General features: G+C 43.2%; 3 protein-coding genes across 6 annotated transcripts; 1 reads left to right on the top strand and 2 right to left on the bottom strand.

Annotated features, from left to right (window-relative positions):
- Positions 1-9020: 9020 nt before the first annotated feature.
- LOC109576780 (SLA class II histocompatibility antigen, DQ haplotype D alpha chain) lies at positions 9021-15387 on the top strand. Its single transcript, XM_019985406.2, has 5 exons — positions 9021-9187; positions 11059-11307; positions 12777-13058; positions 13706-13883; positions 14582-15387. Exons 1-4 carry the CDS (start codon positions 9112-9114, stop codon positions 13858-13860), a joined length of 762 nt encoding a protein of 253 aa, XP_019840965.2. The 5' UTR covers positions 9021-9111; the 3' UTR covers positions 13861-13883; positions 14582-15387.
- An 18536-nt stretch (positions 15388-33923) lies between these two features.
- LOC139178926 (rano class II histocompatibility antigen, A beta chain-like) lies at positions 33924-43235 on the bottom strand. 2 transcript variants are annotated; one of them, XM_070777795.1, is made up of 6 exons: positions 42252-43234; positions 38164-38433; positions 35742-36023; positions 35086-35196; positions 34806-34833; positions 33924-34250 (listed from the first exon to the last, which is right to left on the bottom strand). In XM_070777795.1, exons 1-5 carry the CDS (start codon positions 42352-42354, stop codon positions 34820-34822), a joined length of 780 nt encoding a protein of 259 aa, XP_070633896.1. In that variant the 5' UTR covers positions 42355-43234; the 3' UTR covers positions 33924-34250; positions 34806-34819. The 2 variants fall into 2 exon arrangements, 1 of the variants encoding a protein (XP_070633896.1); XR_011563333.1 differs by having other exon boundaries at positions 34806-35196; positions 42252-43235.
- Positions 43236-50885: 7650 nt separating this feature from the next.
- LOC139178927 (HLA class II histocompatibility antigen, DO beta chain) lies at positions 50886-59706 on the bottom strand. Of its 3 annotated transcripts, none has more exons than XM_070777798.1 (6): positions 59533-59706; positions 53422-53688; positions 52695-52976; positions 51940-52050; positions 51659-51690; positions 50886-51501 (listed from the first exon to the last, which is right to left on the bottom strand). In XM_070777798.1, the coding sequence occupies exons 1-6, from the start codon at positions 59621-59623 to the stop codon at positions 51472-51474; spliced, it is 813 nt and encodes a 270-aa protein (XP_070633899.1). In that variant the 5' UTR covers positions 59624-59706; the 3' UTR covers positions 50886-51471. The 3 variants fall into 3 exon arrangements, 2 of the variants coding, with proteins under 2 accessions (XP_070633899.1, XP_070633898.1); XM_070777797.1 differs by having other exon boundaries at positions 53422-53691; positions 59533-59704; XR_011563335.1 differs by lacking the exon at positions 50886-51501 and having other exon boundaries at positions 51940-52122; positions 53422-53691.
- Positions 59707-62284: the final 2578 nt, after the last annotated feature.

Consider the following 62284-nt stretch of genomic DNA (forward strand, 5'->3'; position numbering starts at 1 on the left):
ACACTCTCCTCTTTCACTTTCATCAAGAGGCTTTTGAGTTCCTCTTCACTTTCTGTCATAAGGGTGGTGTCATCTGCATATCTGAGGTTATTGATATTTCTCCCAGCAATCTTGATTCCAGCTTGTGCTTCTTCCAGCCCAGCGTTTCTCATGATGTACTCCGCATATAAGTTAAATAAGCAGGGTGACAATATACAGCCTTGACGTACTCCTTCTCCTGTTTGGAACCAGTCTGTTGTTCCATGTCCAGTTCTAACTGTTGCTTCATGACCTGCATACAGGTTTCTCAAGAGGCAGGTCAGGTGGTCTGGTATTGGAAACAGTGTCAGACTTTATTTTTTGGGCTCCAAAATCACTGCAGATGGTGACTGCAGCCAGGAAATTAAAAGACGCTTACTCCTTGGAAGGAAAGTTATGACCAACCTAGATAGCATATTGAAAAGCAGAGACATTACTTTGCCAACAAAGGTCCGTCTAGTCAAGGCTATGGTTTTTCCTGTGGTCATGTATGGATGCGAGAGTTGGACTGTGAAGAAAGCTGAGCGCCAAAAGAATTGATGCTTTTGAACTGTGGTGTTGGAGAAGACTCTTGAGAGTCCCTTGGACTGCAAGGAGATCCAACCAGTCCATTCTGAAGGAGATCAGCCCTGGGTGTTCTTTGGAAGGAATGATGCTAAAGCTGAAACTCCAGTATTTTGGCCACCTGATGTGAAGAGCTGACTCATTGGAAAAGACTCTGATGCTGGGAGGGATTGGGGGCAGGAGGAGAAGGGGACGACAGAGGATGAGATGGCTGGATGGCATCACTGACTCAATGGACGTGAGTTTGAGTGAACTCCAGGAGATGGTGATGCTGGGAGACAGGGAGGCCTGGCGTGCTGCGATCCATGGGGTTACAAAGAGTCGGACACAACTGAACAACTGAACTGAACTGAACTGAACTGATAGTAATCCAAACAGTATGCTATTGGCATAAAAATAGACATATGGAACAATGAAACAGAAATTAAACCTACACATATAGTCAATGAATTTATTTTTTTTTTAAGTCAAGACTATACAATGGGGAAAGGACAGACTCTAATAAATTATTGGGATATTGGGGAAATTGGAAAGTTGCATGCAAAGCAATAAAAGTTGATCACTAACTTAGACCATACAAAAAATTAACTCAAAATGGGTTAAATACTTGACTAAAGATCTGAAGTCATAAAACTCCTAGTTGTTGTTGTTCAGTCCCTAAGTCTTATCCAGCTCTTTGTGACACCATGGACTGCAGCACACCAGGATCCTCTGTCCTTCACTATCTCCTGGAATTTGCTCAAATTCATGTCTATTGACTTGGTGATGCTATCTAACCATCTCATTCTCTGCTGCCCTCTTCTTTTGCCTTCAGTCTTTCCCAGAATCAGGGTATTTTTTTTTTCTCCAATGAGTCAGCTCTTCTCATCAAGTGGCCAAAGTATTGGAGCTTCAGCTTCAATGTCAGCCCTTCCAATGAATATTCAGGGTTGATTATCTTTATGAATGACTGGATTGATCTCCTTGCAATCCAAGGGAATCTCAAGAGTCTTCTCCAGTACCACAGTTTGAAAACATCAATTCTTAGGCTCTCAGCCTTCTTTGTGGTCCAACTCTCACATCCATACATGACGACTGGAAAAACATAGCTTTGACTATATGGACCTTTGTTGGCAAAATGATGTCTCTGCTTTTTAAAACACTGTCTATGTTTGTCATAACTTTCCTTTTGAGTAGCAAGTATGTTTTAATTTCATGACTGCAGTCATTTTGGAGAGACTTTGAAGCCACAGTGATTTTGGAGTCCAAGAAAAAAAAATCTGTCTCTTTTTCTCCTTCTATTGGCCACGAAGTGATGGGACCAGATGCCATGATCTTAGTTGTTTTGAAAGTTGAGTTTCAAGTCAGCTTTCCCCTCTCCTCTTTCACCCTCATCAAGAGGCTCTTTAGGTCTTCTTCACTTTCTGCCATTAAAGTGGTATAATCTGCATATCTGAGGCTGTTGATATTTCTCCCAGCAATCTTGATTCCAGCTTGTGATTCATCCAGTACAGCATTTCACATGATGCACTCTGCACAGAAGTTAAATGAGTGGATTGACAATATACAACCTTGTTTTCCTTTCCCAGTTTTGAACCAGTGGCGTTGTTCCATGTCTGGTTCTAACTGTTATTTCTTGACCCGCATTCAGGTTTCTCAGGAGACATGTAAGGTGGTCTGGTATTCCCACCTCTTTAAGAATTTTCCACAGTTCATTGTGATCCACACAGTCAAAGGCATTAGCATAGTCAGTGAACCAGAAGTAGATGTTCTTCTGGAATCCCCTTGCTTTTTCCATGATCCAATGAACACTGGCAATTTGATCTCTGGTTCCTCTGCCTTTCCTAAATCCTGCTTGTACATCTGGAAGTTCTTGATTCATGTACTGCTGAAGGCTAGCTTGAAGGATTTTGAGCATAACCTTGTGAAATGAGTGCAATTGTATGATAGTTCGAACATTCTATCATTGCTCTTATTTGGGTTTGGAGTGAAAACTGACCTTTTCCAGTCCTGTGGCCACTGCTGAGTCTTCCAAATTTGCTGACATATCGAATGCAGCACTTCAACAGCATCACCATTTAGGATTTTAAAGAGCTCGGCTGGAACTCCATCACCTCCACTAGCTTTGTTCATAGTAGTGCTTCCGAAGGCCCACTTGACTTCATACTGCAAAATGTCTGGTTCGAGGTGAGTGACCACTCCATCATGGTTATCCAGGTCATTAAATCTTTTTTCGTATAGCTCTTCCATGTGTACTTGCTGGTTCTTCTTCATCTTTTCTGCTTCTTTTAGGTCCTTACCATTTCTGTCCTCATACTCATCCTTGCATGAACTATTCCCTTGATAATTCCAATTTTCTTGAAGAGATCCCTCGTCTTTCCCATTCTATTGTTTTCCTCTATTTCTTTGCTTTGTTCACTTAAGAAGACCTTCTTAACAATTTGATGTATGGCAGAAACTAACACAATGGTGTAAAGCAATTATCCTTCAATTAAATATAAATTTAAAAAAAGTTTAAAGGCCTTGTCTCTCCTTGCTATTCTCTGGAACTCTGAACTCAGTTGGATTATCTTTCCCTTTCTCCCTTGCCTTTCACTTCTCTTCTTTCCTCAGCTATTTGTAAAGCCTCCTCGATCACCTCTTTGCCTTCTTGCATTTCTTTTTCTTTGGGATGGTTTTGGTCACTGCCTCCTGTACCATGCTATGAACTTCCATCCATAGTTCTTCAGGCACTCTGTCTGCTAGATCTAATCCCTTGAATCTAATTATCACCTCTACTGTAAAATCACAAGGAATTTGATTTAGGTCATACACAAATGGCCTAGTGGATTTCTGCCGGGAGCCAGCATGTGAGTCCCCACCCATGACAAGGTCATGTGAGAGAGGTCTGGTGGGCAAGGCGAGCCAGAACTCGAGGGGTGCCTCTCTGGGCCTGCCTGAGTGTCTACCCCAAAACCTGAGCCTCTGTTTTACTGCTTCATGACTTTCACCAACTCCTCTGACAGTCACGAGGGGCTATCCCCAACCACTCTTATCTGTAAGGAAAGCAACTTAAAGCTCTAGTTAACAAGTCTCCAGGGTATAATAAGGTGTGTTCCAATTGTGATCCCCTCAGAAAGCCTTCTAACCTGCCTAATAGGTTTCCAGACTCCTATAGCTACGCCTGTGATTGTTTGCAGACTCCCAACCATGTGAGGCACAAGGAGACTTAGTTATTCTAACAGTGCAGAGCCTCTCGGGGAGTTAGAAATTGTTAAAAATATAACTAATAGAAGATTTCTTTGTTGAGTTAATGCCTGCTGCCAAGTTTCCATATTCCTTGCCCACTGTGTCCCTGGGAGTATATTGATTGATATTGTTGGTATATAAGAAATATAAGCAGAAGCTTTAATGTTAATAATAACCCTAGACCCTTGAGCTAATAAATTCTTCCCTTAATTACCCCCACGACACTCTTGCCCTATAGGAATGCAACTCTGTTTAGTGCTTTAGGGGAGTGGTACTAAACTCTAAGAAAAGTCACCTTTGGAGAAAATAAGTTTTTCTGGTTGACTAATTCTTATCAGAAGAAAAATGTTAGCAGGTCTCCTGACCAGATGATGTAAATCACCCAAAGCCTTTGTATTTGCGATAATGATTCAGGTCTGCTGACCTTACATGACTTTGCATCCCCCATTATCTTCTATGGACAACTTGAGGTATAAAAGTCCCTGCTAAAAATAAAGCTACGGACCCTGCTCACTAAGCTCCGTCTCCCCGTGTCGTTCTTTCTCGTCTCCTTTTCTTTCCTTTTGTCTCTACTCTTTCTTCAGGCCAAAGTAATTGGAGCGTGGGGGTATATTGATTTCCCATGTAAACCAATTTTAATTAGGCCTCTGATTCTCTCCACTGACGCTATCCCTTTAAATCACCGAAGCCGTCATCCTGAGGGAATCCCTGGATCCAACCGGGGCTGGACTCCGGTAGTTTTCACTACTTTCTTCAATTTAAGCCTGAATTTTGCAATAAGGAGCTCATGATCTGAGCCGCAGTCAGCTCCTGGTCTTGTTTTTGCTGACTGTATAGAGCTTCTCCATCTTCAGCTGCAAAAAACATAATCAATCTGATTTCAGTATAAAATTCCTGGACAATAACTAAAGGGAACATAATTTATACCTGTCTTGGCGATGATTTTTAAGATTTGAACCAAAAACAAAGGCAAAAAATCTAAAAATAAACAAGTGGAACTATTTCAAACTAAAAATTCTCTGCACAGCTAAGGAAATCATCAATAAAAGGAAACACAATCTCCTAAATAGAGGAAAGTATTTGCAAATGATATGTCTGATGAGAGGTTAATATCCAAAATATATAAAGAGCCTTTATAGCTTAATTTTTAAAATTTCATTAAAAATGGGTCAGAGGATCTGAATAAATATTTTTACAGAGAAGACGTACAGATACCCAACAGGTACATGAAAAGGTACTCAACATCACTAATTATCAAAGGAATTTAAATCAAGCCACAATATGATATCATATCACCTCAGGCAATGGCACCCCACTCCAGTACTCTTGCCTGGAAAATCCCATGGACGGAGGAGCCTGGTAGGCTGCAGTCCATGGGGTCGTGAAGCGTCGGACATGACTGAGCGACTTCACTTTCACTTTTCATTTTCATGCATTGGAGAAGGAAATGGCAACCCACTCCAGTGTTCTTGCCTGGAGAATCCCAGGGACGGGGGAGCCTGGTGGGCTGCCGTCTCTGGGGTTGCACAGAGTCGGACATGACTGAAGTGACTTAGCAGCAGCAGCAGCAGCACACCTATTAGAATGGCTTTTATCAAAAAGACAACGAATAACAATGGTTGGCAAGAATGTGGAGAAAAGTGAACACTTGTGCACTGTTGGTGGGAGTGTAAATTTGTGCAACCACTATGAAAAACCCTATGGAATTTGCTGAAAAAATTAAAAAGAGAACTACCTATGACCCCCCCAATTCCACTTCTTGGTATTTGTCTAAAGAAAATGAAAAAACTAAATTAAAAAGATATATGCACCCCCATGTTCATTGCAGTACTATTTATAACAGCCAAGATATGGAAGCAACCTAAGTGCCTGTCAATGGATGCATGGATAAAGAAAATGTAATATAGAAACATCCACTTCTGCTTTATTGACTACACCAAAGCCTTTGACTGTGTGGATCACAACAAACGGTGGAAAATTCTCAAAGAGATGGGATTACCAGACCACCTTACCTGCCTCCTGATAAATCTGTATGCAGGTCAACAAGCAACAGTTAGAAATGGACATAGAACAACAGACTGGTTCCAAATAGGAAAAGGAGTACATCAAGGCTGTATATTGTCATCCTGCTTATTTAACTTATATGCAGAGTACATCATGCAAAATGCTGGGCTGGATGAATCATGAGCTGGAATCAAGATTGCCGGGAGAAATATCAATAACCTCATATATGCAGATGACACCACCCTTATGGCAGAAAGCGAAGAAGAACTAAAGAGTCTCTTGATGAAAGTGAAAGAAGAGAATGAAAAGTTGGCTTAAAGCTCAATGTTCAGAAAACGAAAATCATGGCATCCAATCCCATCACTTCATGGCAAATAGATGGGGAAACAATGGAAACAGTGGCAGACTTTATTTTGGGGGCACTCCAAAATCATTGCAGGTGGTTACTGCAGCCATGAAATTAAAAGACACTTGCTCCTTGGAAGAAGAGCTATGAGCAACCTAAACAGCATATTAAAAAGCAGAGACGTTACTTTGCCAAAAAAAGGTCCATATCATCAAAGCTAAGATTTTTCTGGTAGTCATGTATGGATGTGAGTTGGACCATAAAGAAAGCTGAGTGCTGAAGAGTTGATGCTCTTGAACTATGGTGTTGGAGAAGACTCTTGAGTGTCCCTTGGAGTGCAAGGAGATACAACCAGTTCATCCTAAAGAAAATCAGTCCTGACTATTCATTGGAAGGACTGATGCTGAAGTTGAAACTCCAATACTTTGGCCACCTGATGTGAAGAGCTGACTTCTTGGAAAAGACCCTGATGCTGGGAAAGATTGAAGGTGGGAGGAGTAGGGGACAACAGAGGATGAAATGGTTGGATGGCATCACTGACTTGATGGACATGAGTTTGAGTAAGTTCCGGAAGTTGGTGATGGACAGGGAAGCCTGGGGTGCTGCAGTCCTTGGGGTCACAATGAGCTGGACATGACTGAGTGACTGATATGAACTGAATAAAGAAAGATAAGACAGCAGAGATAGATACACATACAAGAAAATATTACTCAGTCACCAAAAAGAAAAACAAAAGAAATCTTGCCATTTGAGACAAGAATGGTCCTTGAAAATATTATGCTAAGTAAAACAGGTCAAATAAAGAAAAACAAATGTTGTGTGATTTCGTTTATGTGTGGAATCTGGAAAAACAAACCAGAGAAGGCAATGGCACCCCACTCCAGTACTCTTGCCTGGCAAATCCCATGGACGGAGGAGCCTGGTGGGCTGCAGTCCATGGGGTTGCTAGGAGTCGGACACAACTGAGTGACTTCACTTTCACTTTTCACTTTCCTGCATTGGAGAAGGAAATGGCAACCCACTCCAGTGTTCTTGCCTGGAGAATCCCAGGGATGGGGGAGCCTGGTGGGCTGCCGTCTCTGGGGTCGCACAGAGTCGGACACGACTGAAGCAACTTAGCAGCAGCAGCAGCAGAAAAACAAACAAAAATGAGTTCATAGATACAAAGAACACATTTCTTGTTGCCAAAGACAACAAGGTGTGGTGGGCAAAATAGGAGCAGAGGATCAAAAGACAGAAACCTTCAGCTATAAAGTTAAAAAGCCATGGAGATGTAATGTATAGCATGGTGACTATAGTTAATAATACTGTATTGTATATCAGAAAGTTGTGGAGAGAGTAGGTCTTAACAGTTCTGATCACAAGGAAAACAGTGTTTTGATCATGTATGGTGAGGGAATTTAACTGCTCGTTTTGGTGATCGTTTTACAATATATACAGATATTGAATCCTTACTTTGTACACTTGAAATTAATAAATTTTAAAAACTAGAGAGTATCCTTTGAGAAAAAAAATTTCATTTTAGTCAGTGTCCAAATGAAAAACTACCATCCGAGGCACAAAAACATCTAGGAAGTGGTTAAATGTGTGATGGATGGATGAGACAGACGGGCAAGCAGAAAGTCATAGTAACAGATCTTCCTACAACCTTCCCTGACAACCGCGCATGCACACACACACACACACACACGCACACGCACACACCCCTATTGTCTATTACCTTGTAGCAGGACTTTGCCTGGGTTTCCTGTGCTGTTTCTGTGGTCTCTTACTGTTTGGTGGTGTTCTGATCTTATGTATAAAAAATTCAGCCTCTTAAGTGAATGAAAAAAAATAAAAAATGAAAATAAACATAGGTGAAATCTAGTATTACTGAAAAAAACAGTATTTTGTCTGCTGCTAGCATCTCAAGAGATTTCTGCAAAATAGAAAGTAGGTTAGAATGATATGATGAAAATCCGGTTTTCTAACACAGAAAGTGGGAGGCTTCCTGGTAAACGGGTAGATTCTGAGTAGACCCAGAAATATCTCCTAGTCCATAAAGGCACATGTTAAAGGAGACAGTGGAGCGTGAGACCACAGGTAGTTTCGAATACACACACCAGCAATTCTAGAGTTGACTCTGCACAGGTGTGGAGCCCCGCGTTAGACCTCAGAGCCTACAACTAACGGGGACAATTCTCTTTGACATGTACCTTGTTCACAAATTTCAGTTTAAAACAGATCATAAAATGCACACCAAGCAGAAAAATATTAGGGTAGGAAAAAAAAGGTGGGGCGTTTATTGACTCCTACTAGTAAAGATCTTTTTGAGGAGAAGTTTAATCCAAAGTGTAGGAGGTAAGCTCCATGAAACTGGAATATTCTGTCAGAGTGTTTCTCCTTTCATTTATACAATGGAAGTTCCTTCTGCTCCCTTTTGAATCTGTGCCCTTGTGTGCAAGTTGCTCGGTCGTGTTCAACTTTTTGCGACCCCGTGGGCTGTATGCCCATGGAATTCTCCAGGCCAGAAGACTGGAGTTGGTAGCCTTTCCCTTCTCCAGGGGATCTTCCCAACCCAGGGATCGAACCCAGGTCTCCCGCATTGCAGGCGGATTCTTTACCAGGGAAGCCACAAGCTTCTTTCTTTAGGATCTCTCAAAACCGTTCAAATTTTCTTGCTACAAGCTTTACTCTTTGATGATTCCTCCTATGTATGATATCCTTCTGCTCCCTTTCGAATCTATGCCCTTAGATAATTCAAAACAAGGGAGTTTTCCAGGCTTCTTACAGGTCTCTTCCTAAAAATGCTTCAGCTGGCAACTGAGGTGTCAGCTCAGGGAATTTCTCTGATGGGCTGAGACACGATAGAGCAGGGTGAGGCGTGGACTGCTCCAACATGATTTCTTCCAGCAGTTCTCTTTAGACCACCTTCCGGGAGAGGCACCACTTGGAACAGCCACTCCTGAGGATACCCTTGGAGGAGGAGGAGGATGAAGAAAGCTCTGATTCTGAGGGCTCTCACTCTGGCCACCATGATGAGCCCCTATGGAGGTGAAGACATCGTGGGTGAGTGTACAGTTGAGGGGTGTGGGTTTACAATTGTGAAGAATTTTTTAAATTTTTATTTTATATTGGAGTATGGTGGCTCAGATGGTAAAGAATCTGCCTGCAATGCAGGAGACCCAGGTTTGATCCCTGGATTGGGAAGATCCCCTGGAGAAGGGAATGGCTACCCACTTCAGTATTCTTGCCTGAAGAATTCCATGGGCAGAGGAGCCTGGTGGGCTGCAGTCCCTGAGGTCACAAAAAAGTCCGACATGACTTAGCAACTAAACAACTATATATATATATATATATATATATATATATATATATATACACACACACACACACATCTTCTTTATCCATTCATCTGTCAGTGGACATTTAGGTTGTTTCCATGTCTTGGCTCTTATAAATAGCGTTGCTATGAAATAAAGGTGCATTTATCTTTTTGCATTATAGTTCTTTCTGGATATATGCCCAGGAGTGGGATTGCTGGACCATATGGCAACTCTATTTTCAGATATGCATTCTAAATAACAAAGAGTTGTGTGTATGTGTATGTGTGTGAAAGTCGCTCAGTTGTGTCCAACTCTTTGAGACCCCATGGACTAAAAAGCAATATAATGCCAAAGTATAGCATGATTTATTATAAGTATAACTTCAAATTTGATTGTTTGCTTCAGAAATTTGGGTAATGTTGGTGGAAAACCTAGGAACTTAAAATAGGTTAGTCTCAGCTTGTCAACCCAAACTACCAGTCCTGTCACCTCCAGCCAACAAAGCTCTAAAAAGAGGATAAAAACAGATTAATTTTAGTTAATCAGCCCCCTCAGCTCCTCCATTCTGTATTCACAACACCTTCTTGAAGGTGGCTTATTCCACTAAATTTCAGTCTCCTGTCCAAAACTTTGTCCTACTGTGTCATGGGCATTGACAATGGTTATTGAAACCCAAAGGGTGTGGGGGGTCAAGGAAAAGAGAAGAGGAATGGAATGGAATCTTCAGAACATTTCCTAATCGTGATTCATGAAGTCAACAAATATTTAGCGAGGTATCAAGCACTCCTCTGGGCATAAAGCAAGATTTCTGGGAATGCCCTGGTGGTCCAGGGATCAGGACTCCACGCTTCTACTGACGGGGGCACGGGTTCAATCCGTGGTCAGGGAACTAAGATCTCTCATGCTATGTGGCACAGACAAAGAACAACAACAAGTAAAGATTCCTATCCACGGGAAACTCATGTTCTTATAATCAGACAGATAACTTTAAAAAAAAACACATTTCATAAGTAAATAAATTCCATAGTGTGGTAAGAATGAGATAGGTGCTATGAGAAGTAAGAGATTAGGTGATTAGAAATAAAATTATGTAATCATTATCTAGGGCTTCCCCAGTGGCTCAGGGGTAAAGAATCCAGCTGCAATGCAGGAGACACAGATTTGATCCCTGGCTCAGGAAGGTCCCCTGGAGGAAAGCATGGCAACCCATTCCAGTAGTCTTGCCAGGAGAATCCCGTGGACAGAGGAGCCTGGTGGGCTACAGTTCAGAGGGTCGCAAACAGCAAGACATGACTGAAGAGAGTGAGCACGCACACAAGCATTCATCATTAACTTATTTACTGCAATCTTACTATGTGCCATGAACCCTTCAAGTTACTAGGGATACAGAGTGAATAAGACAGCGTCTCAGCACCTCATGGCGTGTACATCACCATCCCTAACCCTAGGATAGAAAAGACAGAAATAGGAAGTGGTATCGGCCCAGGCCAAATATGAACCTACACTCCTACACGGACCATTTCTCATGTGTTTTTGTTTAATCCAATTCTTTCCCCGCCCCTGTATCCTGCGTCCCTGTTCTTATCTTTCTGCTTTGGCGTGGCCACACACCAGCTGACCACGTGGGCACTTACGGCACAAATGTCTACCAGACGTACGGCGCCTCTGGCCAGTTCACGTTTGAATTTGATGGAGACGAGCTCTTCTACGTGGACCTGGGGAAAAAGGAGACTGTCTGGCGGCTGCCCGAGTTTAGCAATATCACCAAATTTGAAGTTCAGAGCGCCCTGAGAAACATTGTTATGTCAAAAAGAAATTTGGACATCTTGATAAAAAATTCCAGCTTTACACCTGCCACCAGTGGTAAGTGTGGCCTCTCTTCACGGCATCTACCTCGTGTTCCTGGTCTCTTTTTCCTCCCCCGGGTAGCTAGTCTTCCCCCTCCCCGACACTCTAAATTGCTCCCCCTTTCTATTTCATTTCCTGGCAAATACCCAGTCCTCGGCTACAGATTTAATCTTGAAATATCCCTCCCCTGAGTTCCAAGAACCCACTCCTTGCAGTAGTTCTAAAAGAGGATATTCTCAAGCTCTTGGCCTAAGTAGCCAAGTAGTACCTCAGCCCTTGTCTCCTTTGAAGAAATAATTCAGCAAAGAGACCAAGCTTGTGAAATCGAGACAGTGTTTATTAAAAACAAGGTACTTGTGGAAGAACTCATAAAAGAACTCAGAGTTTGGAATTTGTTTTTTTTAACATTTTTTAATGGGCCTCAAAATCCTGTGACGGATTTTTTATCGAGCTGTTTCCATTAGAAAGTACTGATTTTAAAAACTAATAACTGAAAACTGCCACACACAAAGCAAATGGTCCGTAAAAGATTCTCCTTTCCTTCTGAAGTTTTTACAATGTATTGTTATTATTAACCAGTCTTTTACTATTAAACGTAAATGGCGAATCACTCCAAATAGACTGAGTTGCACACAGTAGCGAGGATTTAGCTTGCTTATATGGGGGCAGTTTTCTGGGCTGTCTCGGGCCAGTCATCTCGCTTGTGCCCATTTTTCACCTGACTCAGGGTTCTTCCTGATGGGCATGCATCTGTCAGCCAAGGTGGATTCCGGCGCCAAGGTTTCTGGGGGGTTGGCAGGACATCTTCTGGGCTGGCATCTCCTTCCTCCTTTGTCCTCCCTAGACTGAAGGCCTCTTCTGCACATGCATCAGGCTGGGAAATCCCCTTGACCACGAGAACGAGGAAGCTGTGGTCACTTTGTCTTTCACCTAATCAGGGCCCCATGCTCCTGCTGGTATCGTGTCTTGAAGCATCAGCAGGAGACCAGTTGCAGCTGCTCAGCCCGTGGCCCATCTGTCTCCTAGCTCTCACACACCGACCCACTCTGCCCTGTGGATTCCCAGCAAGAAGAACGTGTTCTAAGCTTCATAGTGACCCTAAAGAAGAAGACAGTTCAGAAGAGAATTCGCAGCACAGTTCAGAGGACAGTTCGACATCTGTAGATAAAGATGTCAGCACCAGTTCTGAAGTCACTGTAGAAAGCACTAATCTTCCTCATTCAGAAGGTGGAAGAGCCAAGGTCTAAGTTTTGGACGGTCCTACCAGTAAAATAATAATAATGATGATCAATATATAATATAAGAAACAGGTGAAAATAAAGGGAGGTTATGGCTGACTGTAAAGTGAGTCTGAAGGACATAGGAAATAATACGCTAACAGCTGGGGAGATTGTGCACGGGGTGGGGAAGCCTCCCCTAAACTGATTAAGGAGCAGAAGGCACAGTTGTCAGAAATTCCAATCCATCTTTGGTCTTCATTGTAGAAATCCCTGAAGTGGCTGTGTTTCCCAAATCCTCCGTGGTCCTGGGGATTCCCAATACCCTCATCTGTCAAGTGGACAACATCTTTCCTCCTGTGATCAACATCACTTGGTTTTACAACGGACACTTTGTTGCAGAAGGGATCGCTGAGACCACCTTCTACCCCAAGAGTGACCACTCTTTCCTCAAGTTCAGTTACCTCACCTTTCTTCCCTCCAGTGAAGACTTCTATGACTGCAGAGTGGAGCACTGGGGCCTGGAAGAGCCCCTCGTCAAGCACTGGGGTACGTGCATTCCCAAACCCACACCCTTCTCCACATCCAATTCACCTGCAGACAGTGTCCTTCCGAATCCGGCCTCCGGACTCTGAGACTGAATCAAATCCTGGAGACAGGGTTTTGGGTGAAGTAGAAAGAACAGCTTTATTTCTTTGCCAGGCAAAGGGGGCCCCAGTGGACTACAGCTCTCAAAACTGTGTGTCCCCACCCGGAGGGGGTAGCAAGGAGTTTTATAGTAATGGCATGATAAAGAGGGTATGACCAGCTCCTGAACATTCTTCTCATGTTGACAGCCAGTCTGGGGTCAGTGTGTCGTGGGCAGCATATAGTTAATTTCTCCACCGGTTGGAGATTTCAACAACTGCCAAACAGCTCAAAGACAGTGCTGTGTGTATCCCTTGACGGGGAACCAGGACCCTGCCCCAAGACCACTACAGTTTCTTAACTGCTCCTCCTGTGTCTCCACATCCCCTCCCTTCCCTGAATAACATCTGTTTAAGCCTGCCTCTTGAACTCAGAGAGGTCACGGAGGCTGAATGAAGCCCGTTTCCTGCAAACAAGAAACGGGGAGACACAAAAAGGCTTTTGTGCACAGGAGCATCACAAGACCCTGCTCAGTATCACTTTGACCCTGTAAGTCTTTTTGTTCTCAGAGCCTGAGATTCCAACCCCTACATCAGAGCTGACAGAGACTGTGGTCTGTGCCCTGGGGCTGGCCATGGGCCTCATGGGCATCGTGGTGGGCACTGTCCTCATCCTCCGAGTCCGGTGCTTGGGTGCTGCCTCCAGACGTCGAAGGGCCATGTGAGTCATGGCCTGAAAGATGGGAAGGTAAGGATCAGATCTAGAAAGATGGCACTTCAGGCAGGGAAGGCAAGGGTGGAAAATTGGCATCCAGGATACATACATGTGTTTGAACAACTGTGGGCAAATTGGAGATGGGTTGACGTTGGGACAGAGTTACTGCCAAAATCTTGGTTTTCTCTGCCCACCGATGCTGAATAAAAAATACAGAGACAGAGTTTGGAGAGATAGAAAGATGGCTTTAGTCGGCTGCAGGAAGAACACAGCAGAACACAGCAGGCTAGTGCCCTGCGCGATGGGGAATTGGAGGGGACCATATAGCTGGGGCTCACAGTCTGAGGTCTGTGATCAGGAACAAAGTAGTGAGAGTCTTGCATTCTTCTTTATTGTTTCAAAATAGTCAGAACTGGCTTCAAGAAACTGGATAATTGGGTCCGTTTGTCTCTGATTTATAATATTGCAGCCCTCTTTCTGCAATGCAAAATGCTACAAGGGGTGGTCTGCAAAGGGAGCACTGGGAAGGTAAGCGCCAGGTGCAGGATGGAATTTGCATAGGGTTAAGGGGCAGTGGGTACCGGATATAATTTACATAGTGTCAGGTTCCTTCTGTGAGATACAGGCTACAGTTTAGTAACAGTGAAAGGAAAGCCAGGAGTGATTAACTCTTTCAGGTCTGTTTATGCTTCTTCTCTCATCTGTTCACTGTTCCCTTTACTTGTTCTCAGGAGAGGAAAGTCTTCATTTCTGTTTTCGCTGCAGCATCAGGAGCCCAGGACCATCAGCCTCATGCTGTTTGGTGTTTCAGGTGATCAGTCTTTACAAGAAAAAAAAGGCCTGGTTCAGACTCCAGTTCCCTGTCTTGACCTTGACTGAGACGTGCTCCTTGTTCCACTTCATCACAGAGCTCCTTCCACGCCCTCCTGCCCTCCCTGCCGGGGTGGACTTTATGGAGGAATTTTCCTTCGAAGATCACTGACCCTTATGAATTCTCCCAACTTAGTCTTTGATTCATTGACTACCTGTCACAGAGAGACCTGGATTGTTCCACCCAGCCGCCTAGTTCTTGGTCACCCTAATCCAACATCTGTTCCAAACAAATAAGTAAATCTTGCACCAAGAGATTGTCTTGCTAAGTGAAGTAAGTCAGAAAGAGAAAGACAAATGCCATATGATATCACTTACGTGTGGAATCTAAAATATGACAGAAGTGAACCTACCTATGAAACAGAAGCAGGATCAGGAACATAGCGAATGGACTGGTGGTTGCCAAGGGAGGAGGGGGATGGGAGAAAGCTGGACTTGGAGTTTGGGATTAGCAGATGCAAACTGGTCCATGTAGAATGGATAAACAACAGGGTCCTCCTGTGTAGCACAGGGACCTATATTCAGTATCCTGTGATAAACCATAATGGAAAATGACCACAAGAACATATACAGATGTATGTATGTATAACTGAGTCATTTTGCTGTATAGCAGTAATTAAGACAACATTGTAATTCAACTATACTTCAATAAAAAGAAAATTTTAAAGAAGACAAATCTCTTTCTAGGGTATTTTTGTTCAGTGTGTCCATTTTCTCTGTTCCTAGGGCTAACTCCTGTATAAGCATGGAAGCCCCTGTGTTGGAAGGCTCATGGAAATCTCAGCTCCATGGAACCTGTTTCTCAAATCACGTTAATACCACGCAGCCAAGTGTGAAAATGATGTTCTTAAATGGGGACCTTTTTTCCTCCCTAAACTTCCTCTTTGCTCTCTCTCTCTTCTTACATTAAGTATCAATGAACATAAAGCAAAATTTCTCCCCTCAGTGCAAAGTGTTTATATCTAACATGCAAAAAAGTGTGTGTGTGGGGGGGGGGGGGAATGGTGCCAGTGTTCAAGAGTTTAATTTTAAAAGAGAAGTCTAAGTCTGTGCAGGAGACCAGACATTGAAATAAAATCTTTTAAACATCAAAACTGGATTTTGAGAGTGCAAAGTCAGAAACATGGATCCGTGAAGGAGGCAGAATGATGTAAATCTCTCCTCCCCATTTTCATCCTGATGAGACAGAAAGTCTCCAGGTAGGAATGAGACAGAGCGTAGAAGTGAGAATGATAGAATAAGATAATGCTTTCTGTATCTCAGAAAACGCCCCGCACTTTCTCTTATCTGGGTTAATATCAAGGAGAAAGGAGAGACTGGCTAACAGGCCCAGAGCAGGGGCAACCTCTCTGCCCTGTAGGTAACCCCATTTAGCAATACTGTAAGTACAATGTAAATGCACTCCACCCTCAAGTTCATAAATTATGTAGTTTTTTTTATTTTTAATGTATTTTATTTTCAGTTGTGCTGCACGGCATGGGAGATCTAAGTTCTCTGACCAAGGATTGAACCCATGACCCTTACAGTGGAAGTGAGAGTCTTAACCATTGGACACCCCGGGAAGTCCCAAAATTAGGTTTATTAACATACTATCTTTAATTGGTGTTGTTCTATTTTATGAGACTTTGTAAATAGACTGAGATTTCGGTAATGTATTAAGACCACCCTATTTCAAATTTTTATGCAATATAATCCTTTAGTAACCACAAAATGGGCTGTTGAGAGTGCCGGGGTCCAGCCCCTGTGGATCCAAGGAATTCGAAGGGGAGACGGTTTCGGCGATCAGGAAACCATAGCTTAATTAAGTGTTAATTAGAGATATAAAGAGTGGTTAAATAGGGATAGCTCAGTGAAAAAATTCAGTGGAGAAAAGAGGCTGAATAACTTGGTTTATGTGGAAAACCAATAAAACTCCAAGACAAGGAGTTTGCACCACCTATGTAGGCCACAGGCATCCTCCCATTGTCCCGAAGGAGAGAAGATACTAAGGCCTCCCCGGTCAGATCTTAGAAGCCCAGGCAAAATTAATAGGCTTGGCGAGCCTCCACACTCCAGATGGGAATTCAGCCAGAAGGTGAGAGAAAGAACGACATGGGGAGACCAAGCTTCAGTGAGCAAGGCCCACACTTTATTTTCCAAAGTAGTTTTTATATCTTAAGTTGTGCATAGAGGATAATGGGGGAAAGGGTAGAGTCATGCAAGGTCAGCAGTCCTTGATCCTTATCGAAGCCAGGCTTTCTTCCTGCAAACTTATCATATGCAAAAGTTTAGGTGATTTACATCATCTTCTGGCCAGGAGGCCTGTTAACATTTTATGACCCTTTCTTCAGAAAACTTATTTTTCTCTAAAGGTGATTATTCTAAAGTCAGGTGCCACCCTCCAAAAGCATTAGATAAAGTTGCATTCCTATAGGGCAAAAGAAAAGAATTAACTCAAGGGTCCAAGGTTACAAACATTAAAGCTACTACTCACATTCCTATACACCAACTATATTAATCAATACACTCCCAGGGACACAGTAGGTAAGGGATATGGAAACTTAGCAGCAAACATTGGCCCGATAAATGAAAACCCTTCACCAATATAATTTCTAATCAACCCACTATACTATACTAATAATCTTCTAACTGCTCAAAGGAATCTGTATTTAGAAAGTTTAGAACATCTCGCGCCTCTCATGGTTGGGAGGCTGTGAACGATCACATGTGGCCGGAAGAACCTGTTCAGAAAGGCTAGAGAACTTCCAAAGGAGTTTGTGAACTAAAACACTCTTGTCACGCCCAGGAACTTTATTAACTGGAGCTGTAAGTTAACTCTTTTTCAGAGAGAGAGATGGTAGTGGGGGACAGCCCCCCGTAAAGTCAGAGGTGTAGGTGAGAGCACAAAGCAGTGAAGTAGACAGACTCTGGTTTTGGGGGTAGATGCTCGAGAATTTCCAGGGGGACTCCTGAGGCTCGATCCCGCCTTTGCGTATGCCGAGCCTCCTTCCTCATGACCTTTGCCATGGGCGGAGGTCCTCACGCTGGCTCCCGGCAGAGAGGATCCACGAGGTAATACATATAAAACACTTAGCCTAATGGGTGTCACATGGAAAGCATCCATTATGTTACCTCTGACTGTAATTCGTATTATCTGGAACCAAACTCCAATCTCAATGTCCAAACTCCAGGGGTCACATTGAGTCCTTACTGAGCATTCTTTTTGCTTAAACTACTTAATTTTATATACATCTGTACACCAATTCCAGGCATGAGGCATTCTTAACTTTCTTGTTTCTTGCCCTTTCTTTTGCTTTCTATTTCATTATGGTTCAGTTCAGTTCAATTCAGTCGCTCAGTCGTGTCCGATTGCGGTAAAAGAGGTATAACTAACATTTACCATTTTAACCATTTTGAGGCTGTGGTTCAGGAGTGTTAAATACATTTGCATTGTGTTGTGCAACCGTTACCATCAACCATTACTTTTTCATCTTCCTAAACTGAAACTCTGTAACTACTAAATGATGCCTCTATTTCCACCTCCCTTCCGCTCCTGATAACCACCATTCTACTTTTTTTTTATTAATTGTGTGTGTGTGTGTGTGGCTGTGCTGGGTCTCCACTGCTGTGCAAGGGCCTTCCCTAGTTGCAGAGAGTGGGGTCTGCTCTCTAGTTGGGTGTACGGGCTTCTCATTGCGGTGGCTTCTCCTGTTGCTAAGTCCGGCTCTAGGTGACCAGGCTCAGTGGTTGTGGCTCATCAGCTTAGTTCCCCCGAAACGTGTGGGATCTTCCCTGACCAGAGATCAAACCCATCTCTTGCATTGGCAGGCAGATTCTTAGTCCCTGGACCACCAGGGATTCTACTTTTTATCTCTATAAATTTGACTATTCAAGATCCTTCACATAAATGTGATTATACAGTATTTGTCCTTTTGTGACTGGCTCGTTTTAATTTAGCATAATATTTTCAAGGCTCAGCCATGTTGTAGCCTTTGTCCATTTTTCCTCCCTTTTTAAGGTTAAATAATATTCCACTGGGCTTCCAAGGTGGCTCAGTGGTAAAGAATCCACTTGTAAAAGGAGGAGACACAAGAGACACAGGTTTGATCCCTGGGTTGGGAAGATCCCCTGGAAAAAGAAATGATAACCCGCTCCAGTATTCTTGCCTGGAAAATTCCATGGACAGAGGGGCCTGGAGGGTTACAGTCCATGGGGTTGCAAAGAGTTGGACATGACTGAGCAACTGAGCTCACACAGTATTCCATTGTGTCCGTACACTCCATTTTGTTTATCCAGTCATCCATCAACAAACGTTTGAGTTGTTTCCACCTTTGGATACTGTGAATAATACTTCTGTGGACATTGCTGTTTTAGTCCCTGCTTTCCATTCTTTGGAGATATAATAGAGAGTTCCAATTGCTAGACCATATGGTAATCGTATGTTTAATTTTCTGAGGACACACCATACTGATTTCCACAATGGCTGCACCATTCTACATTCCTGTCAACAATGTACATGGGTTCCTATTTCTCCACATTCATGACAACACTTGTTATTTTCTGAGTTTTTGATAATAACCATCCTAATGGATGTGCATATAACTACGCACAAGAAAATGGTGATTCTCATAAACAAAATATTTCTCAAAAGAAACAAACAGAACCAATAAATAAAGTTATTTTGTATTTATATTAAATTCAAAGTCATGCATGCATAAGAAAAATAAGATAATTTTCAAAAAATTCAGAGTAATATTTTCCTCTTAAAGGAAAAGATAGTAAAAAAAGGTGCACACAAGATGCTCCTAGGAAGCTGGTTGTGTTTTGGTTTTTAAACTGCATGAACTGCATGGTTTGTTATTGATGAAGTTCTGCACACAGGTTTATGAAACTCTCTACAGAAGTTACATGTCACTCTAAAAGAAATGTTAGCATTATTATATCTCCTATTATAAAAATATGATTCTCAAGTCATGAGCTAAAGAATTGTGTGCATAGCTTTCCTAGATGTAAATCCAGTTCAGGAAATATAAATCCAATTTACTTCAGGAAATGTGCTCTTTAAGGAAAATGATGTGTTTACACTTAAGAGCAGAGAAGGCAATGGCACCCCACTTCAGTACTCTTGCCTGGAAAATCCCATGGACGGAGGAGCCTGGTGGGCTGCAGTCCATGGGGTCGCTAAGAGTCGGATACAACTGAGCGACTTCACTTTAACTTTTCACTTTCATGCATTGGAGAAGGAAATGGCAACCCACTCCAGTGTTCTTGCCTGGAGGATCCCAGGGACAGGGGGGCCTCGTGGGCTGCCGTCTGTGGGGTGGCACAGAGTCGGACATGACTGAAGTGACTTAGCAGCACACTTAAGAGACATGAAGACCTTTTAAACTAACAGAAATTTAAGATCCAATTCCCAAGGATGTGGATCAATAAGGAAAATAATTGGAAGGATCGTGATGACTTTTACCCATCCTATCGTCATTAAAGCACCCCCAGGCTCAGTTCAAGGTAAAAAGGTTACATGAAGTGTATATTGTTGGACACAATAGAGGAAAATAGTCAACATCTTCTGTTGGATGATGGGACTCCTTCTTGGGAAAGTTCTTCTGGTGGCAAAGTCTCAAAAGGAATATCACCAGTGATGTTTTATGTCAAGCGACAGACGCAGGCTTAGGAAAGACCTGTCAACAAAGGACCGTCTAGTCAAGGCTATGGTATTTCCAGTGGTCATGTATGGATGTGAGAGTTGGACTATAAAGAAAGCTGAGCTCCAAAGAATTGATGCTTTTGAACTATGGTGTTGGAGAAGACTCTTCACAGTCCCTTGGACTGCAAGGAGATCCAACCAGTCCATCCTAAAGGAGATCAGTCCTGGGTGTTCATCGGTAGGACTGATGTTGAAGCTGAAATTCCAATACTTTGGCCACCTGATGCAGAGCTGACTCATTTGAAAAGACCCCGATGCTGGGAAAGATTGAAGACAGGAGGAGAAGGGGATGACAGAGGATGAGATGGTTGGATGGCATCACCGACTCAATGGACATGAGTTTGGGTGGACTTCGGGAGTTGGTGATGGACAGGGAGGCCTGATGTGCTGCAGTTCATGGGGTCACAAAGAGTCGGACACGACTGAGCAACTGAACTGAGAACTGAGAAACTGGAAGTGGTCACTTCACATGTACCTCAGAAAGCAAGATAAGAAGGAAGAAGAAAGCACTTCAGGGAAAAATAAAAACCCAAAGAATAAAAATAAAACAGAGGGTAGGGGAGTGAATCACTGGTACAGCCAGATACTGGAAGAGTTGCAGGAAGGGAGACCCAACCCCCTCCAGGGCCCGAGACTGGACAGTTGTCTAACACTCGGAAATGAGCTGTCCCAGGAGACACAGAGCTGACAGAGCAAGAGACTTTATAAAGGGGTGCCTGGCTGAGAGCAGGAGGGTTGGGGAGCCCCGGAGGACTGCTCCACCCCCTGGTTTGCGGTCCTGGGTTTTACGGTGACAGGTTAGTTTCCCGGTTGTCTCTGGCCAATCGTTTTGACTCAGGGTCCTTCCTGGTGGCTCACATGTCACTCAGCCGAGATGAATTCCAAAGCGAAGGATTCTGGGAAGTTGGTAGCACATACAGTGGGCAGGTGTCTCCTTCCCACTTTGGGCCTTTCCCAGATTCTCCCAGTTGGTTTTCGGTGGCCACACCTTGTTCCTTATCGGGAGACCCTTTTGTGAGACAACTCATGTAAGTGGTTATCACTGTGTCTGGCCAAGGCAGGTGGTTTTGGTCAATGGTTTCCTAAACAGAAGTGGCAAAACAGAGAATTAAAAATAATGAATGAGGGACTTCCCTTGTGGTCCAGTGGCTAAGTCTTGGTGTTCCCAATGTAGGGGGCCCAGGTTCCATCCTTTGTCAGGGAACTAGAGATCCCACATGGAGGAACTAAGACCTGAACCTATCAAAAAATTATATAAATTGTTGTAATATAATGAGTGAGGCTTGTGTGCCCGGCAGAAGACCTTTGATTTGGATTTCACTCATGTAGATATACACTGGAAAAAAGTGAATACTGACATGTAATTAGGGGTACTTCATCAGAACCATTTTCTCTTGAATTTTACATTGTCAAAAAAAAAAAAAAAAAAGAATGGTCTGGATCTCAACAAATTACTTTTTTAATGTGTTGTAAGATTGTGAAGGAAAATGTTTACTGATAAAGGCACACAGAAAGAGCTGATAATTACTCCTATACTCTTAAACTCAGTTTGGGAGCTCTGTTAACAACAAAAATGGAGCTGATGGCTATTGGATTAGCAAGGTATAGCAGTGATTTTAAGAACCTCATAAGCAAAACTTAGTAGATTAATATACTGTCGCTTTAAATTTACAGGGAACTAAATCTTACTGGACATCTGTTACTGGTTTTGAGATGAGAAATTGTAATTGGAATGCAATGAAGTGTGCTTCGAGGTAAACAATGATAGGTCTGCATTTTATTTATTTAGTATTATTATTTTTGACCATGCCACAAAGGCTTGTGGAATCTTAGTTCCCATTTTCCCTGACTGAGGTGGAACCTGGGCTATGAGCTGTGAAAGCACTGGATCCTAAGCATGAGCCCACCAGGGAATTCTCTAGGTCCATATTCTTGATGAAACATGAAAAACACAGCACAGATTGGGTTTCTCTGGTAGCTCAGCTGGTAAAGAATCCACCTGCAATGCAGGAGACTCTCAGTCGATTCATGGGTCAGGAAGATCCCCTGGAGAATGGATAGGCTACCCACTCCAGTATTCTTGGGCTTCCCTGGTGGCTCAGATGGTAAAGAATCTGTGTGAAATGCAGGAGACCAACGTTCGAACCCTGGTTTGGGAAGAGTCCCTGGAGGAAGGCATGGCAACCCACTCCAGTATTCTTGCCTGGAGAATCCCATGGACAGAGGAGCCTGGTGGGTTACAGTCCATGGGGTCACAAAGAGTCAGAAACAACTGAGCAACTAAGCATATATATATGGGTTTCCCTGATGGCTCAGTGGTAAAGAATCCTCCTGCCAAGCAGGAGACACAGGTTCGATCCAATGGGTCAGAAAGACCCTCTGAAGAAAGAAATGGCAACTCCAAATACCAACTCCAGTATTCTTGCCTGGAAAATCCCATGGATGGAGGAGCCTGGCAGTTTAGAGTCCATGAGGGTCACAAAAAGTCAGACACAACTTAGTGACTAAAAAATAACAACAAATTTACATTTAACCTGGCTCTTGACAATAATTGCACAAAGCATTGGTCTTAAATCAGGTTCTCCTAAAAGCAGTCTAAGACAAGGGCTTTTGTAATTTTTCAGTGTGGTGACTCATCATAGCCATTTGTTCACAACCTCGTCATTTTTGCTGATGCACGCATGCATATCCCATTGCTCAGTGGTGTCCAACTCTTTGCAACCCCATGGACAGAAGCACAGCAGGCTCCCCTGTCCTTCAACTATCCCCTGGTGTTTGCTCAAACTCATGTCCATTGAGTCAGTGATATATCCAAACATCTTATCCTCTGTCACTCCCTTCACCTCCTGCCCTCAATCTTTCTAAGTATCAGGGTCTTTTCCAAGGAGTTGGCTGTTCGCATTAGGTGGCTAAAGTACTGGAGCTTCAGCATCAGTCCCTTATTAGGGTTGACTTCCTTTAGGATTGACTGGTTTGCTGTCCAAGGGATTCTCAAGAGTCTTTTCCAGCACCACAGTTTGAAAGCATCAATTCTTAGGTGCTCAGCCATCTTTATGGTCCAACTATCACATCCATACATGACTACTGGAAAAACCGTAACTCTGACTACATGGGTGTTTGTCAGCAAAGTGATGTCTCTGCTTTTTAATACACTGTCCAGGGTCATCTTAATTTCTGTCCATGGGATTACTCAGACAAGAATACTGGAGTGGGTTGCCATTTCCTCATCCAGGGGATCTTCCCGACCCAGCCATTGAACCTGCGTCTCCGGTGTCTCCTGCATTGGCAAGCAGATTCTTTGTTGCTGAGCCTCCTGGGAAGCCCTTTTCTGGAGATACACGTCTGGTAAATCCCTAGTCACCCCCACATGTCTCATCTGAAGGAGCACTGTGCTAGAGTTACTACCGTCACAGCTCCCTGGGGTTGAGGTAGACCTCCAAAACTTCACAAACAAGAAATTGTACAGTCTGTGCTCTCTTTTGCCTGGCTTCTTTCATCCACCGTGAGGCTTGTTGTTGCCTGTGAGTTTCATCCATGTTGCCTGTATGAATAATTCGCTCCTTGTTATTCTCTGAAGAAAGGAAATTTGTTGATTTCTGATTTTGCTGAGTGACTTCTTAGTTATTTTCTGTTTGGGGCTAATATAAATAACAAATAGTGGCTCTGAACATTTTTAATAAGTCATTTTATGGACATATGTTTATATTTCTTTAGGTAAGGATTTACAAGCAACATTGTTGTGTCATAGAATAAGTCTATCTTTCCAAAAAATAGCCAGACTTTTAAAGCACTGGTTGTACGCAAAAGGTGAGCATTTGGGTTACAAGACATCTTGACATTAGATAGTCTCCATTTTTTTTTTTAATTTAGCCATTTGTGTATGTGTAGTGATATCAATGGATTTAACTTGCTCTTCTATATAGAGTTCTATTTTACCACTTCAAGTAAAATGTTTTACAGCCATAAAGAGATGAAGAATGTGATTTTCTGGAATGAGAGGACAGAAATTGAGTGAAAGCAGGGAGAGGGACAGACGCCCTGTGGAAGAGTTACCCAGATTACTCTGTGCTTTTCTGGAAACTCCCGGCCCACAGCAGACTGAAAGGGAAAGTGTGGTAATGCTGGCTTCTCCTCAGTGAAACCAAAGCCGTGTCTGCAAGATACGACCATTCTCAGGCCAGTTGTCAGTCACTAAAAGAAGGAAGCCATAAAAATAGCTTAAAATAGTGCATAAAGAGACAGGCAAATCAGTGATTTCTCATTGAGAATCACACCTAAATGAACTGGTTGTGAGTTTGAGACCCAAGATTGACTAGACGTTGTTGTTGTTCTAAGTAGAAAACATCTACTGAACCCAAAAGTGGTTGATCTGCACATCACCTATTGTGTAACAATATCAGTTCAGTTCACTTCAGTTCAGTCGCTCAGTCGTGTCCGACTCTTTGCGACCCCATGAATTGCAGCACGCTAGGCCTCCCTGTCCATCACCAACTCCCGGAGTTCACTCAGACTCACGTCCATCGAGTTAGTGATGCCATCCAGCCATCTCATCCTCTGTCGTCCCCTTCTCCTCCTGCCCCCAATCCCTCCCAGCATCAGGGTCTTTTCCAATGAGTCAACTCTTCGCATGAGTTGGCCAAAGTACTGGAGTTTCAGTTTTAGCATCATTCCTTCCAAAGAAATCCCAGGGCTCATCTCCTTTAGAATGGACTGGTTGGATCTCCTTGCAGTCCAAGGGACTCTCAAGAGTCTTCTCCAACACCACAGTTCAAAAGCATCAATTCTTCGGTGCTCAGCTTTCTTCACAGTCCAACTTTCACATCCATGCATGACCACTGGAAAAACCATAGTCTTGACTAGACGGACCTTCGTTGGCAAAGTAACAATATCATCCCCCCTTATTTTTTATTGTAGAGGGTTCTATCTGGAAATAACTGATATTACTAAGAGAAATAAAGTATTTTTAAGGATTTGCTGTCCCATGTGTAGTGGGTTTTCAAACAATGTACCTCTTGACTTCTAATGCTTCTGTGCTGTGCTATAGACAGAAAGCACATTCACGGATAATCTTTTTTTTCTTCATTCTTTTTAAAAAACTTTTATTTTGTATTAGACTATAGTTGATTTACAATGTTCTGTGAGTTTCAGGTGTATAGCAAATTGATTCCATTATAAATATACACATATATATTCTTTTTCAAATTCTTTTCACATTCATGTTATTACAAAATATTGTGTAGAATTCCCTGTGCTACATGATAGGTCCTTGTTAGTTATCTATTTTATGTATAATAGTGTGTACATGTTCATTTCAAGCTCCTAATTCATCACTCCCACCCACCTTTCCCCTTTGATAACCATAAGTTTGTTTTCTATGTGAGTCTGCTTCTGTTTTGTAAATAAGTTCATTTGTATCATTTTTTTTCTGAGATTCCATCTATAATCATATCATATGATTTTTAAAAAATATTGGGAGTATAGTTGATTTACAATATCATGTTAGTTTCTGCTATACAGCAAAGTGATCCAGTTATACATATACATCCATCCATCCTTTTTTAGATTCTTTTCCCACATAGGCCATTCCAGAGTCCAGAGCAGAGTTCCTGTGCTATACAGCAGGTCCTTCTTAGTTACCTATTTTATATACAGCAGTGTGTGTGTGTCAGTCTCCATCTCTCAATTTATCCCTCACTTCTCCCCCTGGTAACCATAAATCTGTTTTCTACATCTGTGAGTCTGTTTCTGTTTTATGAATGAGTTCATTTGTACCACTTTTTTAGATTCCACATACAAGTGATTTGTTGTTCGGTCACTAAGTCGTGTCCGACTCTTTGCAACCCCATGGACTGCAGCACACTAGGCTTCCCTGTCCTTCACCAACTCCTGGAGTTTTTTCAAACTCATGTCCATTGAGTAGGTGATGTCGTCCAACCATCTTATCCTCTGTCACCCCCTTCTCCTCCTGCCCTCAGGCTTTCCCAGCATCAGTGTGTTTTCCAGTGAGTCGGCTCTGCATCAGGTGGCCAGAGTATTGGAGCTTCAGCTTCAGCATCAGCCCTTCCAATGAATATTCAGGCTCGATTTCCTTTAGAATTGACTGGTTGGATCTCCTTACAGTCCAAGGGACTCTCATGAGTCTTCTCCAACACCACAGTTTGAAAGCATCAGTTCTTCAGCACTCAGCTTTCTTTATAGTCCAACTCTCACATCCATAGGAGAAGGCAATGGCACCCAACTCCAGTACTCTTGCCTGGAGAATCCCATGGACGGAGGAGCCTGGTAGGCTCCTAAGAGTTAGCGACCCCCCTAAGAGTGGGGTTGCTAAGAGTTGGACACGACTGAGCGACTTCACTTTAGCTTTTCACTTTCATGCATTGGAGAAGGAAATGGCAACCCACTCCAGTGTTCTTGCCTGGAGAATCCCAGGGACGGGGGAGCCTGGTAGGCTGCCGTCTATGGGGTCACACAGAGTCTGACACGACTAAAGCAACTTAGCAGCAGCAGCAGCAGCTCACATCCATAAATGACTACTGGAAAAACCATAGCTTTGACTATATGGACCTTTGTCAGCAAAGTGATGTCTCTTGTTTGCATCATATAACACAAGTGATATCATATGATATTTATCTTTCTCTGGGTGACTTACCTCACTTAGTATAATCATACCCAGGTCCACATTCCTGGATGATCTTAAGTGTCATCTGGCTTTGGCTGATCAGAGGCATTCTAGAGAAGCTTGGACATGCTAACGGCTTTCTTTCCTGAAAAGACACCAGTGTGGGTGCGCTTTGTTTTTTGGCCACAGAATTAGGAGATATTGTCACTTCATGGCGTAAAGAGACAGGTGTCACAGTGGCTTCCTGTAGTCAGGACCTTCTGTAATGTGATGCTTCTGACTCAAGCTAGCTTCCCAGGTTGCCTGATTTGGTTCCACCTCGTGTCTTGCTGATTCTCTGAGCCATACTAAGCCTTCTAATAAACTCCATTCTGCTTAAAAGCATTTAAAGTAAATTTTGTTCCTCTGGGCTCTTCTTGTACAAACAGGCTATGTTTATTACTTGAACAGCTGGAGGTGTGGGGAGGGAAACTCCTTAGGCCAAATCAATGCCCGCTTCTGCCATAAATAAATGATAGTGCTGAGCGCCTACTATAGTGGAGCCTTACATTTAGGAATGCATGTTCACAATCACAACCCACTCCAGGGTTCTTGCCTGGAGAATCCCAGGGACGGGGGAGCCTCGTGGGCTGCCGTCTATGGGGTCGCACACAGTCGGACACGACTTAGCAGCAGCAGCATTCACAATTACTGTCTATGTCAGTGCTAATTTATTACCTTCATCAGAAGTAGACCTTGGCATCTCCACCTAAGGGCCAAGACCCTGCTTCTAAGTCTTTCCACCAATTCATCATCTTCATGGGCATTTTCTTTCAGGGTACCAAGTCCCAATGGATGACATATTGACTTCTTATTCATTTCTAGAGAGCCAGAACACTGGAGTTAGATGTACTCTGAATCATATAAAAATGTCAACTTTTGAGTACTGAAGAGGTTCTCTTGGAGAAGCCATCACTTTTTAACATGTTATCTGAGCTTAACAGAAATTAGATAAACACCATTTCCTCTTGTGTCTGGCACTAATAGCCCCAAAAGAGATACTTTGAATGAGAACTTCAAAACAGATGGATGATATGGGTTCAGGAACAAAACAAGTATAGCAGCTTGTAATGACATCTATTCACTAGTTTACTGGATATCTCTTTCAAAGAAGTAGAGAAAGAAAGAAGCTATAAAGGTCAGAAAGGAAGAGACAAACCTATTATTTTTAATACATTTTACCTGTGTACAAAAACTGTGTTTAGGGGCAATCAAAAAATTTTTCAAGATCACTTACAAGAGGGGCCCCCCACAGCAGTCCAGTGGGCCAGTGGTCTAGGGGCTTTCACGGTAAAGGGTGTGGGTTCAGCCTCTGGTTGGGCAAGTTCTGCATGCTGCTAGGGAATCAAAAAAAGTCACTTTTGAGGTTTATAAGAATTAAGCATGATTGCTGACTTTAAGATCTTGTATGATGAAGCAATTCTGTTCCTGTAGAGAACACAGTATGGAGACAACTTTTAAATCCCCTCAAACAGTACCATTTCCTGTTCATCAAAGAGAAATATGGGAAACACCAAAGTGACATGGGATGATAATGATGTAATCCTGCTGTATGAAGGCCTCTGTGTGTGTCGGTGTGCAAAAGTAGCCAAGACAATTCTGGAAAGAAAATCTAGAGTGGAAGAGGGAAGACATTCCAGATACCAAAGCACATGATAAAATTATAGTCATTAGAAGTGTGGTATTGGCACAAGAGTACAAATATACACCAAATATACACCCAAATAGAAAAGATTCCAGAGACAGATGAAGCCCTGAACCAGAGATCTCCATGAAGCCAACCATAAATATGTACCACGTGCCTATTCTGTATCAGGGACTATACTGGTATTGACAGGAAAGTGTGCACACCCTAAAAGGTGGGAATTATATGTTCTTCAGCAGCCTTGCTGATCTGAATTTTTTAAGATTGATTTCTTAGAGCATCCAGTATAACCCAAACAGATGAAGTGGAACAGTAGAAAGGCATATGATGAACTCAGAAATATGAACAAAGACCAAGTCACAGAGGATTTTGTTAGCCAACTGAGGAATCTAGATTTAATTTTAAGTACTGTAGGAAAACACTTGAGATATTTAGGCCTTATGTAGATGTGATGTGATTTAGCTTTTCAGAATATTTCTTATTGCTCTGTGGAAAGTAAATTGTAGGAATAGAGAAAGGAGTAGAGAAATGAGTGGGAGGCTGTTTCAATAATTCTGAAAAGAAATGACAGTGTCTTAAACAGGAAAGAATCAAATCTCTTCAATCCAATCCATCAAAAGCATAAATATAGATTATCTTTAAGAGGCCTACTTTCTGCTCATGGCCAAAAATCCAACATAACTAAGTTGAATAGTTTAAAAATTAAAGTACCTGCTCCATAAAGACATTGTTAGAAGTAAAATTAGACAAAAAGGGAACACTCAGGGTGAGATGTGACTACTGCCTAGGAGGAGCCAGGGAAAATCTGTGTGAGGGGATAGAATGACCACTTAGGAACCTTACAAATGTGATGTAATTCTTTCCTAATAAAGGTCTAAATGCCTCTCATTTGAAAGTTTTTCACTAGAATGTAACCTGGGAAGATGGATCAGAGGAATCTGTCTCTTTGTCATCCTTTCCTGCTCATTCACAGGAGGAAAGGATAGATAAACTGAGGACCTGGGGCTGCAGTTGAAATACTTGAAGTCGTAGCAAAAAGAGAGATAAGCTACAGTAATTGAGCCTGCATTTCAGGATCTCGATTCATCAAGAATTCAGTTTTATCAGTAGTTACTGCCTAACAGATTCCCCCATTAGGGTTTCATAATACACCACACAAAATGATAAATTATTGCAAAAATTCCCAGAAAAACTACAAAGTCACAGTCATCAAGACAGTATGGTACTGGTACAAAGACAGAAATATAGATCAATGGAACAAAATAGAAAGCCCAGAGATAAATCCACACACCTACGGACACCTTATCTTTGACAAAGGAGGCAAGAATATACAGTGGAGAAAAGACAATCTCTTTAACAAGTGGTGCTGGGGAAACTGGTCAACCACTTGTGAAAGAATGAAACTAGAACACTTTCTAACACCATACACAAAAATAAACTCAAAATGTTTTAAAGATCTAAACATACGACCAGAAAATATAAAACTCCTAGAGGAGAACATAGGCAAAACACTCTCTGACATAAATCATAGCAGGACCCTCTATGACCCACCTCCCAGAATATTGGAAAAAAAGCAAAAATAAATAAATGGGACCTAATTAAAATTAAAAGCTTCTGCACAACAAAGGAAACTATAAGCAAGGTGAAAAGATAGCCTTCAGAATGGGAGAAAATAATAGCAAATGAAGCAATGGACAAAGAATTAATCTAAAAAATATACAAGCAACTCCTACAGCTCAATTCCAGAAAAATAAACGACCCAATCAAAGAATGGCCCAAAGAACTAAACAGACATTTCTCCAAAGAAGACATACAGATGGCTAACAAACACATGAAAAGATGCTCAACATCACTCATTATCAAAAAAATGCAAATCAAAACCACAATGAGGTACCATCTCACGCTGGTCAGAATGGCTGCTATCCAAAAGTCTACAAGCAATAAATGCTGGAGAGGGCGTGGAGAAAAGGGAACCTTCTTACACTGTTGGTGGGAATGCAAACTAGTACAGCCACTATGGAGAACAGTGTGGAGATTCCTTAAAAAACTGGAAATAGAACTGCATTATGACCCAGCAATCCCACTGCTGGGCATACACACCAAGGAAACCAGAATTGAAAGAGACACGTGTACCCCAATGTTCATCGCAGCACTGTTTATAACAGCCAGGACATGGAAGCAACCTAGATGTCCATCAGCAGATGAATGGATAAGAAAGCTGTGGTACATATACATGATGGAGTATTATTCAGCCATTAAAAAGAATACATTTGAATCAGTTCTAATGAGGTGGATGAAACTGGAGCCCATTATACAGAGTGAAGTAAGCCAGAAAGAAAAACACCAATACAGTATACCAACGCACATACATGGAATTTAGAAAGATGGTAACAATAACCCCGTATGCAAGACAGCAAAAGAGACACAGATGTATAGAACAGTCTTTTGGACTCTGTGGGAGAGGGTGAGGGTGGGATGATTCTGGAGAATGGCATTGAAACATGTATAATATCATATGTGAAACGAATCGCCAGTCCAGGTTTCATGCATGAGACAGGGTGCTCAGGGCTGGTGCACTGGGATGACCCAGAGGGATGGGATGGGGAAGGAGGTGGGAAGAGGGTTCAGGATGGGGAACACGTGTACACCCATGGCAGATTCATGTCAATGTATGGCAAAACCAATACAATATTGTAAAGTAACTAGCCTCCAATTAAAATAAATAAATTTATACTTAAAAAATAAAGAAAGGTTATGAAAAAACAAGAAAGAAGTGAGAGAAAAAAAATTCCCAGTGGAAAAAAAAAAAGAATTAGGGATTTTGCATTGAGTGGAATAACTGCATAAGTTCAAATATGAAGTTGTCTTCTATGAAATTCTGCATCTTTTTTAATGCACTATTAAAAACACACACATAAGCTTAAAAGTTAAAAATTTCTAAATGTTATGTTAAATCTATCTAAAGATTGTTCGTTTTATAGCAGAAGAATGTCAATGAAAGCTTACTATGTAGAGTAGATGAATAATTCTTCAGAATGGTAGACCGAGATAGTATCCTTAATTTATTTCCAAATCATTAAAAAAAAAAAAAAAAAAGCCTTGGGTAAATTTAAAAAAAAAAGAATTTTACATGCCTAAGATAGTCCTCAGCATCCAGAGTGCCCACACAAGGCCACATGCCCCTTTAAACCCACCAAAATGAAGAGGATTTCTGAAGTGTGTGACACAGAAGAGCCCCATCCTGGGCCATCTCACAGAGGGGCCAGGTAGGACTGGGGCAGTGTAGACCCTCCTCAGGAGCAGAGCCAGGGTTCAGCCAGATTCTGTGACCTGTGATGCTCCTCCGCCAGCTCAGTGAGTTGGACGCACTCTGAACCTTTCACTCATTTGATGATTATAGTCTTGTTGTGGTTACGCTATCATTTCTTCCTGTATTAATAGGGGGTGAACTTATCATTTCACCACAGCTTTTGGACCACTAAGAGCCCTATCCATGGTAGAAAAAGAAGTTTACATCATCAGAGATCCTAGATTTGGAGGTCAATGTGATCTGGTATTTCTCCCTTTAGAATAGGAAAGTAAAGCATTGGTTGTATACGGACTACATAAATTCTACATAGAGGAAACAGCTTCTGAATTTTTTTTTTCAAACAGAAAAGCAGAGACAGAGAAACTTCAGGTATCAAAGTTTTGCATAATGGATGGTGGTGGTGAAAGTGTTGCTTATCCATCCAGTCTTACTCTTTTCCACCCTTGGTTTGGGAAAGGAAAAAAAGTCTCCATCTATGACAGAGAATTGAGTTCAAGCCCAAAGCCTGGTCAGTCAGAGTCCCTCATACCTAGACTTCATCTAGATCATTAAATTGAACTCAACATAATGGTCTTTTGTCGTTTGGGTGATGGGCTGAAAATTTGAGATGGCTGTATTACTAGCCATGTGGAAAATGTTTGATTCCCATAGGAGAAAATAAGAGACACAAACAGGGAAGAGCAGAACTCAAGAGACGTACACAGAGCGTGAGCCAGAGAAAGCAAGGAACCCGTATCCCAAAACAGAAGTTGAGGCAGAGAGAAGCAGAGAGACAAACAATATCAAGAGAGAATGTACACAGAAAGATAACGGGCAGAGAGAATGACAGAAAGAGAAAGACTGACAGTCAGGCACGTGAGCCAGCAGAGTGAGGCGTGCAGAGGTGGACGGGAGAGATTCTGAGAGGCGGGCACAGCAAGTGAAGAAACACACGCGTGAGGCAGAGAGAAAGAAGAGGTAGCAACAGAGAAAGAGAAACACTCAAAGCTGAAACATGGATAGAAGAAACAAAGCACTCACAGAGACAGAAAGACAGGAAAACCCACGAATAGATTAACAGGGAAAGAAAGGGTCCTTCAGACAGATGGCAAGAGAGAAATGGAGAGAAAGACAGAAAGAGGAAAACAGAGATATAGATGGAGAGAGCTACAGAGAGGTACGCTGAGAGGAGAGACTGAGGCAGAAGGCAGGGAGAGGGCCCAGAGATGGGCTAAGAGAGAGGGGGGATGGTCTCACTGACGCCCTGGGATCCAGGCATTTTTCTGAAGTCAAATCCGAACACGAACTTTTCAATTACATGAAACCCCCAAATGAATGTTTTCCGTTAGGCTGATTTTAGGAGAGTTTTCATCATATGCACTGGAAAAAAATACTTGCTAATAAAAGCTTCCACTGTTGATTATACATTCCGATAGTTTGGATTCAATGAGCAATAATTTTATTGATCTTTTGCCCCAGGGAGACAGTGCACTTGACAGAAGATATTTGCTATCAGTTTGATTCATCACATTGGGCATTGGGTCCATGAAGGGACCAAACCGTTTCACTTACACAAATATATAAAAACCTGTCAGACTGTAGTAGAAGCCAGAAAAGTCTGCTGCACACAATCCCAGCTTCCGGGACCCACAGACGATGGAAAACTGAATTTACTTCACACCTCACTTCATGTTGTTACGTGATACCTGAATTAGACCAAGGATGGGGACCCATGACTTTCTAGTCTCCTTGCCTGGATCTGACCTTCTTGGGGACATAACTGAACTTGAGAATCTGACCTTTTCTTTGTCAGTGTTTCCCCAGGACCACCACTCAATAAGAATTCCACCATCACACTCAATAAGAATTGGGAACACAAGGGATACACAAATCTATTTAATTTTGAAAACTATTTGATGGACAGATAAGAGTCTGACACTGAATTCACGGGCAGTCTTCAGACGAGAACGAGATCAGAAATGCCTGTTGAGGGCATTTATGGTTCAAACAGACTCAGCAGGCAGCTCAGAGAGCCAAAGAGGAGAGCCGAGTCACGGGCAGAAATCCAGGAAAAATCGAAACAAAAAGAGCACATGACAGCTGCTTCTGGGTCACCGGGAGTCAGGTCCTGATGGATGATGTGGGCGGAGCTGGCTTGTTCACAGGTCCTGAGAGAAGGGAGGCAGGAACCACGGAGAAGAATCGCAGGACAAGATCAGAGAAGAGTCATGACAGACCCCAGGAAGAAGAACCTGGAGGACAGACGCAGGACTCATAAGTCACACCCACCCCTGAAGCAGACTCAGCCCTAGCCCCTCTGGCTCCCTTGGGGACACTGAGATTAATCTCGTCTAACATCTGCTCTTCACTATGTCTCCTGGAACTAAGGAAGGACCATATTCTACCAAAGTGAACACACATCTTCAGCTTGAAGGGCCACGAGGCCAGCTTCTGAGCACAGGTCATGGACTATCAGATAGGTGAAAACTGTGGGTCCTACCCTTTCTCCTACGGGAAAGTTCAGGAGTACTTCCTGTCATGGTGGAGTCTGGGGCATCATTCAGACACTCCTGAATGGCTGATAGGAAAGGCTGGGTCCTCTTCTGGAGAAACCACTTCTGAGGTCTCCTGCAGAGACTGCACAGAAGGTTCCAGACTTTTCCTTGACCGCAACTCACATGAGTGAATGTGGTGTGGACCAAGAAAGGAATAACAGAGGCAGGTGACAGAGTCCAGACCAACCCGCTCCACAACTTTTTCTATCTTGTGTGTGTCATTGTTCCGGACCAGAAGGGGAGGGGTCTTACCTGTGGATGAGGCCTCAGGATTGGCTAGCTGGAAGGAAGGGAAATAAAAACTCATTCACCCGGCTGGTGAGAAAATAACATCTCTCTTTATCTCAGCCTCCGAAAGGAAATGAGGGGGGCAGTTCCAGAGCGTTCTTTGCTCCCACCCACATACAATAAGGATTCAACTGCCACAAAAGAAGATCACCCCAACGTCACTGAGACAGTCACTAGAGAAGGATCAACAGAGGCTTTTCAGCCCAGCACCTGTCTTCCCCCTTTTTCTCCCAAGGCGCCTTACCTCTCTTATCCCAAAAGTGGACAAAAAGGCCCACACCAAGGAAGATCAGCCCCAGCACAAAACCTCCAATTCCGCTCTGCATCTTGCTCTGGGCTGATTCAGACTGTGCCCCTGGAAGTAAAAGCCCTCACGTCAGTGTCCCCACGGCCCACAGCATCCTCGTCTGGAAGCCTGGAGTCTGGTTGTGTGTATAAGAGACAGAGGGGATCAGAAACCAGACAGAAGAGGGGAGGGCAGGCAAAGATCCCGGGGGGCTCTGATGGATGGTGGGGGGAGGCTGGTAGCCCCAAGGAGGCATGTCCATCTGTTTGTCTGTCCTCCACGGGTCACTTCAGATACCAGCCTCTACGTCAAAGCCCAGAGCTTGAACACTTCAGAAGGCACATTACTCAGGCTGAACTGCAGCCTGGAGGAGAGGGGAGAGGGGTCCGGTCGTGTGAAGGGACCACCATCACATCTTGAGGGGGGGAAATGAGATAAGGACTCAACAGATGATACTGGGATCTAGTCCTCGGTCACTTCCAGCCCAGAAATTGTATCAGGGAGTTACATAGGACACGAGGGATGAAGACGGACTCCACCCCCACCAGACCCAGCGCTCTCCCTGAACTTTTTCTTTCCTGTCGGGTCCGTAGGGTCAGTGAAGCGGCCCTTACGCCATTCTACTGTGATGGGGCTCTGGAGGCTGGGGTGGTCCACGTGGCAAACGTAGACGTCTCCAAGCTGTGGAACTGTCTCTAGCATCACGTGAATCTGGTAGGTCCAGTCCCCATTCTGAGTAAGAGGTGTGAACCCAACTCCAGCTGTCTGCTCCTGTTGATTCCGGAACCATTTGACTTTAACTTGGCGAGGGTAGAAATCTGTCACTGAACAGACCAGCAGATTATGGTGGTTCAGGGCCTCTGTACTGGCTGGAGAGACAGTCACTGTAGGCTCCACTAGGAGGAAACGAGACAAAATTAGAGAATGAGGCGACAAAGAAATTCTTACCAGGGGCTGCGGTCTGTCCTTAGAAACTACAGTAGACCAGATAACAGGTATACCACCACCTCTGCTGCTGCTGCTAAGTCGCTTCAATCGTGTCTGACTCTGTGCGACCCCATAGATGGCAGCCCACCAGGCTCCTCCGTCCCTGGGATTCTCCAGGCAAGAACACTGGAGTGGGTTGCCATTTCCTTCTCCAATGCATGAAAGTGAAAAGCGAAAGTGAAGTCACTCAGTTGTGTCTGACTCTTGGCGACCCCGTGGACTGCAGCCTACAGGCTCCTCCATCCATGGGATTTTCCAGGCAAGAGTCCTGGAGTGGGGTGCCGTTGCCTTATCCGACCACCACCTCTAACCAGAGGCAATTACTATTCTAATTTCCAACACCATAGATTAATCTTACATGTTTGTAATTTAATGTAAATGGAACATTACCATATGTGCTATTTTGTTTCTGGCTTCTGTATCTCAACATAATTTCTATGAGATCCATCCACGTAATGGTTTCCCGTTCCTTTCATTGCTGCATAGCATTCTATTGTATGGTTATAACTCAGTTCATTTGTCCATTCGCTTGTTTCTTTTTTTAACATTTTATTTATGTATTTGGCTGCATCAAGTCTTAGCTGTGGCAGGGGAGTCTTCATTACAGCATGGATATTTTGTTTGGCACATGGGTTTAGTTGCTACACGGCATGTGGAATCCTAGTTCTCTGGCCAAGAACCCCACTAGCCCTGCACTGGAAGGTGTGGGTGACCCCACTATCCCTGACCGCTAGGGAAATCCCTCTTTATTTCTTTTTATTGCTGAGTAGTAGTCTATTATATAGCTATGCCTCAATTTGTTTCTTGACAAAAAGTTGGGTTGTTTTCAGGCTTTGTTATAAATAATGCTCTCTTAACATGCTTGCATACACACACACAAAGATAACAAATATTTGTCGCCTATTAGAATTCCAGCTCTGGGTTTATTTAGCTTATATGCTAGCCTACTTTGTAAGAGAAGAATACCTTTGTTTAGCAATCATTGGTTTCTTGAACAAGATCATTTATGTGAAAGGTCTTTGTAACACAGACTGGATAATTTTTGCTGAAGTAGGGTTGATATTACTGAAGTACCATTGATATTTTTATTGAAGTATAGTTGATTTTTTTGGAGAAGGAAATGGCAACCCACTCCAGTATTTTTGCCTGGAGATGTTCGTGGACAGAGGAGCCTGGGGGGCTACAGTCCATGGGGTCGCAAGAGCCAGACACGATTTAGCAACTAAACCACCACATAGTTGATTTACAATGTGTTCATTTCTGCTGTGCAGCCAAGTGACTCAATTATATATGTGTACACATATAGACTCTCTTCATATTCTTTCCCATTGTGGTTCATCACAGGATACTGAACATCATTCCCTGTGCTCTACAGCAGGACTTTGTTGTTCATCCATCCGGTATATGATAGCTTGCATCTGCTACTAGACGGGATAACGTTTAAACTGTATATACCTACCATACATGCGCACGGGTACATATATGCCGAGTGTGCTGTGCTCACAGCTGGAGGACCAAGGCCAGCTCCACCCAGCTGCCCCAGCAAAGCTGACAGAAGCACTGCTCTTGAGGTTGGGACTAAAAGGATGAGAGATTTCAATAGAGAAAGAAAGGGAAGGTGGAGAAAAGGAGAGCATTTTAAGGAGGAGGAATTACTTCTGCGAGGGTAAGGATGAAGGAAGTACACAAGACTCAGATGCTGTAGGAAGGTGTGGAGCCTAGGAGATGAGAGGGACTCAGAAGCCCCACCAGATACGGCCAGGGCTTGGGACATTCGAAGGATTGCAGTTGCCAGTCACTGTTCCCAATGCGTCTCACGTCTCCTGCATTGGCAGGTGGGTTCTTTACCAATACCGCCACCAAGAAAGCCCCCAATGATTTTCACACCCTCCCAAGTCTGCCCTGCCAGATCTTCCAACATTTTTCCTCCTTAGAGATTGACACCCCTCCTGGTCCCCCCAAGATGCTGGGAAACCACAAAAGCCCACTTTCCTGCGTCCTTCCCCACAAGGCTCTGTGTGAAGGCATCTCGGCCCGTCCTAAGCCCACCTCTCCGCTGGACAGTGAAGCCGGCCGTCTCTTTGTAGTTGTGTCTACACAGCGTGTCCACGTAGGCCCGAAACTCCGCCAGGAGGTCCTTCTGGGTGTTCCAGATCTCCGCACACACCCGGCCCAGCTCTGTAACAGCCACAAACTCGCCCAGGTCACTGTCAAAGTGCAGGATCTCTTCCTTGTTGTAGATCTGTCTGGCCACAAGCCTCACGTGCTCTGTCCCGTTGGTGAAGTAGCACATGCCTTTAAACTGGTACACGAAATTCTCTGCGGGAGAGCCCGTGGAGTGAGATTTAGTTCAGCCTTGCATCCCAACCAGCCACTTGTCTTAGGGAGGCATGGACAACAGAAGGGAAATACCAAAGGATTAAATAAAATCTGCTCTCAACCCTCAGAGTTGTATCCCCGGGAAAAATTTAGATGAAGCTAGACCATTCTTCACACCCTGTACAAACTAAATCTGGATGAATTAAAGCTCTGAGTATGAAATGCAATCCTACCAATACATTAGAGATGAAATCTGAGAACATCTTCATGACTCTGGAAGTATAAAGGATTTCTTAAGCAAATCATGAAAATGACAAGCCATAAAGAAGAAATTATTAATCAACTTCATTAGAATAACAGCTTCTGCTCATCAAAAGATATCTTAAGAGAATAAAGAAGACAAGCCAGGAAGCGCCAACAAATATTGGCAAAGCATGTGGTGACCATGTGCTTGGTTTGGAGTATAGTATTTTTTTTATTTCTTAAAAACAAATAAGACAGATACTATAATAGAAAAAGAAAGGAGAAATGTCAAAATAGGTACTACAATAAAGACTAAACACAAGTAGAGAATAAACAGAGGCAGAGTTGCCCATGCTCATTAAAATCAAAGACATTCAAGTTAAAAACACAGTGAAATACAGACAGTGCCTTTGGGAGGGGAGGAATGGAGTGGGAGTTTGGGATGAGCAGATGCAAACTGTTATGTAAGAATGGACAGACAATAAGTTCCTACTGTCCAGCACAGGGAACTGTATTAAATGTCCCTGATAAACCATAGTGGAACAGAATAATTTTTTAAAAGAATGTATATATATGTATAACTAAATCATTTTGCTGTACAGCAGAAATTAACACAACATTAAATCAACTACACTTCAAAAGAAAAATACAGTGAAATACGACTCTATATCTGCTGCTGCTGCTGCTGCTAAGTCGCTTCAGTCGTGTCCGGCTCTGTGCGACCCCAGAGACGGCAGCCCACCAGGCTCCCCCACCCCTGGGATTCTCCAAGCAAGAACACTGGAGTGGGTTGCCATTTCCTTCTCCAATGCATGAAAGTGAAAAGCAAAAGTGAAGTCGCTCAGTCGTGTCTGACTCTTTGCAACCCCATGGACTGCAGCCTACCAGTCTCCTCCATCCATGGGATTTTCCAGGCAAGAGTACTGGAGTGGGGTGCCATCACCTTCTCTGAACTCTATATCTACCAGATATGAAAGCATAACATCTAAAATATCAAAAGTGCCAAGAACTGGGTTCTTTTTATAAGAAGCAATCAATTTGAATAACTTTTGCATATTCTGTTGTAAAGATACATATTCCATTTTGAACCTCCAATTCCATTCTAAATATATAGCCGAAGAAAAAGCAGGCTCATAGGCTTCAGGATACACAGGGGGAAAAGTAGAAGCAATCCAAAGGTGCGCATGGAAATGGTAAGTACATGAAGGCTTCGACCAGGTGGTTGGCAGTGGAGGGTGTGACAAGTGTCTGGACAGGGGCTCATTTTGGAGGTAGAGCTAGCAGATTGGACTTGGGATCCTACAGTGAAGAAAGACTCAAGAATATCTCCCAGCCTCAGGGCCTGAACGTCTGGGTGGGATGGTGGTGGTATTTAGAAAGAGGAGAAAATCTGGGAGAGAAAGAAGTTTAGTGGAGAAAGTCCACAGTCCATTTGTCCTTGTTAAGCTTGCATGTCCTGTGAGACAGCAAGCAGAGATAAGCTTGGCAATTAACATATATATTTGCCATTGCACGGAGAAAAATCTGGACAGTTATCACCTAACTGATAAAGGGATTCTCTCCAGGAAGTGGAATTGGGGGTGGGGGAAGGGGAGACGAAGGGGAAAGAAGTTACTTCTACTTTTGACTTCATATTAATAAGGTTTGAAATTGTTACAATGAATATGTGCTACCTTTGAAATTCAAATAAAAGAAAAAAAAAGAATGGGTAAGTACATTGTAGCACACTCATAACATGGAATCTCCTACACAACAATGAAAACAGGTTGATGACTGTTACATGAAAGATCTATGACAGATCTCAAACATTATCCTGAGAAGTGAGACAATCCATTCATGGAACAGATGCAACTAGAGCTTATCATACTAAATGAAGTGAGTCTGAAGGAGAAAGACAAATATAATACGATATCACTTAAACGTGGAATCTAAAATACGGCACAAACAAACCTGTCTCCAAAACAGAAACAGAGCCACGGACACAGAGAACAGGTGTGTGGTTTCTAGCAGCTTGTGGGGAAGGAGAGGATGGACTGGGAGTTTGGGGGTGGAAACTAGTACATTCAGAATGGATAAACAACAGGGTCCTACTGTAGAGCACACGGAACTCTATTCAGCATCCCGTGATACACCCTAATGGAAAAGAACAAAAAAAGAATGTGTGTAAATGTGACTCAGCAAATGAGTCACTTTGCTGTACAGCAGAAATTGGCACAACACTGTAAACCAACTATTCTTCAACAAAAAACAGTTTGGTAACAATAAAAAATTTGTAGTAACATTTAAAGAAGGAAATAACTAATGTATACTGTTTAAGGATATGTTCATATATGTCCAAACCACGAAGAAAAGCAGTAATATTAAGATTATAAGAGTCATAATAGAGCTGACTTCTGGAAATTAGAAGTGGGTGTGATTGGGAAGACAGACGTGGGGGTCTTTTGGGGTGCTGGGCATAGTCATTTCAGACCTGGTTGTTGGTTTTTTGGATATTTCTGTATCACTTTTATTAAACTTTCCATATATGTTTTGCATAATGTCTGCGTTATACAAATAATGTTGTATTCCAAAATAAGCAATGTTTAAAAATAAACAGCGGCTAGTAACACTTACCCCAGAGTCATCTGTGTGCGCGTGTTTGTGTTTTAGAAAGATGTGTATAATGTATTACTACGGGGTTTGGAAATTTGTGCGTGCGCTGCTGCTGCTAAGTTGCTTCAGTCGTGTCCGACTCTGTGCAACCCCATAGACAGCAGCCCACCAGGCTCCCCCGTCCCTGGGATTCTCCAGGCAAGAACACTGGAGGGGGTTGCCATCTCCCTCTCCAATGCATGAAAGTGAAAAGTGAAAGTGAAGTCGCTCAGTCATGTCCAACTCTTAGCGACCCCATGGACTGTAGCCTACCAGGCTCCTCCGTCCATGGGATTTTCCAGGAGAGAGTACTGGAGAGCGCAGTAAATGTTAATTCTCTTCTTTTCTCAGTAGTCTCCCAGCCCTATTCCACAGCAACAGGGATTCAGGGTTGTACATAAACTCAGAATTAGTGACAATCGTTGCCTGGACCCTTCCCATTTCTCCTCTCAGACCTGACAAAGGGCCTGAGGACCTGCAGCTCACACTCAAGGAGCTCACCCTCTTCAGAGAGTGAAGCTGCAGAGACTAAAGCTGTCTCGAATTTCTCCAACCTTCAGTCAGAGCGGACATAAACACCCCTCACCCCAAAGAGTTACCTAGGACAGTAAATCCTTGCCACTGACTCTCTGAGCAGTCTTAACACTTCTTGTTTTGCCTGGCCTCTGGTGTAGAAATGGACTTTCTCTTTTTCTGCCGGAACTCTGCGATCCCAAAATCTTTTCCCTGAGAGACACTAGCCTTCCTCCAAATGCAGAGGTTGAAAAAAGGAACCTAGCAACATTCTTTTTTCTGAAGAGGAGAACCCTGGACCTTGATAGAAGCTCTTCTAAATTCTCCCTGCGATTTGGCCAGAGTGCACTGCATCCAACCCTAAACCAAACAGACATCGGAGGTTAATTCCCAGATTGGAGAGCTCTGAAAAGCAGCCGTCGAGCACTTACTCGGAGAGTCTCTGCAGTGAGCCTCGGGGATCCTCAGCACCAGGAACACAGCCATCACCATTCCAGCCACAGTCCCGGGGTTCCTGGGGATGGTCACCCTCATCTTTCCAGCCTTGAAACAGAAATGGTGTAAGGGAAGCTCTGGCAGTCACCGCAGCTGCTACCAACGGACCCGACGCTTCACTTTGCAGAGCAGGAAAATGAGGAAACCTGTGAACTTTAGGATTGGACAGCGCCTAGGCGAAAGGCCAATCAATCCGGTGACTTGGGATCTCATTTGTCTCTGGGTGAACACCTTCAAAGAAAGTTCTCCATTCAAAAAGTATTCATACACCGTTGATAGGTACCCATCACTAGGTCATCACCAAAACCCACTGAACTGGGTCGCTGAAAATGTGTTTGGAGACTTTAGGAACCAGAAAAGGAAAGTGAATTGGCGTATTTCTTCTTGGGACATTTTTTCAACTTTTCTGGTTCTCATATTCAAGGTTTGACTGTATGGAGGTAGAAAGAAATGAAATGATATTCCTTGGAAAAGAAGATAATTGTCTAAAAGCTGTTCACTACCTTCCTTGACTTATGAGACACCATGAGATATGACATAAAACAACAGATTTTGAGGAAAATGTACTTGTATCAAAAGGATGAACTCTGTAACTGTATAGCTCAGGGAAATTCTACTCAATGCTCTGTGGTGATCTAAATGGGAAGGAACCCCAAAAAAGGGGATAAATGAATATGTATGGCTGATTCACTTTGCTGTACAGTAGAAACTAACGCAGCATCATAAAGCAACCATACTCCAATAAAAATTAATTTTTAAAAATAATAGAATAAAACATAGAAAAAAGGTTTTAAATTTTTCAAAATTAAGAAGAAGACAAACTATCTAATGAGGACTTGCAAATGAATTATAACATAATTTCATACAAGAAGTATTATGCTACCACTGAAAATTATAATGTAGAGTTATTTGACATGCTGTAGAGTAAAAGAAATCTACAACAAATAGACTCTGTGACCTTCAACAAATTATATAATCTCTAGTAGAGATCTTTTTTTTGAAGTAGTATTGGTTGATAACATTATGTAAGTTCTCGCCTAAACCCCATCCACAGACCCACCACCACTCACCCCACAGCCCACTGGGGAAGCAGAGACATCCGTACGCTGCCTGTCCCTGGGGGCCATACAGGAGCCACTCTACCCTGGAGGCAGAGCCTCGTTTACTGAACCACCAGGGAAGTCCCCAGCCTTTGTTCGTACACTTTTTGATGATGGCCACACTGATCAGTGTGAGGTGATACTTCATTGTAGTTTTGATTTCCAATTCTCTGATGATTAATGACGCTGAGCATCTTTTCATCTACTTTTTGGCCATCTGTATGTCTTCTTTGGAGCAAGAAAATATTTTGATTCTGGGTAGTCCTTGTAATGATCCTGTTTGGCAACGAGTATAGACAGAGGGGCTTTCCTGATGATTCAGATGATAAAGAATCTGCCTACAAGGCGGGAGACCCAGGTCGGGAAGATCCCCCGGAGAAGGGATTGGCTACCCACTCCAGTGCTCTTATCTGGAGAGTTTCATGGATGGAGGAGCCTGGTGGGCTACAGTCCACGGGGTTGCAAAGAGTCGGACATGACCGAGCAACTAACACACTTTCATAGACAGATGTGGACCTGGAAATAAAGACTGAGAAGGAAAAGCAGTGGATATGGACTGGAGGAGTGGAGAACAGTCAAGAGAGACTCCTCTGGTGAGCACATCTATGAAAGGCCAGTTTTATGAGTTTCGGAAGTTTGTTGAGGACAAGCACTAACTTCTTTTGCCAGCATCTCAGAATCTTTGCTCTATGGGTAGACTTCAGTGTCACCATCAGAATCTTCTCCTATCGGAGAACCCAATGTCTTGTTTTGTATCTAATCTGGAAACCAAGAATTATGATGAAATTGTTCTGTGATTTTATTTCTGCCAACCTCAGCAATCTTAGGTATTCTCCAAACCACTGTCTCCTTTCCTGGTGGTTTAGTCATTAAGTCGTGATCGTCTTCATTAGCATCTACTAATTAATCAATTTCTTTGCAATATTTTTGAAGTTTGCACATTTTTCACCCATACCATCTTTGGGCAACCAGTTGCGTTAATTTTGCCAATCGTATCTAGAGAACTCTTCTGTCATACCTTTCCTCTTTCAAATTACAAAGTGAAAGTGAAACGGGTATTCTCTTTTTCACTTTGCAGAAACTAATGAAGAAACTGAATTAGTAGATGTTTCCAAATTTGTAAAAATTGATATACACCCTAGAGGCCAGTTGTTATGAACAGCAATGGACAGGCTATGTACTACAGAATGGCCTGTGTTACTTTTACTAGAATAGATAACGGCTTCAATTTTTTATATGACTATCAAAAAGAGAAATGTGTTTCTTTTTCTAATCTCGTCTGTGTGCCTGAATTTTTTGACTTCCTACTCTCACTGAATCAACATTTATTGAGTAGCTCTGTTCTAGGCACCGGGAATCCATCAGTGGTGGGGAAGAAGAAAGAATTCCTTGTCTCCTGAAGCTCAGTTCTAGCAGGACTGCCTCCATTATACTCTGAAAAATTCGTGGGTTGAACTGGATCATCGCTACTGTCCCTTCTAGGTCTTAGAGCCTGTGATGAGGTGACATCTCGTGGTGACTGGGGAGCTGGTCAGTGCCCTGAGGTCACAGAACAGTCAGTTTGCCAAATGGACTTGCTTCTTGTTGACTCGAGTTATAATAAACCAGATTTGGGTTTGTATCTACAAGATCCTTTTATAGAATATTAAATTCAATGTGTCCTTCACCCAGATCTGTACCGATACAGCTGCAGACTTCCTCTGTAAGGTCGGTGACAGCAAGAATTAGGAACAGTGGCCTAAGGATGGAGGGAAGGATACAGGCCGTGAGGGGACAGAAACACAGGGCTTCTCTGGCTGGACTGGAAAGCACCTCATCACCTCTTTTCCCTTCCATGAATTTCCATGTCCCCCATTGGTCCATTCAGAGCCTTGCAGACAGAGGTAATACGAGAAAAAGGAGATGCGGAGGCTAGTGCGGAAATCCCCTTAGAAAATGTCAGATTTCCACGGGGATTCCCTCCATGAACTTGGAGAGTTCAGTTCAGTTCAGTCAGTCAGTCGTGTCTGACTCTTTGCGACCCCATAGACTGCAGCACACCAGGCCTCTCTGTCCATCACCAACTCCCGGAGTTCACTCAGACTCATGTCCATTGAGTCGGTGATGCCATCCAACCATCTTATCCTCTGTCATCCCCTTCTCCTCCTGCCTTCAATCTTTCCCAGCATCAGGGTCTTTTCCAGTGAGTCAGTTCTTCACATCAGATGGCCAAAGTATTGGAGTTTCAGCTTTAGCATCAGTCCTTCCAATGAATATGTAGGACTGATTTCCTTTAGGATGGACTAGTTGGATCTCCTTGCAGTCCAAGGGACTCTCAAGAGTCTTCTCCAACACCACAGTTCAAAAGCATCAATTCTTCGACGCTCAGCTTTCTTCACAGGCCAACTCTCACATCCATACATGACCACTGGAAAAACCATAGCCTTGACTAGACGGACCTTTGTTGGCAAAGTAACGCCTATGCTTTTTAATATGCTGTATAGGTTGGTCATAACTGTTCTTCTGAGGAGCAAGTGTCTTTTAATTTCATGGCGGCAGTCACCATCTGCAGTGATTTTGGAGCTCAGGAAAATAAAGTCTGACACTGTTTCCACTGTTTTCCCATCTATCTGCCATGAAGTGATGGGACCAGATGCCATGATCTTCATTTTCTAAATGTTGAGTTTTAAGCCAAATTTTTCACTCTACTCTTTCACTTTCATCAAGAGGCTCTTTAGTTCTGCCATTTTCTGCCATCTGCATATCTGAGGTTATTGATATTTCTCCCAGCAATCTTGATTCCAGCGTGTGCTTCTTCCAGCCTAGCGTTTCTCATGATGTACTCTGCATAGAAGTTAAATAAGCAGGGTGACAATATACAGCCTTGACGTACTCCTTTTCCTATTTGGAACCAGTCTGTTGTTCCATGTCCAGTTCTAACTGTTGTTTCCTGACCTGCATACAGATTTCTTAAGAGGCAGCTCAGGTAGTCTGGTATTTCCATCTCTTTAAGAATTTTCCAGAGTTTGTTGTAGTCCATACAGTCAAAGGCTTTTGCATAGTCAATAAAGCAGAAATAGATGTTTTTCTGGAACTCTCTTGCTTTTTCCATGATCCAACGGATGTTGACAATTTGATCTCTGGTTCCTTTGCCTTTTCTAAATCCAGCTTTAACATCTGGAAGTTCACAGTTCACATACTGTTGAAGCCTGGCTTGGAGAATTTTGAGCATTACTTTACTAGCATGTGAGATGAGTGCAAATGTGTGGTAGTTTGATCATTCTTTGGCATTGCCTTTCTTAGGGATTGGAATGAAAACTGACCTTCTCCAGTCCTGTGGCCACTGCTGAGTTTTCCAAATTTGCTGACATATTGAGTGCAGCACTTTCACAGCATCATCTTTCAGGATTTGAAATAGCTCAACTGGAATTCCATCACCTCCACTAGCTTTGTTCGTAGTGATGCTTCCTAAGGCCCACTTGACTTCGCATTCCAGGATGTCTGGCTCTAGGTCAGTGATCACACCATCGTGATTATCTGGGTTGTGAAAATCTTTTTTGTACAGTTCTTCTGTGTATTCTTGCCACCTCTTCTTAATATCTTCTGCTTCTGTTAGGTCCATATTATTTCTGTCCTTTATTCCCCATCTTTGCATGAAATGTTCCCTTGGTTTCTCTAATTTTCTTGAAGACATCTTTAATCCTTCCCATTCTGTTGTTTTCCTCTATTTCTTTGCACTGATCACTGAGGCAGGCTTTCTTATCTATCCTTGCTGTTCTTTGGAACTCTGCACTCAGATGGGTATATCTTTCCTTTTCTCCTTTGCCTTTCACTTCTCTTCTATTCACAGCTATTTGTAAGGCCTCCTAAGACAACCATTTGCCTTGTTGCATTTCTTGAACTTGGAGAAAACCAACTTAAATTCCACCGCGATCGCCACTGGCTGTAGGAGTACCACATCACATTTTCAGAGCAGCTACCCATGGTTGCCTAAGCAAAGCCAACTCGGGTTTAAGATGATTACATTGGAAATAAAAGCAAAAATAAACAAATGGGACCTAATTAAAATTAAAAGCTTCTGCACAACAAAGGAAACTATAAGCAAGGTGAAAAGACAGCCTTCAGAATGGGAGAAAATAATAGCAAATGAAGCAACTGACAAAGAACTAATCTCAAAAATATACAAGTAACTCCTACAGCTCAATTCCAGAAAAATAAACGACCCAATCAAAGAATGGCCCAAAGAACTAAACAGACATTTCTCCAAAGAAGACATACAGATGGCTAACAAACACATGAAGAGATGCTCAACATCACTCATTATCAGAGAAATGCAAATTAAAACCACAATGAGGTACCATCTCACGCCAGTCAGAATGGCTGCTATCCAAAAGTCTACAAGCAATAAATGCTGGAGAGGGTGTGGAGAAAAGGGAACCCTCTTACACTGTTAGTGGAAATGCAAACTAGTACAACCACTATGGAGAACAGTGTGGAGACTCCTTAAAAAACTGGAAATAGAACTGCATTATGACCCAGCAATCCCACTACTGGGCATACACACCGAGGAAACCAGAATTGAAAGAGACACGTGTACCCCAATGTTCATCGCAGCACTGTTTATAATAGTCAGGACATGGAAACAACCTAGATGTCCATCAGCAGACGAATGGATAAGAAAGCTATAGTACATATACACAATGGAGTATTACTCAGCTATTAAAAAGAATACATTTGAATCAGTTCTAATGAGGTGGATGAAACTGGAGCCAACTATACAGAGTGAAGTAAGCCAGAAAGAAAAACACCAATACAGTATACCAACGCACATATATGGAATTTAGAAAGATGGTAACAATAACCCTGTATGCAAGACAGCAAAAGAGACACAGATGTATAGAACAGTCTTTTGGACTCTGTGGGAGAGGAAAGAGGGTGGGATGATTTGGGAGAATGGCACTGAAACATGTATAATATCATATAAGAAATGAATCACCAGTCCAGGTTTGATGCAGGATATAGGATGCTTGAGGCTAGTGCACTGGGATGACCCAGAGGGATGGTACGGGGAGGGAGGTGGGAGGGGGGTTCAGGATGGGGAACATATCTACACCCGTGGCGGATTCATGTTGATGTATGACAAAACCAATACAATATTGTAAAGTAAAAAAATAAATAAATAAATAAACATCTTCGAGTAAAAAAAAAAAAGATGATTACATTTCTGAACTTTTCTCAACGGAAATTTTATTTGATGGTTAATCTAGCATTGTGACCATTTCCCTCACCTGGACGTGAAACCTAGCCTTCTTTCAGCTCATCCCTGGTTTGCCGAGGATGCTACGGTTGAGATTGTTCTGTCCCCAAAAGCCCACCCACATAAGACCTGTGACTGCCTCTCTCGCCTTATTACCTTCCCCTCCCAAGCACCCTGTGGAGCCCAATCCTAAGAGGTCACCGTTAAAATCCTTGAGTTTATGAGACTACAAACAATACTTTAACTTGGACACTAGTAAGTCAAGGGGAAGAATTCAACTTTGATCTTTTCTTTCCGCAGTACCATGTGGCAAACCACTCCTCAGCGAAGGGAAGCAGCTCTTTACAGAAGCAACAATGCATGTAAATGAAGACGGGATGATAGAATTAGCTCATCCCCTATCTACATTCAGTTCAGTCAGTTCAGTCTCTCCGTCGAGTCCGATTGTTTGCGACCCCATGGACTGCAGCACGCCAGGCCTCCCTGTCCATCACCAACTCCAGGAGCTTACTCATCTCTACATTTCCCAGGGAATTAATTGACCCAGGCAATGGTTACTAACTTCACGGAGACAAGCAGGGTGTGTCTCATGGTGAGGTCACAGCACCACCTATGGACGTTTCAGAGGAATGACATCTAAGTCTAATCCAACCTCTTCAAGCAGATGCTGATGTGCGAGACCTGCAGAGGACAGAGGGACATGGCAAACGGCACCGGCTGTCTCAGTCAGCAAATCCAGACTGCAGACAACTGTGTGGGCCAAGAGCTCAGGAACGCCACTGTGCTAATCATAGGAACAGAAAGGGATGGAGGAGAAACCTGTAAATGTGAATAAACATAAATGACAACACATTCGACTCAGTTCCAATAAGATGGGTGAACCTAGAGCTTATTATACAAAGTGAAGTAAGTCAGGAAGAGAAAGACAAATATCATATATCAACGTATATACATACGGAATCTAGAGCCATCCATTCTCGTGACACTGATGAAGCAACGCAGACGCAGACAGAGGACAGACACAGAGCGGGGAGGAGAGGGCGGGATGAGCTGAGGCAGCAGCGCTGGAGCATGCGCACTGCCGCGTGTGAAATTCGAGAGCCGGGGGACTTGCTGTATGACCCGTGACCTCGAATCAGGGCTCTGTGACCACCCAGAGAGCTGGGATGGGGAGGGGGGTGGGACGGAGGTTCACGCTGGAGGGGACATACCTATATTCGTGGCTGATTCATGCTGATGTATGGCAGAAACCAACACAATATTATAAAGCAATTATCTGGTTAAAAATAAAGAAATTTAAATTTTTAAAGAGACACCTAAGCTAGAGTGTCCAAAAATTTATACTTGAGTAAATAGACCACCAAGAAATTTTTTAAAGTAGTTGTTATAATGGTCCCGGAGAAGGCAATGGCACCCCACTCCAATACTCTTGCCTGGAAAATCCCCTGGACAGAGGAGCCTGGTAGGCTGCAGTCCATGGGGTCGCTAAGAGTTGGACACGACTGAGTGACTTCGCTTTCACTTTTCACTTTCATGCATTGGAGAAGGAAATGGAAACCCACTCCAGTGTTCTTGCCTAGAGAATCCCAGGGATGGGGGAGCCTGGTGGGCTGCCGTCTATGGGGTTGCACAGAGTCGGACACGACTGAAGTGACTTAGCAGTCAGTCAGTTATAATGGTCCAGATATGATTACTTTTTTTAATTTAATTTACTCTTTTAAAATATTTATTTATTTGTTTGTCTGCGATGGGTCTTAGCTGTGGTTCATAGGATCTTGTTCAATTGTGGTGTGCAAACTTAATTGCAGTATGTGGGATCTAGTTCCCTGACCAGGGCTTGAATCCAGGCCACCGCTGTGGGAGCAGAGTCTTAGCCACTGGACCACCAGGGATTACTTTTGCAAATTTTATTGAGTTATAGTGGATGTACAATATTGTGTTAATTTCTGCTGCACAGCCAAGTGATTCATTTGTATATATTCTTTTCCATTATTGTTTATCCCAGGATACTGAATATAGTTCCCTGTGCTAAAGAGTAAGACCTTTTTATTCCTCCGTCTTGTGTATAATAGTTGGCAAACGTATAATTCCCTTTGAGAAGAGGGAGGAGGAGCTTTGATTGGCCCTCAGCAGAGAGACTTCTGCAGCAGCTGGAAAAGTTCTACTTCTTGAACTGGGTATTGATTACAAGGGTTTTGTCTTAAGTCATGTATTAAATAACACATTTTACGTGGTTGTTGGTACCTCGGTTTTATTTTAAAGGAAAAAAAGACTTTAAAAATCAATGAAAACGGGACTTCTCCAGTGGTCCGGGGGGGATGATTCTTCACTCCCACTGCAGGGGGCACAGGTTTGATCCCTGGTCACAGCGCTTAAGATCCCGCAGGCCTCACAGTGCAGCCAAAAACAAACAAAAAACAATGAAAAGGGAGCAGTGACTATCTGAACACTTGTCTTCTGAAGACTTCGGGGCTGCGTTTGGAGGAGAGAAAGTTGAAGACCACGACTCAGAGGGCTAGGGCTGGACCACAGAAAAGTAAATCATCTGGGGCTGGAAGGAGCTAGGTCTTGGGGGAATTTCAGGGCACTGTCCTTGGGAATGAGGATGTGTGTAGACAAGGAGGAGGACAAAGGGCAGGAGGGTAAGAGATGCGTGATCTCAGAACACAGCACTCCAGAGTTAGTTCAGGACTCCTCCAAGATCTCACAGAATGAGACATCCTGAACATTGACCTCACAGCGTCCTTCACTTGGTCCAGGGCCACCTGATGAACCTTCAGGCTCCCAGGGAGAAGCATCAATGAGAACCTAGTGCGGCTGCTACGGTGGTGGAAGCACTGCTCTTGGGACCTGCAGGGAGAGCGATAAAGTCTCGTGAGGTCCCCACCCTCCTGGGCAAGGACTCAGCAGGCAGCGCACCCACCCAGAGCCACTTACATCTTATCCCTCCCTCTGCCAAAGGCTGGGTGATTGATCTGGGACCCAAAGACAAGGAAGGAGACATTACCTCATTGCCAGGCAACGGAGTCTCCACACGTCCTGGAATTAAAAAAAAGAAGGAAGAAATAGAATGCATCAATTAGGATCAAAAGTGATTATCCTGAGTGGTGGGAGGTGACCCCCAATGACTCCCTGGAATGTTTCTGGCTTCAGAAAAGATTATCCCAGTGATCCCTGAGAAGTATGGTCAGCCTTCCGCTGTCACACATCTTAGACGTTAGGAAAAGTGGAAAGTGGGGGAAGCTGGAGGCGGGGGTAGGTGGCAGGGTGCTCCTCAAAACTTATTACCTTTCCAGGCCCTGATGTGGACGACAATTCCCACCAGAAAGAAGACTAGCCCGACCAGGAAGGCTGCAGCTCCACTCAGGATCTTTCTCCAAGAATATTCAGACTGAGCTCCTAAGGGAAACAGGTCTCAAAGTTGGCCAAAAGCTCCCAATATTTGGTGCTCCTTCCTGAAACTCCATCCACCTGCAATGCAGAAGACCCCGGTTCAATCCCTGAGTCGGGAAAATTCCCTGGAGGAGGGCATGGTGACCCACTCCAGTAATCTTGCCTGGGAAATCCCATGGAAAGAGGAGCCTGGCTGCTACAGTCCGTGGGGTCCCAAAAGTCGAACATGACAGTGACTAACATTTTCTCCTGAAATCCCAGGGCCCATGCTGGACAGCAGTACAATGCTGTTCCGAGAAAGAATACATCTTTGGGTCCAAGTTTTGTACTCGTGGAGTTTCTGTTAACGATTCTGATGGCCAATAAGAATGCCCCCCTAAATCCCAAGGCCAAAGTACCAGAGGATGCACGTTCCCAAAGCCAGAAGTGAGTGACGAGGTGATTAGACCTCCTTATTTCTTGGAAGATCCAAGGATATCTATCTGCCATGATTTTTCTCCACCCCAGCCCAACGACCCCAATTTCTATGACTCCTTCAGGTCAGAGGGAGGAGCTAGTGCTGTGGCCAAGGTGAATAGGGAGGTAACACAGGCCCTGTCCAGAGTCAGATCGACCCCAGCTGGGTCCAGAAAGTACAAGCTGGTTCTCACTCCACTCCACAGAAACAGGGCTCAGCAAGCTGGGATGGTCAACGAGGCAGGTGTAGACCTCTCCAAGCTCAGGAGTCATGGCCAGCATCACCGTCATCTGAAAGGTCCAGTCTCCATTCCTGATGAGACCAGTGGACATGATCCCCTCTCTCTGTTCCTGCCCATTCCGGAACCAGGTGACCTTGATGTCTCCTGGGTAGAAACCTGTCACCAAGCAAAGCAGCAGATTGCGGTGCTGCAGGGCTGGGGTCTTCTCCGGATACACCGTCACCTCTGGTTGTACTAGGAGGGGAGAGAAAAAATGAGAGGTGGTGAAGGAAATCCACAAAGCCAACCCCGGAGTGCCTTTAGGGGCTGTCTCTGCCCTGAATCTCTTCCCCAGATCACCCACGTGGCAACCGGAAATGTGGGGAAAGCTCACCCCCAGGACTCAGACACTGAAAGTGTCAGTGTCCGCAAGGAGGATGTGGGCTTTATCAGACACACCCACAATTTTCCTTGTGTTCAGGAAGACACTAGCCCTCAAAGGCGCCGAGAACTGGTATCTGGGACCAAGACCACAGCGACCTGACCCCTGAGGACAGAGTCACAACTGGGGACAGGTCATATATAGTCTCCCCTGCACCTGACCCTGATGGATAGATATCCTGAAGCAGGAAACTGCCCAGGACAAGGAAGAAGAGCCACGCCCAGGCTCCCACCAAGGAGACCCCAACTCCCACCTCACCTCTCCTCCCCACGGTGAAGGGTGCACCCAGATAGTAGTTGCGTCTGCAGAGCATGTCCACAGAGGCTCTACTCCTGGCCAGTATATCCGGCCGGTTGTTCCACCGCTCGGCGTCCGGCTTCCCCAGCTCCGTCAAGGCCACAAACATCCCCAAGTCGCTGTCGAAACGTGCATACTCCTCCAGGTTGAAGATGAATCTGACCACAAACCGCACCTTTTCTGTCCCATTGGTGAAGTAACAGTCAGCCTTTGCCTGGGTCACAAAATCTTCTGGAAAAACAAAAAAAGACTATGAACTAGCCCCCATCTTTAGGAAACCCATACCTGGTATATTACTATGGACCATATGGATTGGAGAGGAGGGCTTTGACCTCAGTAAATCTGACAAAGTAGCCTCTGCTCCTCTGGGCCCCACCCTGGTTCCTCTTAGCAAACAGACATCCATTCTTTAAAAAAGAAGTGGTACGCATATACAATGGAATATTCAGTTCAGTTCAGTTCAGTCGCTCAGTCTGTCCGACTCTTTGCAACCCTATGAACCACAGCACGCCAGGCCTCTCTGTCCATCACTAACTGCCAGAGTCCACCCAAACTCATGTCCATTGAGTCGGTGATGCCATCCATTTCATCCTCTGTCATCCCCTTCTCCTCCTGCCCTCAATCTTTCCCAGCATCAGGGTCTTTACAAATGAGTCAACTCTTCACATGAGGTGGCCAAAGTAATGGAGTTTCAGCTTCAGCATCAGTCCTTCCAATGAACACCCAGGACTGATCTCCTTTAGGATGGACTGGTTGGATCTCCTTGCAGTCCAAGGGACTCTCAAGAGTCTTCTCCAACACCACAGTTCAAAAGCATCAAGTCTTCGGCACTCAGCTTTCTTCACAGTCCAACTCTCACATCCATACATGACCACTGGAAAAACCATAGCCTTGGCTAGATGGACCTTTGTGGACAAAGTAATGTCTCTGATTTTTAATATGCTGTCTAGGTTGGTCATAACTTTCCTTTCAAGGAGTAAGCGTCTTTTAATTTCATGGCTGCAATCACCATCTGCAGTGATTTTGGAGCCCCAAAAAATAAAGTCTGACACTGTTTCCACTGTTTCCACTGTTTCCCCATCTATTTCCCATGAAGTGATGGGACCAGATGCCATGATCTTAGTTTTCTGAATGTTGAGCTTTCAGCCAACTTTTCACTCTCCTCTTTCACTTTCATTAAGAGGCTCTTTAGTTCTTCTTCACTTTCTGCCATAAGGGTGGTATCATCTGCATATCTGAGGTTATTGATATTTCTCCCGGCAGTCTTGATTCCAGCTTGTGCTTCCTCCAGCCCAGCGTTTCTCATGATATGTTCTGCATATAAGTTAAATAAACAGGGTGACAACGTACAGCCTTGATGTACTCCTTTTCCTATTTGGAACCAGTCTGTTGTTCCATGTCCAGTTCTAACTGTTGCTTCCTGACCTGCATACAGGTTTCTCAAGAGGCAGATCAAGTGGTCTGGTATTTCCATCTCCTTCCGAATTTTCCACAGTTTATTGTGATCTACACAGTCAAAGACTTTGGCATAGTCAATAAAGCAGAAATAGATGTTTTTCTGAAACTCTCTTGCTTTTTTGATGATCCAGCGGATGTTAGCAATTTGATCTGTGGTTTCTCTGCGTTTTCTAAAACCAGCTTGAACATCTGGAAGATTACTCAGCCATAAAAAAGAACAAAATAACGCCATTTGCAGTAACATGGATGGACCTAGAGATTATCATGTTAAGTGAAGTAAGTCAAAGGCAAATATCATATGGTATTGTTTAAATGTGGAATCAAAAAAAAAGGGGGGGTACAAATGAACTTACCTGCACAACAGAAATAGAGTACAGATATAGAAAACAAACTCATGGTCGCCAGGGGTAAGAAGGGGAGGGATAAATTGGGAGATCAGGAATGAGATATATATACCACTGTATATAAAATAGCTAACAGCAAGGACCTGCTGTACAGCATGCAGAACTCTACTCAGTCCTCTGTAATGGCCTATATGGGGGAAAAGATAATGAAAAGAGTGGATGTATGTATATGTATAACCGATTCACTTTGCTGTTCACCTGAAACTAACACAACATTACAGATTAACTATTGCTATTGCTAAGTCACTTCAGTCGTGTCCGACTCTGTGTGACCCCATAGAAGGCAGCCCACCAGGCTCCCCCGTCCCTGGGATTCTCCAGGCAAGAACACTGGAGTGGGTTGCCATTAACTATACTCCAATAAATTTTTTTAAAAAAGAACACCCTTTCTTCTTTGAAAGAAGCCTGAGGTGCAGCCTATCAGGCCAGCCAAATAGGAGACATGTCACCCAAAGAAGCAAGTCAAAATGAGTCCAGAGACACGAACATTCATTCAACAAATATACAATCATTTGTCCAGTATGTATAGACTGTTTGTGTTTTGCCAGAAAGTGCTAAGTGTCTCCAGCCCAGGCTTGCAGAAGCCCAGACTTTTAATTCTCCTTATTATCAAGTCAAAACCAACCATCCCTGTACGGAATAGTTCAATTTTCTTGCCATTAGCAGGATCATTCTGTATATTCCTTCTGGAGTAAAATGAAAGGAAGATGGGGGTGGGGTTAAAAAAAAATGCAGAGCAAATTCACAGTAGTAGAAATTTCCCTTCTACTTTCCACTCATATGGGTTTTCTCAAGAATTTTCTCCTGTACCTTTTCCTGTGCACGATTACTCAGAGACCTCATCCCCTCTGTTGGCTCTAATAAGGTAATGACCTCATTACCTCTATCAACTTTGGGCAAAATAATATTAATTCCTGGTTTGAATATGCCTTTATCATCATCATCACCATCACTGGCCCTATATGTACAGTTCTAGTGGTTGTAATAACATGGTGATAAGGAATATAAGCTTAACTTAAACCTTCTCTGGAGCCTTTAATATTAAGCACTTCCACTGAAGAGTGAATTAAAAAATCCAAATCCAGCGATTCCCTAGTGGCTCAGTGGTTTAAAAAAAAAAAAAAATCCGCCTGCCAATGCAGGAGACACGAGTTCGATCCCTGATCCAGGAAGATGCCACCCACCGCGAAGCAACCAAGCCCGTGGGCCACAACAACTGAGCCTGTGCTCGAGCGCCCGGGAGTCACAACTACTGCAGCTGCATGCCCCGGGGCCCGTGCTCGGCAGTAAGAGGAGCCACTGCCGAGAGCAGCCCACGCACAGCAACTCGAGAGTACCCCCCTGCTTGTCCCAGCTGGAGAAGGGCCCACGCAGCAATGAAGACCAAGCACTGTAAAGTAATTAAATAAATTTTTAAGAATTATTTTTAAAACTCCAAATCAAAAACAAAATCTAAATCCTTCAATATTCTGTGATAAACCATAATGGAAAAGAATATAAGACAGTATGTACATATTTATATATATATACACATATAACTGAGTCCCTTTGCCATACAGCAGTAATTAACACAACATGTAATTCAACCGTACTTCAATAAAAATAAATTTAAAGTAAATAAGTAAAAAAATAAAAATCAAACTCATTCTCCATTATGATTTTCTACTCTCAAAGTATGTTCCTAGTATTGGTAGTGATTAGTTTGAGCTCTATATTAACTTTCATACACTGTACCTCATTTCTAAATGGCTCATGTTCTCCAAAACAGTTTTAATTTTCCAAAGTTATTTAATCAATCTTCATAGGTGAGGAAAAGTGTGACTGTTTACTATGGTAAATTCATATGTTGAAATCCCAAATCCCAAGGGTGATGGAATTAGTTGGTGGTATCAGGGGAGGTACCTCAGTTGGGAGCGTGGGCTCCTGGTGAATGGGATTAGCACCCCTAGGGAAGAGGCTCCAGAGAGCGCACCAGCCCCTTCCACCACGTCAGGACACAGAGAAGGCACCAGCTCCGAACCAAGATGACAGCCTTTCCCAGGACACAACCAGGCTGGAGTCTTGATCTTGGACTCCTCAGCCTCCAGAACTTTGAGAAATAAATGTCTGTTGTTTATAAGCCACCCAATCTGTGGTATTTGTCATAGCAGTCCAAACAGACTAAGATAATGATAGCTGTCTTAAACTTGAAAATATGGGTAATTTTAAGACAGAAACTGGTACCTGGCCGTGGGCTAGGTCTCAGTTGACTGGAGTTTTAGTTCTGCATATACTGGTGTCACATAGAAACAGACACTTCCACTTCCTGACCTGCTTCCCCATCAATAAAGACGGGGCTTCAGTTCACACACATCACCACCAAGGTAGAACTCAAGAGCATTTGGGTCAAGTAAGAAAAGAAGCAGAATGTGAGAAAGCAGATGTGCTGCACGTGTACAGTGGAATATTACTCAGCCACAGAAAGGAACAAAATGGGGTCATTTGTAGAGATGCGGATGGACCTAGAGACTGTCATACAGAGTGAAGCAAGTCAGAAAGAGAAAAACAAATATCAAATATTGATGCATGTCTGTGGAATCGAGAAAAAATGGCATAAATGACCTTATTTGCAAAGCAGAAATAAAGACACAGACGTAGAGAACAAACGTGTGGATAAGTGGGGAATGGGAGGTGGGGCGGAGGGATGAAACTGAGAGATTGGGATTGATGTATATACACTATTGATACTTTGTATAAAACAGAAAACTAAAGAGAACCTACTTTAGAGCACAGGGAACTCGACTCAGGGCTCTGCGGGGACCTAACTGGGAAGGAAATCCAAAAAAGAGGGGATACATGTGTGTGTATAGCTGATCCACCTTGCTCTACAGTAGAAACGGACACAATAGTGTAAACCAACTACACACCAATAAAAATTAATTTTAAAAATAAAACTTTTTTAAAAAGCAGAATGTAATTCAACACATGATGACATTTACTAATATTTTAAATACACACAAAAAACTGCTACATCTTTTCTAAAGCCACCCTGATACTTAGTTGGAATGGAAGGGAGGGAGTGAGGATAAAGAGAAGGGAGTGATGACAAGGCGCTGTGAGCTCGCTGGGAGAGAGAACTCCACTCTGTGCACTTAAGAACAACGCAAAAGGACTTTCAGATGGGTTGGTAGCACAAATTAACTGGGGACGATCTCCCTGAAGAAACGGCATTTCGGCTGAGATGTGAAGGGTGATCCTGACCTCAGATGCAGACCTGCCTTCATGTCTAAGCGCAGAGGAACTGCTGGGCTGAGTGTCAGGAGGCCAACATCCTTCCTGGGTCAGCCAGACTGATCTCAAACTCAGATGAGTCTCTAATCTCCAGTTCCCTCTTTCATCTTACAGTCTAAATTAGAAAAATAATTATTTTTCAGCCAGATCTGTGTCAGAGTTTAGGTCTTACTGATTGTGTGTGTGTGTGTTGTTGCTGTTTTTGTTTAATAGAAATTATAAGCTCAGAGAGGTTTCTGTTCTCCAAGAACAATGATCTCCTCACACCCACCCTCCCCACCCCTAGGGTTTTGTTCCTCTTTTGTGTTTAACGAGACTGACGTTCAAAGGGGTTCTGTTTTTAGAATGCTGTGTCCTGTTTTCTTCTGATAAATATGTTTTTGGAATGTACTGTCACTTCACGCTTGCGTAGCTTAACTTCTCAGCTAGACAGATACCAGTAAGCGTATGTACCTGGCAACCTGAGGACGGGCATCACACATTCAATTTCTCCTGTTTGTCCAATCGCTCGGTACAATCTGACCATGTTACAGAGGCTTAAAAATGTCCAATGAAGCAGTCAAGTCCATATGTGCATAAAGAAGCAGTCACAAATAGAAGCAGTCACAATCTTCAAACTCCTGGCTGAAGGACAGTGGCTATGTTCAGCCTGCCTCAATTTTTCCCAGTTCTCCAGATGGCCATCAGTACCATAAGGACCCTGAGCAAGCAGTATGTTTCCCTTTTGTTGAATCAGCGGCTCTGAGACAGGAAGTCCCTTTCCCCGCCGGTCCATTTCATGTGGTAAAGCGGGAGGGAAAGCTTTTCTGTGAGAAAAAAGAAGATTCTCTGAAGCCAGATCTGCTTCCTGTCTGGACTGGAGCCTGGACCTGTAGGGAAAGGCCTCTCTCCCCCGTGTCAATGTGTGCCTTACACCTGAAAGAAATCACTATGTTCTTACCTGGAGAATCTCTGCCTTGAGTCACAGAAGCATCCAGCCTGAGAGCCGTGGATAAGAAGGCCACCACCCAGGGAACCCAGCTAGGACTCATTCTGGAAGAAAACCAACAAGACAGGAAAATCTTCACCTCTTTAGAACAGGGCTTGGCCACACACACTCAGTCAAATATTCATGCAGAGCAGAGATGTCTTTCTGTCTACCCCGGGATTGGAAACTCCTCATCCAGATAACCAATCAAGCTAGAGGAGCTTAGTGTCATTAGGTGCTGGGTAGGATGCCTTCATAAAGCCATGTGATACCACTCCAGAATTTTTCACCTGCAGAATTACTGACTGCAGTTCAGGTCCTTGGAAACCAGACTAGGAGAAAAAAGAAAACTACTCTACAGGGTATGTGGGCTCAGAAGGACAAGGCAGATTGTTCACCGTGGATCTTTGTCATCCAGCACGGTCCCTGGCCTGCTGTGGCCAGTAGATCTCCATGATGATGCGGTGACTGACACTGCCAACAGAGAACATCTAAATGGAGACGACAGCGGACAGCATTCCGAGGCACGGGCCTTATGAGGACTCAGGGGAAGGGCTATTGGGGAAAAAATGGAAGAGACTGAGAATTATCTGGAGAGGAGGATTTCCTATAAACCAGGAGAGGGAGGAAAAAACAAACACGGAGAGAAGCTTCTCGAAAGAATAAAATGCTGCAAAAAAATGTTTAAAAGGATAAAAAGAGAGAGTGTGGATATGTGGATATGATTCACTTTGCTGTACAGCAGTAATTAACACAACATTGTAAATCAACTATACTCCAATAAAAATTTAAAAATATGAAAAGAGTTTGGTGTATATCTGGGAGACAATAGCTCTCGTGGATTTATATTTATAATAACTTGGTGAAATCTAACATTTCTAACATTTAACATTTAGTGAATCTAAATGTTAAACTTCTTAAGCTAATAAAGGTAGATTTGAAACAATCTTTAAAGAGGATAAAAGGGAAAAAAAGCATTATTATGTTTTATAATTAATGGAGCACCAGTAGCTTTCAGTGGAACAGAGTATTAAAAGAAGAGGAAATATTTTAAAAAGGCAAAGAGTGAATTAAAATGAGAAAATGAAGGCAGTAGATGTACCAGGACTTCAGGAATTTTGGAAGTTGACGTATGTGCACTGTGTTATTTGTTCAGTCGCTCAGTTCTGTCCAACTCTTTGCAACCCCATGGACTGCAGCATGCCAGGCTTCCCTGTCCTTCACCATCTCCTGGAGCTTGCTCACACTTATGTCCATTGAGTCAGTGATGCCATCCAACCATCTCATCCTCTGTCGTCCCCTTCTCCTCCCGCCTTCAATCTTCCCCAGCGTCAGGGTATTTTCCAAAGAGTCAGTTCTCTGCATCAAGTGGCCAAAGTATTCGAGCTTCTGCTTCAGCATCAGTCCCTCCAATGAATACTCAGGACTCATTTCCTTTAGGATGGACTGGTTGGATCTCCTTGCAGCCCAAGGGACTCTCAAGAGTCTCCTTCATTGCAGGCAGATTCTTTACTATCTGAGCCACCAGGGAAGCCCCATAAACTTCTTAATTAATGATATTATTAGGTAGGCCAAAAAGTTCTATTGATCCAAAGGTATTTTGGGCCAAAGCAATAGTTTCTGGTGGCTTAAAAGTGATATGTCTCTATGCTGAGGGTCAGTCACCTTTAATGTTAATACTTGTTTTTATAGCTACCTTCTGCAGTGATGAAAGTGAGCAGTGAGTAACAGTGGTTTAAAATTATTTTTTTTCTGTGAAATTGGCTAATTTGATACGTATAAGGAATGTATGAATCTGAGTGTACTTTTAAGCTAGATTTGTACATATAAATAGAAGGTAAAAAGAATAAAATGCATTGCTTAAAAAAAAGAAAGAAAAAACACTTTTTCAGACACATGATTAAAGTAGGAAGATTTGAAAAACAGGGGAATGAGGAAGTTCAAGCTGTGTGGCTTCAACAAACTTATTTTAGAACAAGACAAGATCTTCTGCTAAAAAGAAACTGGAAAAAATATTTGATAAGTAAGGAGAGCAAGACTTCTTTTTCTCCAAAGTGATCTATAAGTGTATTATTATTTAATTTGCCTCTCGATCCATGGCCCAATATTGTGAATCCTGCAAGATGAAACAGACATGTTTCTTGTCCACGAGAAATGTAAAATTTAGGTGGAGTGACAGAGAAACAATCCACTATAATGTTAGGAAGAATCAAATGAGCTTTAAAGCTTGGGCACACATGAAAATTCGAGCCGCCTAGAAGGCGTTCATGATGAAGCTGATAAAGTTGACATTTCACACAAGTGGCCAACAGGAAATGTTATAATTCGGAATACCCAGTGCATGGGGAAAATAGAGAAGGAATAAACAGTGAAACAAAAAATGTGCCAGGAATTCCTTAAAAGTTACTGTTTGGCCACAATAAATATATGTATGCCCACTAATTCACTGAGTGGGAGAAGAACACAGTAGAATTTTTTTCTTTTTCACTTCCCTAAGAGAACACACATTTTGATGGATGTGTAAGGTGGGACTGTAATGGTAGGAGACCCAGAGAGTCTGGAATACTTGAGTTATGTGTTACCGAACATGCCAAGAGGCCCTCAGCTACCCACAAATGCAATATTCTTTCCATAATGTAATAAATGCAATACTCTTACTCATAAATGTAACAGCAAATTGTAAATAAAAGGCCGGTCAAATCCCTGATGCTTTAATAAAGGGTTT

This window comes from Bos indicus, chromosome 23 (assembly GCF_029378745.1).
Source record: "Bos indicus isolate NIAB-ARS_2022 breed Sahiwal x Tharparkar chromosome 23, NIAB-ARS_B.indTharparkar_mat_pri_1.0, whole genome shotgun sequence".
Taxonomy (NCBI): Eukaryota; Metazoa; Chordata; class Mammalia; order Artiodactyla; family Bovidae; genus Bos; species Bos indicus.

Excerpts from the sequence above, each read along its gene's own strand:
- LOC109576780 (XM_019985406.2), top strand. The coding sequence starts at position 9,112 with ATGAAGAAAGCTCTGATTCTGAGGGCTCTCACTCTGGCCACCATGATG. Across the intron at positions 11,308-12,776 it reads CTTTACACCTGCCACCAGTG|AAATCCCTGAAGTGGCTGTG; the intron begins GTAAGTGTGGCC and ends TCTTCATTGTAG. Across the intron at positions 13,059-13,705 it reads GCCCCTCGTCAAGCACTGGG|AGCCTGAGATTCCAACCCCT; the intron begins GTACGTGCATTC and ends TTTTGTTCTCAG.
- LOC139178926 (XM_070777795.1), bottom strand. The coding sequence starts at position 42,354 with ATGAGGGTGACCATCCCCAGGAACCCCGGGACTGTGGCTGGAATGGTG. Across the intron at positions 38,434-42,251 it reads TCACTGCAGAGACTCTCCGA|AGAATTTCGTGTACCAGTTT; the intron begins GTAAGTGCTCGA and ends GCTCTCCCGCAG. Across the intron at positions 35,197-35,741 it reads CCCCATCACAGTAGAATGGC|GGGCACAGTCTGAATCAGCC; the intron begins GTAAGGGCCGCT and ends TTTTACTTCCAG.
- LOC139178927 (XM_070777797.1), bottom strand. The coding sequence starts at position 59,623 with ATGAGTCCTAGCTGGGTTCCCTGGGTGGTGGCCTTCTTATCCACGGCT. Across the intron at positions 52,977-53,421 it reads CTTCACCGTGGGGAGGAGAG|TACAACCAGAGGTGACGGTG; the intron begins GTGAGGTGGGAG and ends CTCCCCTCCTAG. Across the intron at positions 51,691-51,939 it reads CCACATCAGGGCCTGGAAAG|GACGTGTGGAGACTCCGTTG; the intron begins GTAATAAGTTTT and ends TTTTAATTCCAG.